Source organism: Crocodylus siamensis, chromosome 4 (assembly GCF_052110815.1).
Source record: "Crocodylus siamensis isolate JL-2025a chromosome 4, ASM5211081v1, whole genome shotgun sequence".
NCBI classification, from domain to species: Eukaryota; Metazoa; Chordata; order Crocodylia; family Crocodylidae; genus Crocodylus; species Crocodylus siamensis.
The window spans coordinates 46,536,216-46,608,304 of record NC_143398.1 but is presented as its reverse complement, the minus strand read 5'-3'; the positions used below and the strand labels follow the sequence as shown (position 1 = coordinate 46,608,304).

Genomic DNA, 72,089 nt, shown 5'->3' with positions numbered 1-72,089 from the left:
CTATTGAATCATTTGGTGAGCATCTATACTGGGTCCTGAGGCAGATATATATTTCAGATCAGAATAAACGAAACATTATTTAAAAAGTGACATAAGCAGGGCATTCACAAAGGACAAATACCCGATGCTTTAAAATTATACAAGTTAGTTTATTTGCTGATTAGCAAGCAGATTAATAGTTAGTATTTCTAAGGTTGTTGAAATATTGCCAAATACAGATGCCCTAAGTACATACAACTCTAATCAACTTAAAAGAATGCCAGCTGCTTACTCCAGTGATGCATTTGGCCCAGTGCCTGCCTTTGTCTTGATACTTCCCATCCTCATTACAAAATGAGGCATGTGGTCTTAAGGCAGGGGTGGGCAATTATTTTGGCTGGAGGGCCACTTAACGAGTTTTAGTGAGCTGTCAAAGACTGCGCACACAACATCTTTCAGAAGATACCATTTTAACAAATGATAGATATGAAAAATTATATATTAAAAAACAAACATCTACTATAACATATTTTAATTCTATTTAAAAAATATTCTTGTCTTGTTTCGTGTGTGTGGGACGGTAGGGTCTCTATATGGTGGCGTGGGTGTGTGGATGGGTGTAGGGGATAGGGATGGGTGTGTGTATGTGTGAGGAGCTACCCACAACTAGGTCTTGGGAGCTAGCTGGGGGTGGGGGGAGGGCAAGAGGCACATGCAGCAGAGCTCATCTGGGTGGTGTAGGTGCAGATGCAGTCTGCACTCCCTTCCATCTCGCCTGTGGCTATCCCAGTGGTGCTCTGCATGGGGCTGGGCTGGGGTTGGGGCCAGGCTCAGCAATTGGCTGGCATGGGCCAACCAGCACTGGCTCTGGACACCGAGGGCAGCCTGTGCTGTTCTCCCACTAGCACCCACCCCAGGCCCAGCCCAAACCGGCGCACACAGCTTCCTGATGGGGATGCCTTTCATTCACTTAGCTGCCCACAACTGGCTGCTCATTGTGCCAGGTGGGCGGAGTGGGTAGAAGGTGGCCAGAAGCTGAAGCCCTGTGCACTGAGGCAGGACTTGCTCAGCTGCAGCTTCCCACTCCTCCCACTGCCACTTCCCTGCCCTACTTGCTGCTCAGAACAGTGCAGCTGGCGAAGGAGGAGGAGGGCAACCACTGGTGGTAGAGGGAGCAGAACAGTATGGTGGCTGCAGCAGGAACAGCCAGGTCTGCGACTGTCCAGTGGGAGTGTGGCATGGGCTGCTCCAGGCAGAGCACTGTGGGGGCAGCTGTGGGCCAGATGCAATCAGTTGGTGGGCACCTGTTTATGGGCCGGATCCAATCAGGTGGTGGGCTGGAACTGGCTTGTGGGCTGTATTTTACCTGCCTGTGTCTTAAGGAGTACCTTCAACTTTTAAAACCTATTAGGCAGATAAATGAACTTCTTCCAGTGTCAAAGTTGGGGTGACTTAGGCCACTTGTAATCAGTGCTAGGTCATTCTCATGTACCAAAGTAGCAGCAGATCCTAAACAGCAGTTCCCCTCCCCTTTTGAAGCTGCTTCAAATGTATGTCCCTGTCGCAGAGCTCTCAGGTGCCCTGTGACTGAGAGCAGAAATGGCTCAGGAGAGACCCCTAGTGGTGGGAAGGGGGAAACTCAGCTGCCAGTCACCAGGACTGCGCAGGTGCCAGTTGCTAGGACAACCAGGGAAACCTAGAGACAGGAAGGGGCGGAGCTTAGCCCTTCTTAAGCCCAGGCAAGAGGCCAGGAGGGCAGTTCCCCTCTGGCGGCTGAGGGAGGAGGAACTCGGCCAAGACCGAGAGCATCTGCGCCGCACAGAGAGTAGGACGGACCTGAACAATACCAGACACATCTGCGAGGCTTGGGCTGCGGTGTAAGGGGAGGACAGGAGCTGTTCATAGTGCCTCAGGCACCGAGACAGAGAATAGGCAACCTCCCGCTGGATTAAGATCTTTCAATCAAGCAAATAACAACAAGGCGTGGCAGGAGAGAAGGCAGGCAGTTGGCTCTTCATCGGTGTTGCGGGACCACTAATAGACAGCCCCGAAGAGGCACAACTGTCACAGTCCCCCCTCCCACTTAGGCACCTAGTGTGATCATATTCCACCCTACTCAAGCCCTTGGAAAGACATGAATGCATCCGCTTTTTGTAACAACTACCATCACGCTCTTAAGATGAAGTCACAGAAGAGTAGCAAGGAGGAGAAGGACTCACCAGGGACTCCAGCCAGGTGAAATAGAATTGCAATGATTTGCCAAAGTGCACTAACACCCCTAATGGAGGTAATAATTTGGCTGTTGCTGTGAATGTGGGTGCATGTGCAAGACCTCCTGCAACTACAGTGGCCTTTCCTTCATGAAGATAACTCTGAAGCCATGTGAAGACATTCTGTTTTCTCCTGGAAGAATCGCTGCTCTAGCAGGAGAAACCATAAGTGTGCAGATGTTCTGGATTTTTCTGGCCACTCCAGAAGAAATATAACCTGGGAACAACCAGGTTAAAACATTCCAAGAATAACTTCTCCTGAGAGAGCAACTGTCTGTACATGTTTTCTCAGAGAAGTCTCGGCACAGTCCTCCAACATCTCAGGGTGCTTTGATATCGCTCCTCTCCCCCTGGGAGACTGTCACTGTCTAGACTTAACTGCTCCAGCCAAGCAGGGAGTAGAACATGCCCCCTTCTCAATCCCACACTGTGCTGCTAGAAGACACAGGTTGACTCTGAGCAGTCTGTGTCAGCCAATCAGGGCTGCCCTATGCACTGCTGCTATCTGTTGCTAGGAAGACTGAGGGAACCTGCAGAGCAGGACCTGAGATGTGTGCATAGGGCCTCTTTGAGTGTGCAGCATCAGCACTGCAAGCTCTTTGCTCTTCAAGGGCTCAGCATTCAAATACCTGTTCAAGCTTCTCTGAGTTAGTTTTTCTACCAGGAGAACAAACCTGGAAGAATCCTCCCAGATCATTTGAACATGTATATGCAGCCTGTGTTAGAAACTCCATATCCTTGACCTCTCTTCACTTACCAGGCAAAGTCCGACCAACACAGAAAATGAAATGATTAGTACTAGACAAATTCTTATTTAAAAAAGACAGAAACAAATCCTGAGGCATGGAAACAAACGGGTTCATGTCCATTCAGGAAAGTGGGGAAAACCCCTCTAAAACAGGTAAATGGGGATTTCCATTTTTGGTTATAGAATGCTGGTACACCCTTAAGTGATTACATTGCTTTGAAATAGACTCTGTCACTCTGAGGTAGTGGATTGGTGAGGATGGTTGCCACTCAGGAGAATAAATTATTAATTGGAGAACATGGCCACAGATTAAATTACAGTTTTCCAGCTAAGTACCATATTTCACAGTGTACAAGTTGACCTGGTATATAAGCTGACCCCATTTTCCTGATTTTAAAAAGTTAGGATTTTCGTAGACCTGGTGTATAAGTTGACCTAACTTTTTGGATCAGAAATATGGGATTGACTTATAACAGCCCCTGTATGCCCACACTACAGGCAGGACACTTGGGGGGTGGACATGTCTGAGACCAGTGCCGTTGGAGGGGCTGGGGCCAGGACTAGGGCTGTGGCCAGGGCCAGGGCCAGGCTTAGTGCTAGCAGGGGCTGGGTTCAATGCTTAGCTGGTGTGGCCCAGGCAGCACCACTCACAGGGACCAGGGCTGGGCTTGGCACTCAACTGGTGCAGCCCAGGCAGCGCCACTCGCAGGGGCTGAGACTGGGCTCAGTGCTAAGGTGGCATAGCCCAGGCAGTGCTGGTCACAGGGGTCAGGGATGGTGCTGGTTGGGCCATGCCAGCTGAGTGCTAAGTCCGGCCCCAGCCCTGGCCCCTGTGAGTGACGCGATAGAGGTGGGCTGAGCAGGTTGCGCTCCTCATCACCATACACAGGCAGCGGGAGGTGAAGGCAGCTGGCTCCAGCATGCATGGCTTCCCCCGGTGATGTGCAAGTGCCTACATGGGCCAAAAGTGCCCACCGCCTGCTTGCCAGTGCACCATGGAGGGGGAGTGTGTGGGGGTCCCCACATGCCTTCATCTTCCCGCACACCAACACCCTGCCCACCTGAGCACATTGCTTTACACTCCTGCCAGCCTCAGCCCCACACTCTGTGCTGCAGCTCCCCTTCCCCCGCCACTTCCCTACTTGACCCCAGGGCACTGCAGCAGGGAGACAAGGAGCCACTGGATGCCAGGGAAGCCAAGCAGCCCAGTGGCTGCAGCAGTAGCAGCAGCAGCCCTGCCCAGATCTTGTGTGCTGGCCGGGCTGGGCCCTGGATTTGGTGTATAAATGGAGGTGGAAATTTAAGGCTCAATATTTGGGTTTTAAACCTCAACTTGTACACTGTGAAATATTGTGATTGTTCTATGCTATATATTACAAGCACTCAAACAATGTTTTGTTCAGTTAAATAGGCATAGAAGAAGTGATTATCAAGATTTCTCAAGCTAGGGACAAACATTACACATAAACTGGTTTAAATTTGTAACAGAACAGACACTCAGAGCAAATAAACCAGTTTCAAAATGGCCAAAACTGGTCCAGACCACAGGGGCAGGGCTACCCCTGGCAGCTGTGGCTCTATCACAGCTGCTCCTTGGCTGAGCCAGGCTTGGCTGGGGAGCACCACACAGAGTCCCCTGCCCTGTGGGAAGAGAGGGAGGAGGGGGGAAGAGTACCCCCAGCACTGAACAGAGAGCTCTGTGGTGGCAGGGGGCTCTTTATGGTACTCTCTGGGCTGGTCAGAGCATGGGAAGCAGCTGTAATGGAGCTGCAGCTGCTGGGGTGGCCCCACCCCCTCAGCCTGGACTGACCTTACTCAGCCCCGACTGAGGCAACTGCTTGGTTTGGCTGGGTCAGTCCCAGCAGCTGCAAGTTCATCACAGCTGCTTTCTTACAGCTGCTCGGCCTGGCTGGGCTGGGCCGGGCCACTGGGGTGGGGTCACCCCAGCAGCTGCGGTTCCATAACAGGGACATTGATCCCTTTCAGCGAATGCAGCCTGGCCAGGCCTGGTACCTGGCCGGTGGTTGCTATCTGGTTTGGCTTGGAGGTGCTGTGTGGGCTCATAGGGCTACAACCAGCCCCTGCAGTGGGTGGCTGCTAGACTCCAGGCTGTCAGCTCCTTCACCAGGTTGATGGGTTCAGGGCCTGATGCCACTTCCAACCTGGTCTGGGAAGCCTGGTCCCCATCTATCCCCAACTTAGGGACCATATGCTGGCCAGCAGGGCCCCCTTTGGGGTCAGGGGTTATTCACCCTCCCTCTGGTGTCCAGCAAAGGGGACAGGATGGGGCTTATTCTGCGGCTTGGCAGCAGTTGGGGTGGGCCTACCCAGCTGCAGTCCTTCGGAGGCAGCGAGGGTAGAGGGGAGAATAACCCCTCTCTCTGCCTCTTCTGTGTCAGGGGCCACGCTGGCCCAAAGCTGCAGCAGTGAGAGGGGTGCACCTGGAGACATGGCTCAGGTCCCTGCTGGTGGGACAAGGAAGGAGGAATGAAACCCCTCTCTGGCCAGTTCAGCCTGGAATGGCCACGCCCCCCAGCACAGCTTCCCTGCAGCTGAGGGCGGCTCCTGGCGGTGCTTGCATGTCTTTGCATTTGCAAACTGGTTCAGCCTAGCCAGGTTAGACTAACCTGCAAAGGTTGAACCAATTTAGGCTCTGGCTTTGTCTGTCCCTAGCCTCAATGACCAATATTATTTATGCCTAACAAATAAATGACTTTATATTTACAAAACAAAGAAAGTAGACCACTAGGGGGTATTATATCAGACATGCAGTGTTATATTAGCAGAAAATACCAAATCACATGCAATAATATTGAATGAAACATATGGGAGGGGAGGGGATTTTTAAAACTCATTTATATCTTAAATAATAATTTCTTTTATTTTGATTGTTTATATTTTTTATTTAGCAAATCTGACTTGGGTTAAGCTAGCTTTCAAGGCAGTTTATTTGTACAGCATTTTGGAAAGCAGGCAGTTCTTGCCAAAAAGCACCACTAAATTTGAAAGTCAGTAAAAGCAACAACTGTTTTTGGCACAACAGTTTATGATTTATGCTTTAGGATATCATGCAATGTTAGTTAACAATCAGTTTTAGCCTTATTGAGGAGGGTGGGGAAACCCTGCCACATGTTCTGATAAATTACCTTGGTCAAGTTCTTTCCTGATACTTTTTTCCAGTTCCTTCCGCATCTGAAAGTACATTTTTAACATTTTAAAAATAGTTTAGAAATGAATTCATAATAATCTAGGTGTTTTTAAAAACCAACCCCCATTAAATTAAACTGAAAGCAAAACCTCAAACAGAGATTTCATTTTATTTTGAGGAAATTCTTGATGGAGTCTTAGGATACTGGTTATTGAACAATATCAAATGCATATCAATATCAACTTCATCATAAAACAATCAGAACCTATGTGATTCATCATTTTGTAGTTAAGCACAATCAAATACACACAAGTCAATGAATAATGCACAACTTTTTTCAGATACGTGAGCAATATCCTTATTAAATTATCATTAAAATCAAAAGCTCAGGTATATAGACTGTAAATTTGGCTTGCTGAGAAGACAGAGCATAAACTGCAACTCAGTAAGGCTATCATTGTAAAAGTGGTTCTTGCAAGACTCAGACAAACTCTATAAAGCATTAGTATTTCATTTAGCCCCCAGATTATGCTGAGCACTTTCTCACTATCTTTATGGAAGGCTGCAACATTCATTTCATTCTGTCAGCTTTCTACTGAGATGATTCTGCTTGTTTTTATGGAGCTTACATTGGCTATAGACACTAGAAAAACTACATTCCTCTCTCTCAAAAGGTGTTAGTTACCACCATTATTAATATTGATTGCAAGCTGTTCCTTAATAGGAATCAGTCATTTTGTTGATTCATGCCGATAGTACAGTACAAGTTATTATTTATAGGTGTATTTTTGTAATGCCAAAAATATGTTTTCCATTAAAACAGCCTATGACCTGAAGAATTTACAAATCTCAAAAGTCAACAGCCAGCATACAAGTAAGCACATAACTTCTAAATGTATGTAAGCAGTCAAAAGACTTTACTATTACAACTATCTCTTGTAAATAACTAATAACTTTATAAATGATAAAGGTTATTTATTTAATATAACAACAAATAATGGAATAATTTAAATATTGTTTAATACAGTTTCTTCTTCAAGTTTTAATAGTTAACTTACCAGTAAAGGTGTTTAGGGAGTAGGAACAACTCTCTTGGGAAAGGAGACATTTTAAACACAGTTGGGGAAAAAAGTGGAAACAAAACGATTCCCTCCAGATAAAAGAGAATCTTGTTGGCACTCAGTGGCTATATTACAACAGTTGGAAATAATGTTGTAGCAAAGTAAACTGATTAGAATATATTTAAGTGCCCTTTGCTAGACTGCAGGGGCAACTTAAACTAAGTTAAGTTCCCTACCACTGGAAACAACCATCAGGACTGAGGGGAGGACAGCTTTGCTTAAAAATTCTATGCCTTTAAGGTAGGGGTGGGCAATTATTTTGGGCGGAGGGCTGCTTAATAAGTTTTGATGAGGTAGCCATGCCCCTTGATGGTTGCTAAGCCCCCCTACTCGCCATATGAGGATTGGAACTCCCACCCCTTAACCCCATATCTTTGCTACCAGAAATCCCACCCCCCGCCCTTGAATCCCCCAGAAATATTCTTTTTGGGAGGGGAATTGTCATCTTAGAACCAGAAAAAAACAAGTCATACACTAGAAGTCAAACACCTACTATAATATATTTTAATTTGATTACAAAAAATATTTGTCATGATTTGTGTTTGTGTACTGTATATAGAAGGGATTGCATAATAATTCAAAAATGAAGTCTCACTCTTATTCTGTATGTGTATGGTGGGGGTGTGTGGGGGGTACAGGGTATGTTGGGTGTGTGTATATATTGGTGGGGGCTGTGGAGGCAGGGTGTGGGTCTGTGAGATTTGTGGGGTGGAGGGTCCCCCCCACATGGCACACAGCCCCTGCTAATGGTAGCAGCAGCCAGTGGAGGGGGAGAGGGCTCAGGGGAGCTTGTGCTTGATGTAGGCACTTGTGCCTGGTTACAGGTACTGGTGCCCAGTGGGGCATGGCTTTGGGTAGCGCTGCACGTGGGGATGAAGAACACAGCCTGCCTGTCCACCTCTATCATGGGGGCTCCTTGCTGCCTGCCTGCAGCTTCTGCCCTCGCATGTGGAAACCCCACACTGGACAGGGGAGTCCAGTCGAGTCGAGTCGAGTTGAGTCCAGTCCAGCCCCACACTGGACTGCCTCAGGGAAGCAGGGGACAGGGCTCCCTCCACTCTGGGTGGAGTCTGAGGTCCTTCACAGCAAGGGGCAGGCAGTAGCACTGGAGGAGCTGCAGGCATGCCATGAGAGAGGCAAGCTGGGAACCATGGGGACTAGGCTGGCTTCTGCTGTCTTCTGTGATCCTGGCGTGGTGCAGCAGGGCCAGGCACCTCCCGGATGTGTGCTATTCCTGGCTGCAATGTTGAAACCTCAGAACACAGCAGGAGCCAGGCTAGCCCCAACTGGCTCCTGCTGCTTCTGGCTTGACCCCCAGGGCCCTGCACTGCTGCCTGCTGCCACTTCCTCCCCACACCTTCCCCCACTGCCTTTGCCCCACTGCTTTCCTTCCCTCCCTGCCTGTCCCCACCACTCTGCACCCGCAACTCTGGCATCATGTGCTTCTGACTACAAAGCTGAGACTGCACAATGCAGCAGGACTATCACGTGGTTGTCAACTGCGCTGGCAATCCTCCCTACCTCCACCCGTTCTTACTGGAATTTTCCTCTCTGGTGGAGGGAACAGCCCCAGGCTCCCAGTCCAGAAGCTTCTGCTAAGGCAGAACCATCTGGTGGGCTGGGGGTGGAAGGCAGGGGCCTGGGGGCTGGGGGTGGGGCAGAGCCAATGGGCCTTGCTACTGCCGCCAGCTTCCCCTGGGTCCTGCTGCCACTGGCTCCTGTAATCTTTGACAGGCAGCCAGGCAGATAAATATTAATTAAAAACATTTTTTATGAGCCCTGCAAGCTGGATAGAATAGAATGGCTTGGTGGGCCAGATCCAGCCTGTGGATCATATTTTACCCATCCCTGCTTTAAGGGCTGTGAAGGGAGGGAGGGAGTTGGTCAAAAGGTTCTCAAGCCCCACTTTGGCCAGGTACAGACATTACACTTTTACCAGTATAAGGTCTATACCTGTAACAGAACAAAAGTTTCACACATAAAACTGGTCTATACTCATAACAGAACAGAATTTTGGCACACATAGACTGGTCTAAAAATGATCAGAACCTTGTCTAAGATTTGCATACCCTACCAAAGGGCAAATGTGTGTTGTGTTCACTATTGATCTCAACTATGCCACTTACAGAAAACCGCATAACTTAGATTGATTTTGCCTTCGGCTTTTTGAATGTCTGTACCTAGCTTTTATTTACAGATGGAAGGAAGCAATGGCAAAAAACCTGGGAAGAAGATGGCTATTAAGAGGAAAAGGGAATCAGGAGCAAGAGCAGTGGACCATGAAACAGGACTCAAACCGCCAACCATAGAAAATAACTAGTCAAGAGGGTCAAATCCCTGGAAAGATATGGTAAGGCACCAGGAAAGCCCAGCCATTATGCTGCTGGAGCCTGAGAAACAGCTACATGGTCCACACAGTTTGCCCTGAGCCTGCACAGGTATTACAGGATCTGCCTTGATTTTTCTTCTATATTTTGGAGTCACTGCTGGATTTCTCACCCAGATTTGTGAAAGAAAGAGAAAATTGGAAGCAAGTTGGGGCAGATGACGGGAAAACATATAACTTACTTCCAGGAAATGAAGCAAAGACTAAAACAGTATTATTTTAAGAAATAGTTGAAGCTATATTCCAATTTTCAATTTTATTCTTCATGCATCTGTTCAGCCTTTTGACGTTCAAGACAGCTAGAATTTTACCCTTCCTATGAAAATATATACATAGCCCTAGAAACTTTTGGTTCTGAAGGTTAGACTCTATGACTTTCACTCTAGAAGAGGCAAGGATATATTTAAGGACATATTGCAGGGCAGATTATTGTGTATCAAAGTTGGAGGGTGGATGAAGAAGGGATGTAGAGTAGTCTGGAATGCCAAAGCTTATCAGCATTTTATTATATTCCAATCCTGGGCTGCATACAGATGTTCATTTCTTCTGATAGAAAAATAGCCTGGGGGGTGGATTGTACAGACGTGCTTCTAGCTTAAAGGCTGGAGAGCTTCACATGTGAGGTCTCCAGCTATATTAGAGGGGTGCTCCCTGGGTCATCCCTGCCCTTAAGGGAAGACATTGCTTGACAGCCTGCTCTCTCCCCTGCCTGCGGAGGGGACAGGCTGCTAAGTGGCAGGTGGCAGCTGCCACAGATAGTCCTGGGAAGCTTCCAGCCCTTGGATAATACTCCCCATCCCACCAAGCAGCTGACTGGTAGGAGGGGGACATTCTCTCATGGTGGAAACTCTCCCAGTTCACCCCTCTGGAGAACAGACCCACTTGTTATACTCTTCTGGGCTGACCTAGACAAGCACTCAGCTGAATAAGGGGGAGCTGGGGCAGTGGAAGTCCAGCATACAGAGACTTTCCTTAAGCCAGGCTCCTGGCCCCTCCAGCTCTTAAAATTGCCACACCTGCTGCTCACCTGAGTGGCAGGGGGAGCAAGGGGAAGCCAGTGGGGCTGAAAGCCAGGCTTGTGAAGAGCCTTGGCATACCCAGCTCCTAGTTCCTCCATTTTAAATTGCCACAAGGAGAGGCCAGAGGGGCTGGGAGTTGGGCTTCAGAAGTTTTCCCCAAGCCTGGCTCCCAACCCTGACAGCTTTTAAATTGCTACAGCTGCAGCTCAGCTGAGTGGTGGGAAGAGGCAAGGGGAAATGGGTGCAGCTGAAGGTCAGGCTTACAAGCCTGGGTCCTGGTTGTGCCTGGGAGCCAAGCAGAGGGACTGGTATGGCAAAGCCCTGGCCGGCTTCCAGCCCTGGGAACTTGACTGAGAAGCAGCTGGCAGCTGCTCCTCCCCTCCCCTCCTGGTCTACAGGAATGGGAGAAGTGACTGTCTTTTATACTTTCTCTAGCCCTCTGACCTGACCTGAGGCAAGCCTTTCCCTGAGCTTCATTTCCCCTCGTATCCGGGAGGAGTTAAGCCAGGAGAAAGTGTCTTCCTGGGAGCGATTTAACCCCGGGTGTTTCCAGGTTATTTTTAACCTGGAGCAGCCATTTTTGCCCTGGCAGAAAAAGCTTGAATGTCGGCATACCCAAAGTGTGGCAGAACAGAGCATAGGAGCTGATGATCTGTTGTGCCTAAGCTTCAAAATCTGTCCTGATAAAAGCCTATGCAATCTTTTTTGTTGTTCTTCCCTGATTTGAATCCTTAACTTAGACATCTTAACCCAAAGCTTTGTTTTGTACAGAATAAATATTTTGTTCTATTACTTCTTCAGATGAGACAGTGAAGAATATGATGGTGAAATACTATGTGGGAAAAGAAAGTTTTGGTCTTCATTGCTTAGGTGAAATGCATTTTTTTACTGAACTGTTCTTCAGCAATGACTGAACTTCTCTCCATGAGACTTTGGTTTCTTTCCTGAAAGATTTTTTAAAGAAGGAAAACTTGAGAAATAATTCTATTGAATAAATCAATTGTTCAGTGATCTGAGAAAATTAATAGTGACATTAGAAAGTGGTTAAAGACCCATAACTGCATGAAAAGGAAGGCACAAAAGTAATGCTCTGTGGCTTTACCTGATGAAGAGAAAGTTAGACTAATATAGATGGTTAAAGTCTGGAGACCAGCTTCTGTATTCTGTTAGAAGATATGGCAGCTGATGTAAAATAACAAAGAGGATATTGCAGGATCTATCTTAAGAATATTCTAAGAGGCATAGGAAGAGAACAGAATGGTGAATTAATCTTGGATTTACCAGATAACACAGGGGAGCTGATTTAACAGATTTCATAGCTATTAGGGCTGGAAGTGACTTTGTGAGATCACTGGGTCCAGCCCCCTACCCAAGGTGCAGGAAGTCAGCTGGAGTCAGATTACCCCCGCAAGATAAGCATCCAAGTGTTTCTTAAAGGTATCTAGAGTAGGTGCTTGCACCACTTCTGGGGGGAGTCTATTCCAGACTCTGGAGACTTGGACTCTAAAGAAGTTTTTCCTTATGTAACCCGGGTATACCCAAGGCTGTGCCCTATTCTCAACTGAATGGGATGGAGAGGCAGGAGGGGCTGCTGTGAGAGGTATGCCAGAATTTTAAGTAGATCCCTCTTCCCTCTATAGAGTTAGCCCAAGCCCAAAGTTCTTAACTATATACAATTTATTAAGTTATATTATACATAAACATAAAACTAAATATCATATATATATATATCATGATATATATATGATATTTAGTTTTATGTTTATGTATAATATAACTTAAATTATATATTTATTATATATAACTTAATAAATGTATACACACACACACACACACACAGAACACTAATCAATAACAAAGGTCATACCCTAAATAACACTATTTACAACATCACAATACATTTCAATTACAAAATATAAGGTGCAAACATGAATAATCTTAATATCATCTATTCCTTAATATCATCTGTTCCTTGCCTGACCCATGGCAAAAGATAGTTCTCCTTCTAATGGGGTTCCTTGGAGGGTGTGCAGGACCAGGGGTCCCTCCCTTTAGGGCCTTGACTAGGCAGGGGGCTGCTCACTCAGCCCCTTCTCTGGGTTTGCCCACCCCAAATGTCTTTCCCCTGTGAGATCTAAGGGCCCAATGACTCACACTCCCTTAGGTGGCGGTGGTCAGGGCGCAGCTTGATGGCATCTCCTTTGCTGGAACACCTCTCCAGGTCTCGCCTGCGCTGCTGGGTTCCTCCCCACCCTGTGCTCTGTTCTGGGCACCGAGGGCTCAGCTCCTCTCAGTTGCTGCACCACTGCTGCTGGCTCCTGGGTGCTGGGCCTCACACTGCAGCACTACCATTTCCCCGTGCCCTGGCTAAGTAATGAGGGCTCTCTAAGCACAGACTTAGCTCCAGCCAGCCGTCGTCATGCCGGGTGGTTAACCCAAGCAGCCTCTGCTACTCCCTGCCTCCCAAGGCTCAGGCCCATGTGCTGCCCTGAGCACTGTGGGACCTGGCCACTTGCTGGGAAATGGGGCCTGAGCCGCCTCACTGCAGCCCCAAGGCCTTTGCCCTGTGTGCTGCCCCACGCACAGTGCGGTCCTCTGGCCCTGCCGGGGTTGCAGGCTCAAGTCACTGCTTGCAGCTCCCAAAGCCTGGGCTCCGTGCACTGAACCATGCACCATGATGGGCCCAAGTGGTCTCACACTGCTCCCAGGGCCAGATCTCCCCACACCATCCCTGTGCACCGTCAACAGACCGAGTGGTCTCTCACCGCTCCCAAGGCCGCTCCTTCAGTGGCAGCTTCAGAGCCTTGAGCCAATTGACTATGGGGGGAGAGCTCCCCAGTTTTTCTTGGCTCTGCTTTTCTTGAGTCCCTTGCTATAGCTCCCCTCGTGCTGGGCACGCAGCTCCTTTTATATGCTCCAGAGCTCTGCCCCTGAAGTCTTCTGGACCTGACAGTTTACAGTCTTCAATCAGGTCCGAAGGAGCTCTTCTCCCCACCCCCAGGAAAGGGGCATGACTTTTTCTCCTGTTGCCTCCTGATTGATGGATGGGCTCCACCAATCAAAACAGCTGGATCTCAAGCCTGGGACTCAGCCCAAGCTCTGAAAGGTAAGCCTGCTACACTTATTTCCAGTCTAAAACAGTTTTCCAGCTGTTTGTGCCCATTAGACCTTGTCTTCCCTTGGGGTGCCCTATTGAACAGATGTTCTCCCAGTTTCTGATGCACACCCCTTATATACTTATAGGCCTCCAACACGTCACCCACAACCCTTTGCTTCTCTAGGCTGAAGAGTCCCATGTTTCTCAGCCTCTTCTCGTAAGGCCTGTTCTCTTGACCTCTGATCATGCGTGTGGCTCTCCATTGGACTCTCTCAAGCTTCTCCACATTCTTTCCAAAGTGCAGAGTCCAGAATTGGATGCAGTACTCCAGCTGCAGCCTTACCAAGGCTGAGTAAAGTGGGAGGATTACTTCTTGGGTCTTGCTTGAGATGCATTGGTAGATGCAAGCCACAGTTTTATTTGCATTTCTGGCTGTGGCATCGCATTAGTGGCTCATGTTCATCTTGTGGTCAATCATGATGCCCAAGTCTCTTTTGGTTGTGGTGCTAGTGATTGTAGCACTGCTGAACCTATGAGTATGATGTGATTTTTTTCTCCTGAGGTGGACCACCTTGCATTTCTCAGTGTTGAATGTCATCAGGTTTTGATCCACCCACCTTGTGAGCCTGTCCGGTCGGCCTGAATTGCCAGCCTATCCTCTAGAGCGACCGCACTTCCCCATAATTTGGTGTCATCTGCGAACTTAGCCAGTTCACTTCTGACACCTGAATCCAGATCATTTATGAATATATTAAAGAGTACTGGTCTGAGTACTGAGCCCTGGGAGACATCACAGGTCACCATGTGCCATGTTGACTCAGTTCCATTGACCATCATTCTCTTGGTTTGACCACGGAGTCAGTTCCCCAGCCATTGGACTGTAAGGTTGTCATGGCAGACCAAGTCAAAGGCTTTTTTGAAATCTAAATATATGACATCAACCTCTTCTCCTTTGTCCAGGTGATGTGTCACCTGGTCATAGAAGGAAATGAGGTTGGTCAGGCAAGACCTACCCACAGAAAACCCACATTGGCTATCTCTCAGGATGCTGCATTTTGTTAACCTGTTGTTGATGGTTTCTTTGATGATTTTTTCCAGGGTCCTTCCAGGGATTGAGGTCTAACTAATTGGACTGTAGTTCCCTAGATTTTTCTTCCTTCCTTTCTTGAAGATAAGCACCACATTGGCCTTCTTCCAATTTTCAGGAACCTCTCCTGAGAACCACCAGTTCTCATATATCCTTGCCATTGGTCATGCTATGATGTTGGCCAACTCTTTTAGCACTCTTGGGTGCCTTCTGTCTGGGTCAGCTGACTTGTGTATGTCCAGTCTCTCAAGCTGTTCCCTCACAAGATCTTCACCAATTATAGGTGTATGGTTGCCCTTACCCTGGTAGTCCTGCATCCTGTCAGGCAGGGTGATCCCCTTGGGTTGGTGGAAAACCGATGCAAAGTTATCATTGAGATTAGCTTTTTCCTGGGTGTCAGTTGTCAGCTGCCCCATTTGGTTCACCAACTGTCTGATGTTGCCCTTGTGTTTTTTTCTGACTGCCCATTTATTTGAAAAAGGACTTTTTATTGTTCTTGATTCCCATATCCAGTTTGAGTTTGGTTTCATCTTTGGCTTTTCTGGTGTACTCCCTACAGGTGCGAGCCAGTGCTGCATAAGTCTCCTTAGTGGTAGTTCCCAACTTCCATCCCTTATAAGCTTGTCTTTCCAGATTCAGGATGTCCATAAATTCCCTATTGAACCAAGAGGGTCTCCCAGCCCTTTTGTTACCTTCCTATAGGTCAAAATGGACTTCCCTTAGTTTCATAGTTGGTAGGGTCGGAAGGGACCTGAGCAGATCATCAAGTCCAACCCCCTGCCATGGCAGGAAAGAGTACTGGGGTCAAATGACCTCTGGACCCAGCTGTGGCCTCACCAAGGACATATACAATGGGAGAATGACGTCCTGGGATTTGCTTGAGAAGCATCTATGGATGCAAGCCAGGGTTTTGCTCACTTTACTAGCCGCAGCATCACATTGAAGGCTCAGGTGTTCATCCAGCCTCCTTTTAAAGACCCCCAGGGTAGGAGCCAGCACCACTTCTCTTGGAAGTTGGTTCCAGATCCTAGCCGCCCTGACCTAGTGAAGTAGCGCCTCCTGATATCTAGCCTGAATCTACCCTCTGCCAGCTTGTGACCATTATTTCTTGTCACTCCTGGTAGTGCTCGGGGGAACAGGGACTCTCCCAATGCCTGCTGGTCCCCCCTGACTAGTTTGTAAACGGCCACTAGATCCCCCCTCAGCCTTCTCTTGTGGAGGCTGAACAGGTTCAGGTCCCGTAGCCTCTCCTCATAGGGCCTGCCCTGCTGCCCCCTGATCATGCGAGTGGCCCTCCTCTGGACCCTCTCCATGTTGTCCACATCCCTCCTGAAGTGCGGCGCCCAGAACTGGACGCAGTACTCTAACTGAGGCCTGAACCAGTGCCGCATAGAGGGGGAGGATCACCTCCTTGGACCTGCTTGAGATGCATCTGTGGATGCATGACAAGGTACAGTTGGCCTTCCTGACCGCATCCCCACACTGTCGGCCCATGTTCATATTGGCCTCAATAATGACTCCAAGATCCTTCTCTGCCTCTGCACTGACAAGAAGGGAGTTCCCCAGCCTGTAGGTATGCTGCTGGTTCTTCCTCCCCAGGTGCAGTACCTTGCACTTGTCAGTGTTGAAACCCATCCTGTTCTCTTCCGCCCACCCCTGTAGCCTGTCCAGATCTGATTGCAGCCTATTCCTTCCTTCTAGCATGCCCACTTCTCCCCACATCTTAGTGTCATCTGCAAATTTGAACAGGGTGCATTTTACCCCTTTGTCCAAGTCACTGATGAAGATGTTGAACAGTGCGGGCCCGAGGACTGAGCCCTGCGGAACCCCACTGCCCACATCCCTCCAGGTCGAATAAGACCCGTCCACCACCACTCTCTGGGTGCGGCCCTCCAGCCAGTTAGTGACCCATCTGACTGTGTAGGCATCAACACCACAGTCTCCTAGTTTTTTAATGAGAATGGGGTGAGAGACTGTGTCAAGGCCTTCCTAAAGTCCAGAAAGACTATATCCACCACGACACCTGCATCCAGGGATTTGGTGACCTGGTCATAGAAGGCCACCAGGTTGGTCTGACAGGACCTGCCTCTAATGAACCCATGTTGGTTGCCCCTAAGCATAGTCTCCCCTGCTGGCCCCTCGTGGACATGTGTCCAGGATAATTTTCTCAAAAAGCTTCCCCAGGACTGAGGTAAGACTAACAGGCCTATAGTTTCCTGGGTCCTCCTTCCTCCCTTTTTTGAAAATGGGAACCACATTGGCCCTTTTCCAGTCCTCTGGCACATCTCCAGAACACCATGAGTGCTCATAAAGCCATGCCAGAGGTCCCACAATAACCTCTGCTAGTTCCCTCAGCACTCTGGGGTGGAGATCATCAGGACCTGCTGATTTAAATATGTCCAGTCCCTCCAGAAGTTCCCTGACTAGGTCCTCGCTGACCCTAGGCCTGGGTGTGCCTCCCACAGGGCCTACAGGGGTCCCAGTGGGGGGGATGACCAGGTCCCTACTCAGAAAAATGGAGGCAAAGAAATTGTTAAATAGGTTAGCTTTGCTGTCTGGTGTGATGACCAGATTTCCTAGTGTGTCCTGCAGAGGCCCCACATTACCCGGTACCTTCTTTTTACCCCCTATGTATTTAAAAAAGGACTTCTTGTTGTCCTTGATCCGGGTAGCTAGTCCCAGTTCCATCTCTGCCTTGGCCTTCCTGACTGCCCCCCTACAGTCCCGAGCAACAGAGGTATAGTCTCTCTGGTGATGGCCCCTCCCTTCCAATGGGTGTACGCCTCCTTTTTAGCTTGGAGACATTTCTGGATGCTTTTGGTGAGCCATGGGGCCTTTGCGCCCTCTTGCCCCCTTTGATCCGTGTAGGGATTACCTCCCTTTGGGCTTGGAGGATTGTCTCCTTAAGGAACGACCACTCTTCTTGGACACCCAACTCCCCCCTCTCCTGGACCTCAGTGTCTCCCCCACTAATCTCCTTACCTCATTGAAATCCACCCTCCTGAAGTCCAGGGCTGCTGCCTTGCTGCAGGCCTTCATCACCTTGCGCTGGATGGTGAATTCCAGCAGGCGATGATCACTGTCACCCAGGTGGTCAAGCACCTGCAGTCCCCCCACCAGGTTGTCACCCATGGCCAAGACCAGATCCAACAAGGCATCTCCCCTGGTGGGGCTGTGCACCTCCTGGGTTAGATGGAGGTCCTGTATCTCAGCTAGGAACCTACATGAGCGGTCAGACCTGGCTGACTGCTCCTCCCAGCAGATGTCTGGAACAGTTTAGGTCACCCATGATGACCACATCCTTTGACCTAACTGCCTATGTGAGCTGACTTAAGAATTCCTGGTCTAGCTCTTCTCCTTGGTTGGGTGGTCTGTAGTAGACCCCCACCATTAAGTCCCTTTCTCCCTGACCTCCTTGTATTCTAACCCAGAGCACTTCCGTCTGCCCTCCTCTGACCCAGTGCTACTCATTGAGGATATGTATTGCTCTTGACATAGAGCGCCACACCCCCACCTTTCTTCCCTGTCCTATCTCTCCTGTACAGCCTGTAGCCCTTGATGTTCACCGCCCAGTCATGCATTGGGTCCCACCACTTTTTGGTGAGCCCCACTATGTCTGATTTGGTGTTAGCTATCAGGAGGGCAAATTTCCTCTTGCTAGTTCCCCATACTGCGAGCATTAGTATAGAGGCATTTGAGGCCTCCTGAAGATCCATGCACTGCCCCCCTAATCCCAGTACTACACAGGCCCCTGTTACTTACCTGGGTATTTGTTCTGCTCATCATCGGTCTAGGCTGGGCTGCTTTTGTGAGTGATGCTTGGTTTGGTGGTCCAAGGCTTCCTCCACTCTTGTCATCCCCTTCCCCCAATGAGCCTAGTTTAAAGCCCGCTGGAGGAGATCAGCCAACCTAGAAGTAAGCTAGCTTTTTTCTGGGCATCAGTCGTCAGTTGTCCCTTCTGGTTTAGAAGGGGTTCAATGTCGCCCTTGCTTTTCCCCCAGTTCCCCACATATCTAAAAAAGGACTTTTTATTGTTGTTTATGCTTGTAGCCAGTTGGAGTTCCATTGCAGACTTGGCTTTCCTGATTTGCTCCCTGCAGTTTCGAGCCAGTGCAGAATATTCTTCCTTGGAGGTGGAACCCATCCTCTATCCTTTTTAGGTCTTTCTTTTTGATGCAGGACATCCGCTAGTTCCTTGCTGAGCCAAGGGGGCTGCTGTGCCCTTTTTCTGCCTTTCCTCTGAGACAGAATAGTCTTAGCCTGTGCATCTAGGATCTCTCCCTTGAGGAGCAACCACTCTTCCTGCACTCCCCTCCCCTTGGGGTCATGGTCCTTTATGACATCACCAACAAGTCTCCTGAGTTTGTCAAAGTCAGCCCTCCTGAAGTCAAGGACCTCTGTACTGCCTACTGATTTGCCATCTTTTTGGGGGATGGTGAAGGTGATCAGCTCATGGTCGCTATCACCCAGCTTCTCTTCGATCATTAAGTCACTGATTAGGTCATCCCCAGTTGCCAGTACCAGGTCAAGCAGCACTTTATTTCTTGTTGGCCCACAGACTTCTTGAGTTAGATACAGCTCATACACGCATGTGAGGAAGCTTTGCGACCATTCAGATTTGGCCAAATGCTCTTCCCACGAGATGTCTGGGTAGTTGAAGTCTCCCATGACAACCATGGACTGGGAGCATGCAGCTTCAGCCAATTCCCTGGTGAACTCCTGGTCAATCTCTTGATTCTGGGAGGGAGGTCTGTAGTAGACTCCCACAATTGCATCCCCTGTGCCGTGTTCCCCACGGATTTTAACCCAGAGGGTTTCCAGTCATCTACCCTGGGTGCCAGTGTCGGCTTGTAGGGACGTGTAGCATTTCTTGACATAGAGTGTTACATCCCCGCCCCTTTTGTCCACTCGATCCCTCCTGTATAGGGTATAGCCAGTCGTGGGTGGAGTCCCACCAGGTCTCCATTATCCCTTCAACTTCATAATTGTTTGTGTTGAGAAGGAGGACAATTTCCTTTTGTTTATTTCCCAAGCTTCTGGCATTCATGTACAGGCATGCAAGTGTCCCCTTGGGGGCTCTTGCCTTGCCTACCGGTTGTTCCAGGGATGGGGCAGGGGTGGGCTCCTTTAAGTGCCTTGGCCTGCTGGCTTTGCAAGGGTTGCTCAGTGGGCCAGCAGTGGTGGTAACCCCCCCATCCTCCAGCAGGCTTAGTTTAAAGCCCAGTGGAGCAGGTCAGCCAGTCTGGCTGAGAAGAGCCACCTCCCCAGTGGAGAGAAGTGGAGGCTGTCCCTTCCCAGCAGCTTGCTGCCTCTCTCACCAAAGAAAGAGCTGTGGTCATGAAAGCTGAAGCCTTCCCAATGACACCAGCACCATAGTCTTTGGTTCAGTACCTCGATCCTCCTCTCCCTCCTCAGCCTGTAGCCTGAAACTGGAAGAATCAAGGAAAACACCACCTGCACCTCAAACCCTGCTCCCAAATCCCTGTAGCACTCAATGACCCAGCTGGGAGGGTTCCAAGCCATGTCATTGGTGCCCACATGGATAAGGAGCATAGGGTAGTGGTCAGTGGGCTGGAGGAGTTTAGGGATCTTCTCTGCAATGTCTCGGATACAGGCTCCCAGGAAGAAGCAGACTTCCCAGGCCAAGGGGTCGGGGTGGCAGATTGCCCCCTCAGTCCCCCTCAGGATGGAGTCTCCCACAACAAACACTTTGCGTTTTGTCTTAGGGAGAGCATGGTAGCTGCAGTTGAGCCTGTGATGCCTGCAGGAGCTGGCAACTTATCAGGCTCTGCTGGGGCTGCAAGAGGTTCATACTTGTTGCAAAGCTCCAGCGGGGGGTGGGAGGGGACCTTGGTATGGTGGGCCTTGTGGCCCTTGACCACCTTGATCCATCCCCTTGGCTGAACAGGATGGGAGGTCCTGGTGTCCTCCCTTGTCCTGGAAGGCGACCGTGGTCGACCCTCTGGCTCCCGGGGGAGAAGGCCTGGCAGTAGGAGTTGATCTCCTGCTCACAGTCCCTGATGGCACACAGTGTCTGGACTGCAGCCTGGAGCTCCTCCAGATGGCATGCCAGAGACCCCAAAAGGGAGCAGCCCTCACAAGGAGAGGTGGCCATGCTCTCAGATTCCAGAGCCTGAAAAAGTGACAGCGAACCCCTGCAGCCAAGAACCAGGGGCTCTGTCTGTGTGGAGGCCTCGGAGGCACCAGAGGGGGCGGTCACAGACCCCGAGGGGATCCTCAGGTTGCAGCACATGCCCATCCGTGGCATGCTGCTGGGAGGTCGGCCACGGCTGGGACTGCCTACCCTAGGGCGAGGGCGCACAGGCAGGTCCTTGGGCCCTCCCGCTCACCCTCATGTGCAAACTCCATGCTAGCTCATGCGCCGGGCAGACAAGCATGCCTGTTTGCTTTGGCTGGGCCCAGGGACATTGGTAAATGTGGACATGGGTACGGCACAGGCTGCTCCAGAAGGGAGCGGGCAGGACTTGGCCTTATGCAGAGCCCTGTGAAGATAGCTATGGGCCAGGTCAAATCAACTGGTGGGCAACTGCCCATGGGCTGGATCCAATCAGTTGGTGGGCTGGATCTGGCCCATGCCATATTTTACCCAGCCGGGGTTAAGTCAAGGTCCCTAGTCTCTTATCTGGCTGCTGCTCTCTGTATCAGTCTGACTATAACAGCAGCTGGAGCCTCTGGGCTCTCCCTCTCTCCTCCAGGTGCTGCTTTGTGCCTCTGCCTCAAGGGGTGGAGCAGTCTGGTATGTGGCACAGGAAGCTGAAGGTTAGTCCAGGGCTGTGTGGGGGTGGGGAAATCACACTCAGGTGGTCCAGTGGGGTAGGGGAGGTCACTTGGTGCAGCAGTGGGGGTGAAGGTAGGGTGGCCATATGTCCTGGTTTGGCTGAAACACTCCAGGATTCCACTGCAGGATTCCAGGACTCCAGGAGCAGTGGTGCCCCTGCCCAGCTGCCTGCATAACGCACCATGCCACTCTGCCTCCCTGGTGGACTCCAGCCCAGAACTTATGACCAATTGGCCAGGACCAGGCTACAGTATCTTGGAGTGTCCCAGCCAAGCCAGGATGCATGGACACCCTAGGTGGAAGGAGGAGTTGCATTTGTGGTATAAGGCTTGTGGCTAACCCAGTGTGGCCTGAGCAGCATGTGGCTCCCACTGGTACAGCCCCTGGGGGTTTAGAAATTAGACAGCCCTGGCCTAGGAGAATCTGACCAATTCAAGAAGAACCCTTCCCTAGGAAATGCATAATTGTGCTAGTTCATTACAGAAAACTTATTACCACACGGCACGTACTGTTTAACGGTAGATATTTTATCTGAGGCTGACATATAGTTAATCAACATTAAGCCATAAATTCAGTTAAACTAAATAACCTGAAATAATATTAAATCTACTTTACAAGTTTAAAAAAAATATTTCATGAAATATACAGCTGATCTGCACACTAAATTGATTTAATATAACTGACCATATTGAAGTTAAAGATCATTTTTAAACCTACTGCCTATGATCCCTGATAGTACTGTGAACATTCACACAGCTGCAGAAGGCACTTGCTTTCTTAATGCTTTAAGGGCTGGCAGCTGAAAAGTGGGGGAAGTGGGAAAATATACCTTCTGAGATCATTGTTACTATTTTCAGATCTTAACGGTGACAGCTGTTAAAAGGTAAATATGGACACTTACGAGTCTCTTATATGGCTGCATTTAAGCCAGTCAGGATTTTTTCTTTTGTATGGCAAATAATTGGTTTTAATTACCATAATTCTTTTATGAAGAAAACGTTAAAATATTAGAAAAGGTAAGCATTTCTTTTTAGGTAAAAAGTGATTAAAGTCAAGTCTGATAGCTGTTTTTGAATATTTCAATCTCATGTGCTGCTTTGATACCACATCATCTTGTGATGATACACAATGGAGAAATAGGGAAGGAAAAGGAAGTCATGTCCCAAAGCAGATTTCTGGTGGAGCAGCAAGAAAGAACATGTATATAGCACAAGCACAAAGATGTGCGCTGTTTGGAACTGTGAAGAGACTTATCATTGGTGTTTCCTGTATCCTTTCCTGTATCTTATATACATACATAAACTACAACATTTAGTAAGTTATAAAATATCACTAACCTAAGTCTTCTATGTCTTTCCTTTCCCTGCTTACATCACTTTCTCTATTTCCATTTCCACTTTCTTTCCCTTCTGTGTCTCTTGTTTTCTGTTTCTTAAAAAAAGACACATAACCTTTACCCATTTTCCTTTAAACTGTAACAGTTTTTCTCTAAATAGAACATTGTCCCCTCTTCCCCTCTTCCTCTTGTTCTTCCTATAATTTTCTGTTCTTCATTTCCTCCTTCCTGCTTTACATATTCTTCCTTTTCTCCCCATATGAATTCTATTTCCACCTTCCTTTTTCTGCTGCATTTCTCCCTTTTTGTAGTCTTGGCCTCTCTTAATGTTATGCCTGCCTTTTTCCAGCTAGCAGGGTGGCGATGCTGCATACTACTTGCAGTTCTTCAGTTACAATCAGTATGTATCCCCTATTTTGTCTGAAATGCATACTTATAATTACGTAAAGAATGTCGTCTCTCAACCTGCCACTGCTACTCATTAGTATCTGAAAAAGTAGGCTGTTGCCTACAAACTTGCATGGCTCTCTGAACCAGTTAGCCAATATGGTGCCACCCTCCCGTCACTTCAGACTAACATGCCGAACGTCCTTTGCACTATTCATTAACTCACATCAATGAATTAATTCATATGTCCTGTTGTCATTTTTTTAGGTAAACACATGTATTTAAAATAGTACTGATTTAAATGGAGTCTAAAGTACCACTAGAGTAAAAATTTGTCATTGTACCAATAAAATATTTCTCATTTCCAACCACTGGTGTAGGGCTGTGTGAAGCTTCGGTCCCTGATTCCATTCAGCGGAGATTCGGCCTGTTTTGCTGGCCGAATCTCCAAATCCAAATCAAATCAGGATACCCTTTAATCTCTCCAAATCAAATCAGAACCCTCCAAAGCGATTCAGAGAGATTCAGAAAGATCTGGCAATTTGGACACAGACAGAGCTTTAACTGTTTTTTCTACATACCTCAAGGTACCAGGTGGCTCGTGAATGCTGTGATGCTGCGGTGCATGGAGTGTCCCACTGGAGCTTAGAGGGCTCCCCAGTGTGCTCAGCAGCAGACCCAGAAGTGGACCAGAAGCACTTCTGGGTCTGCTGGGGAGTGCGGGGGGGGGGCCTCCCATAGCCCCTGGCTTGGCAACTGGTGCCTCCTGGGTCTAGGGGGGGCACCTAGGGTTCCCCCATGGCTGATTGCTGAGCTGGGGGGGCATGTGAGTGGCCCCCCCCGCATGCTCCCCAGTGAACTTGGAAGTGGAGCAGAAGTACTTCCGGTCAACTTCTGGGTTTGCTGCCAAGCATGTGGGGGGCCCCCCCGTGCTCCTCTGGGACACTCCATCCACCCCAGCATTGCAGCATTCACGAGCCACACCTGGTACCTTGAGTATATAGAAAAAACATTTAAAGCTGTGTCTATGACCGAATTCTCTGAATCAGCACTGAATCTTCAGATTCGAATCTACCAGTATCGAATTGGGGGCAGTGATCCAAATCAATGTATCGAATCACTGTCCCTGATTTGGGCTGAATCTGAATTGAATAGGGCCTGTTTTGCACACCCGTACAATGGTGCAGTAGATGGGGGTGGGGGGGGGGAAAGAAAAGGCAGACAGAAGGCAAGACTGAAGTGAGGACAAAGCCTAACTGAAAGAAGGAAACACAGAGGTATTTTACGAAGAATAATAGACTCAAATTATCTAAACATTATCATTTCAATGTTCCTGAGGTTGATAATACTAAACTAACGCATTCTTCACATAGTGATGAACAGTTAGTTTTACCTTTAATTCTGCACTATACATATTTTAAAGGACGAGGAAACCAGGCAATAATACATCTGATATGCATAAGATGCTACACTAAGTGAGCCCAAAGAGACAACTTAGAGGGGTTATTAAACCAAATATTTACTATGCATACTGTAAATCTCTTTTTAGTGGTACACCCCCTACCAGTCTCCTATGTTCTTCAGACTCTTTTTTCCTTCTTTTTACATGTTAATTGCCAGATACTCTGTGGTATGATATTAAAACCCACAGTAAGAAGAAGTATGAATTTATTTTTTCCTCCCAAACAAATAATACATTTGTGTATTTTTTTTTAATCATCTTAGCATTTACAGAATTAGATTAAAAGTACCGGGAACTTTTCACATTTGAAATTAATGTCCATTAATAATACTAAGACAGCCATATTACAAAGTACTCTAAATAGAGTTAAGAATGACATTTGGAATTGCTCACCTTAGCCAAAGAAGCTTCCATTCTGTTTTTTGAAGATAATGAATTTTCAGTTGAATTTATGAAACTACTTCCAACACCAAGACTTCTATTTAGCATTAAATTATTTCCAAGATTTCCAAGCTGAGCTATATCTAGAACTGGACTTGCAGTAGGACTTTCATTTACCATGTTGCTGGCAATTAAAGACTTGCTCCTGTGATGCTCATGGAGGAGTTTTGCATTGGCTTCTGCTAGCCTCTCATTAGCTCTGTGAAAAATTAAGACACATAAAAGCATTTTTTTGTTAATTCTTGCACCACCACAACTGAATTTTATTATCTGACCAGTGTGCAATCTATTTTATAGATGCATATATGATTTCTATTACAATATTATCTGAAGACTTTTGAAGCATTTTTTCTCATAGAACTCTGGTGAGTTGGAATTACTATTATTCTTGTTTTACACACAGACAAGGTGTGTAATATAAAGACAATGTCTATGCCACAAACTTGCCATATCCTGCAGGGGGCCCCCACACATCACAGTTTGCTTGTACCAGATCCCAAAATAAAAACAGTGGCATGTTTAAGGGTTGTGTTGCCAGGCATGGTAAGTTTGTAGTCCAGACTAAGTCACTTACCCAAGGTCCAACAAGAAGTGTCTCAGGAACAGGTTGGGAATTCATAGACAAAGCTTGAAGGCACTTTTTGTGATTGTAAAATGCAGGCCACAGGACATTTCCAAAATAATTATTTTTCAACTAGAACCTGGCTGTTAGAAAAAACACAGATCCTGCATGTTCCCAAGACACAGGCTAGTACTTTAACTGTTGGACAATACATCCTTTCTTCATCAGTGACTTGGATGAGGGGGTAAATAGCACCCTGTTCAAATTTGCTGATGACACTAAGATGTGGGGGGATGTGGGCATGCTAGAAGGAAGGAATAGGCTGCAATCAGACCTAGACAGGTTACAGGGGTGGGTGGATGAGAATAGGATGGGATTCAACACTGACAAGTGCAAGGTGATGCACCTGGGGAGGAGGAACCAGCACCATACCTACAAGCTGGGGAACTCCCTTCTTGTCAGTGCAGAGGCAGAAAAGGATCTTGGAGTCATCACTGACTGCAAGAGAATGCGGGCCGGCAGTGTGGGGATGCAGTCAGGAAAGCCAACCGTACCTTGTCATGCATCCACAGATGCATCTCGAGCAGGTCCAAGGAGGTGATCCTCCCCTTTATGTGGCACTGGTCAGGCTGTGGCTGGAGTACTGCGTCCAGTTCTGGGTGCCGCACTTCAAGAGGGATGTGGACAACATGGAGAGGGTCCAGAGCAGGGCCACTCGCATGATCAGGGGTCAGCAGGCAGGCCCTACGACAAGAAGCTATGGGACCTGAACCTGTTCAGCCTCTAAAAGAGAAGACTGTGGGGGGATCTAGTGGCCTGTTACAAACTAGTCAGAGGGGACCAGCGGGCACTGGGGAAGTCCCTGTTCCCCTGTGCACTACCAGGAGTGACCAGGAATAACAGTCACAAGGTGGCAGAGGGTTGATTTAGGCTAGATATCAGGAGGCACTACTTCACAGTCAGGGCAGCTAGGGTCTGGAACCAACTTCCAAGCGAAGTGGTGCTGGCTCCTATCCTGGGGGTCTTTAGGACAAGGTTTGACAGTCAACTTGCTGGCGTCATTTGACCCCAGTACTCTTTCCTGCCATGGCAGAGGGTCGGACTCAATGATCTGCTCAGGTCCCTTCCAACCCTAGAAACTATGAAACTTTCAATGAAGGCTGCTCCTGGGAAGTGCTGGGAGATAAACTGCCTCTCATTACCTCACAGGGTAAGCCTATTTATTAAAAACTCAACTTATATATTGAAATATGGATTTGGGCTTGTAATACAAGAAACACAATTTCTTTCTTACCATGAACAAAGAAGAAATTACTACAGCCAGAAGACATACCCAATGAAATTGAAAAAAAAAATTACACTCTATAAAAATAAATGATATTTCTATTACATATAAACTATTAAATGAAGTTACCCATTACTAACTGGAAAATGTATTGCTTCTACAAATGGCCAGTCTTTATGCAGATCTTATTGAGTAGGTCCAGCTGTGAGGGGTTTTAGGAGATAAATATAATAAAAGGGGAAAAAAGGAACAGTTTATCATTTGTTTTAAAATAAAGGTTTTGATTTACCTTTCCAATTTACTTGCTAAGGATTTTCTTATTTTTAATTCCTCTGCATACAGGTCTTTGTACCTTTCCAGTTCTGTCTGGGTGGACTCCTTTTGAAAAATGCTGTCTTGCTGGGTGTTTCTTATTCTAGCAAGCTCAGATTCCAGATCTCTAATTCTGTGCTCCAGTTGGTTTCTCAGGGAAGCATTATTAGCTGCTCTTATTTGTTCTAACTTCTCTTGGGAAGCTGCCTGTGTCTAAAGCAAATAATATTATCCTAATAAATTGAAAGGCAAAGGGAAATTTTCCTCTTGGTCAGATTCTCATCCCCAATTTAAATACATCAATTTACTCAGGTAGGTAACTACTATCCCTTAGTGCCAACAATAATGCAGGGAAGAACCTGAAATCACTACACAAAAGAGTGACTTCAGCTTAGAAAGAAAATCCCTTATCAAGGCCTCTGTTATATCAAATCTGGTATGCAGATGGCAGTGTAATTGCAGCTCCAACCCCAGTGCTAGTGCCAGAATTCCAATTAACTTATGATCTCATGCATATAACTATCCAATTGCCCATCAAGAATGACTGGGGGGGGGTAGGGAGCAGGTGAGGACGGAGCCTCGGCCCACCCTGGCCAGGCCAGCTCCTCCCCCCGCTGCAGCAGCAGGGGGAAGGGAGGAGTGGGCCCAGACCTGATGCGGGGGAGGAGTGGGCCTGAAGGTGGGGAAAAGCCAGGCTGCCATGACAGGGTGGGGAGCAGTGGGCCTGGGCTGACCCGGTGGTGATGGGGGGAGGGGAGGAGTGGGCTTGAGACCAACACAGAGGAGCAGGGGTGGGGAGGAGGAAGCTTGCTTCTTCCCATCCCCTGCAGCTGCTGTGTTGGGCTGGGTTGGGCTGGGCTAGGCCCACTCCACCGTCCCCATCACTGCTGCAATGGGCCAGCTTTTCCCCCTGCTCAGGCTCACTCCCCCACAGTGTCAGGTCTGGGCCCAGTCCTCCCCTGGCCCCACTGTCAATGCCATGTCACATCCGCTCCTCCCCCCCACAATTGGGTCCACTCAGGGACAGGAGGAGTGGGCTCAGGGCTGATGCGGGGGAGGGGGTGTGGGAGGAGTGGGCCCAGGCCCAAGGTGGGGAGGAGGCCCGCTTCTTCCCTCCCCCAGCTGCTGCCATGACTGTGTCGGGCCAGGCCCGCTGTTCTGCCCCCCTGCCGCAGCAGGCTGGCTTTTCCCCCACTCAGGTCGCATTTGGCTGGGGCCGACTCCCCCCCACCACATTACCTGCAGGGAGCAGGGTGGGGGGTTGGTCTCATCCCCCACTTCCATCCGCTTTGTTGCCACCACCAGGAAGCAGGGCGGGGGTGGGAGGGGTCGAGGCCAGTTGTGTCCCCTGTGTCCCCACCATCAAGGTGGCAGGCTGCCTTCTATCAGAATTCTTCTTCTCACTCTGACTGGCTGTTTGTCAGCCAATAAGAGTGCGAGTAAAGCATTACAGGCAGACAGACAGTAGGGAGCAGGTGAGGATGGAGCCTTGGCCTACCCCTGGCCAGGCCAGCTCCTCCCCCCACCACAGCAGCAGGGGGAAGGGAGGAGTGGGCCCAGACCTGATGCGGGGGAGGAGTAGGCTATAGTAGTCTATAATATTAGACTACTTTCAGAAAATGAATAATTATTAGGAACTGAAAATGTTAGGGCTAAGTACAGACATTGAAGAAACCCAAGATGGAAATGCTTTAAGTGGAGCACTTTATTCAAAGCACTCTGGAATGCATCAGGACAGAACTGAACACACAAGTGTTATTTGGTGGAGGAAGCTTGGACCCTGATCGCACAGGCTGTGGCCAGCAGCCTTCGGGTGTTTCCATGAAGCTGTGGGAGCAGCTGAGCACCTGGCCATCCCTGAGCAGCTGTGGGGGCCCTCTTCCCAGTCCCAACCCCCTGCCAACTGGCTGCTGTCATTGCTGTGGGGAAAGGGGGGCGGGGTGCAGAAAATGGAGCCTCTCTGCCCTGTGGAACCAAGCAAGCTCCCAACCAAAATCTGTGCCCACAAGCTTTGCGGGGGTGGAGAGGAGGTAGAGAGGCTCCAGTTCCCTAGGCTTCTGGCTGCAGCTGGGGAAACAGAGCCTCTCTGCCATGTGGATTGTCTCCTGCAGGCCTGCAGGCATGGGCCAGGTCTGCACAGCACAGAGGCTCCATTTCCCCAGCTGCAGCCAGGAGCCTGGCGAAATGGAGCCTCTCTCTTGCACAGACCTGGGCCATGTGGATGCTGGGAGAGAGTTCCTGGATTCCTTCCCCTGCATCCCCACCCGGCTGGGTTGCAGTGCACAGTGGGGCTGGGACATTTGCGAGTACAGAAACCCCCCTTCCACTCCCCTCCCCAGGCCAGGCTGTGTATGGGGCTGGGATCAGAGGCTGTCACTGACTCAGATTAGTGACAGCTGGGGGGCCAGAGCCAACCTGGCACTCAGGCAGGGCACAGGACCTAGAGTGCAGCCCTGCACAATGCCACCTGGGATGGTGATCGCTAGGGATCTGGGTTTTCTGTTTGCTTTGGAAAAACATGGATTTTCCCCTTTAAAGGAGAAATGCATGTGAAACACGGGTTTTCCATTGCAGACTGGCAGAGTTCCAGGGAGGGCTGCAGGGAACTGGAAGATGATGATCAGGGAGGGGGCACATGCATGTGGTAGCTAGGCAGTGGTGGAGAACCACTCCTGTAGCTACCTGCAGGTAAGTTTAGCGGGGTGGGAAGGAATGGGCTGTGGATTAGGAGTGAGGATCACTGGTAGGGCCAGGGGGCTGTGGTTTGGGAGTGAGGAGCACCAGCATGGGCATGAACCAGCAGCAGGGCACTTGCATATCAGGACTGCTCAGTGCCTCAAAGCAGAGGAGGTGGGGGCAGCTGCAGCTGGGCCTACATCCTGGTGAGCAAAGGGAGCAGGGGGAGCTCTGATTTTCCATGATAAAAAACCCAAAGTAAAACACCAAAATTTACAGGTATTTAGAGTTTATTTTACTATAATGATGGAGGCACTGGTAGGCTTCCAAACTGCTTTAAAATTGTAAATATATCAATAAAGCATTGTGTTCAACTGATACCTGTATATATAGTGATATTACATTTTAATCATGGAAAAACACAGATTTGTGAAGGTTTAATCAGAGAATTTTCAATTTTTAAATGGAGAAAACCAGGATCCCGGTCGCATTCTAAGTTAATTCTTGATGGAATCTGGCACAGATGTTTGATAAAACGCTTTAACAGAAAACACTTTAATGGTATCATTGAGAGTTAACTGAGAGTGCAATCCATTATTTTTGAAGCACTCTAAAAGCCATGAATATTTGTTCAGTTATAGATTTAGCGCACTTTCTGCCTGTTTAAAGTGAGATAGGTCTAACATCTGTACCTAGCCTAGAAGAACAAATTTAGGTATATAATCATCTGCCATGTAAAGTTTGAGTAGCAATGACACTTAAAGCATGTATGCATCCCGTTGCATATACTCAGAAAGAATGTAAGAAACTTTAGCCTCTTAAATATCCCCCGATTTCTCTCTCCTTCTAGGAGCTGATGAATAATACCCTAAGGAATAGGGGAGGAGGGAAGCTTATTCTGGTCTATAAAATAAATATAGGGCATGTCAACATGTCACCCTATGGCAACATAGCAACGTGCTATGTTGCTGTACAGCACACTATGGTGACATAGCAATCACATGGGTCTACACATGATCGGCAGCTATGTCGCTGTTGTGGCTCTAACCATGCGCTGTGCATATGGCACATTATGGGCAGTTACTGCCCAAAAGGAAGCACTAAAGCATGGTGCTGTAGCAATGTTGCTATACAGCGATGTGTAGATGCACCCACAGAGAACAAAAACGTTATTTGGTAAGGCTTTAAAATACTATTCTTCTACATGGTAGACAGGCTGGGACTCATTTCCATGGTCAAAAAAAAGTGGGGTGGCACTATAGGAAAGGAATAAAAAATTGTGTCCAAATTTTCTTTTCTTTGTATTTTTTCTTTTTCATGTGTCTCCAGTACCCCAATTACTATACTAGAAACATCTGAAAATAATGTTTTCAGCTATAAAATGAATGTAAAATGAACACAAATCTTATATGAAATAACAAGTAGTAACTATATTAACCTGCAAAAATAAATTGACTTCTCCTAGTTTTTGTCTCATTTCTTGTCTGGCTCTCTCTTCAATTTCTCTTTTATATTGTTCTATTTGATTGCGTTTCATCGTATTCATTTCTACTTGGCATTTGAGGTTTGCAACTTCTTCCTCCAGCTGCCATTTATTCTTCTGCAGCTTTTCATGATTCTTACTTAGTATGTTCATAGAAGACAACTGATCTTGCAGATCATGATTTGCGCGTTCTAACTGCATAGATTTTTTTGATTCTATCTCCAGCTGTTGGGATAGTTTCTCTATCTGCACACATTGAAAAAAACCCAAAACTATCAAATTATCAAATGGAATTCAACATCTTCTAAATTCTGTGAACGTCTGTGAAAAATATCAATAATATTTTTTTTTACAATTCAGAAGTGTTATATGGGAAATGAACAAAAACTAGTTTAAATGTTCTTTAAAGATAGAACTTTTAGAAAATTTCTCATATGGTTACTTAAGACTCTAGAGGTGCGGCTGCCTAGGACTGGGTACTCAGCTGACCTGACAGGTGCTCAGTTTGAGAAGAGAAGAGGGGCTGGTCAATCTGACTGAGCCAGAAGCGCCTGCCTCATCCTGCAGATATGGTAGAGTACAGCAGCAGAGCAACCACAATATTTTGCTCCTATCCTACTGCAGCTGCCTCTGTTCCCTGGGAAAATACTATATTTACCATTATTCTCAGGGAAAGACTTTTTTTTTGGTTCATTCTGCCTTTTAAAAATAAATAACGTATTTGGGGTGTGTTGTATATGAGAAAATACAGCAAATTCCATAGCCTATGGACCACTTTTTCTGCTGACTCAAGGATTGATTGTGGATTCCCTAACAGACAGATTGTATTGGGACACTAATGTGAAAAGGCAAGGCTATAAAATGTAGTCTTGAAGACAGCCACATTTATACAGCAAATAATTTACCACTGTCTTAATGTTATATTATTAATTCTGTTGTAAACGAATTAGCCATTTAGTATTCAGTACAGATAAAGCTGTCCATGTGAAAAAATATTTACCCATAATTCTTTTTTGAAAGCTGTACTTACAGTAAGTCTACATTTATTATTGATCTTCTACTAGAATTACAGAGGCAATATATGGGGAGATTGTAATATGATGTGCCTTTCAGTCATAGCTGTTCCGTAAAAGAAACTTCTGTTCACAGTATATTAGTGGCTGAACAGAAGGACATATCAACTACTTGAAAGTTTTCTTAAAAGTCAATAGTTATATGAACCAAGAGAGGTAGTTAACTGTGTTACTCTGAAGTCAGGGAGGAGGCAGGAAAAAGGCAGGTTGGGGGTGTGAATCTACCCTGCCTCCTATAAGAACAAAAACACAATTATAATATAGTCCCAGTTCTAAAAGGGACACAGAATGTCAAATTTCAAGCAACAGAACTTACCTTTGTTCTTAATCTACTAACTTCACTATCCATTTCAGAATATTTGTTCTTCAATTCTCCTTGGAAACTAAATTGCGACTCACTTTCTGTAGTTTCATATTCTTTTAAATTCTTCTTATCTGTTTTTAGAAGTTTCTTGATTCTGCATAGCAAATACAATGGAAAGACAAATAAACTCATCCTCTTTATAATTGCTCTTTAGGTATTTAAATACTGTTATCAGATCCTCCCTCAATCTTCTCTTCTCCAAACAAGACAACCCTAGTTCTTTCAGCCATTCCTTAAAAGTTGTGCTTCCCAGGTCCCTAGTAATTTTTGTTGCTTTCTGATGGACTTTCCAATCTGGTCATATTCTTCTTGAAATGTGGGGCCCAAAACTACACACAATGCTTCAGGTAAGGCCTCACTAGGACGGAACAGAGAGGAAGAGCTACTTTTTTTCATTTGCAATAGACACTGTTGTTGGTACAACCCACTATGGTGTTGGCCTTTTTGCAGGTAGAGCACACTGTTGGCTTACTTATGGTCTGCTGTAATTTGCAGGTCCTTCTCTGCAGTACTGCAGCCTAGTTAATCATTTCCCAGTCTGCATTTGTGCATCCAATTATTCAGTCCCAAATGGAGGAGTTTGTACTTGTCCCTAGTGAATTTCGTTTGATTGAGCGCAGGCTATTTCTCCAGTTTATCCAGGTAATTCTGGATCACAGCCCTAGCCTCCAGACTGTCTGCAACTCCATCCAACTTGGTTTCATGCATAATTTTGCTAAGAACGCACTCATTCCCATAGTCCAGATCATTAATGAGGATATTAAACAATACTGGATGTCTGTATGCAGGTATAGGGAGTCAGGTGCTCTGTGCTTTCCTATCAGAGAGAGAACTGCATGGCACAATAGATCAGCCCAATGCATTTTACACTATTCTGTAATTGGGCACTTGGCTGTATAAGTGGACATTTACTCTCATACTATACACCCCAGATAAGTCACACACATTATTTTGGGAAGGCAGAATGAAGAAAAAAAGATTTTTCCACAATCTTACTTCCCACAGACTGGGCTTTCCACCCTGGGCAGAATGCTGTCCACATGGAGGAGGGGCAGAGTCCACTCAGAGTCACTCACCTTCTTGCTACTGCTCTACAGCTAAACCTTTTCCTAGCCACTGCCAAATGGCCAGCAGATTTTGGCTGCTTAGAGGCTGAGAGGGTTAAAACTCTAATTCTGGACCTTCTGTGAGAGGGTGAGTGACACTGAAAAGTGGATTCGATCAGTATTCTATATGGCAAAGAGCCCAGTAGAGCCATCTCCCGGCAGCCCTTCCAGCATCCCCACACTTCCATTCCAGTACAGAAATCAGTTTCCTCACTTAAGACATGTACCTGATTTTGGAGGGCTAATTGTCAGGCATGCTGTGCATGTGGTATATGAATAAATACAGTATAAAGATGTGTCATTAAATAAACAATTTTTAAGATTTAATAGTTGAGCATTAACAGTATGTACATGGTAATGTACAAGATTTTTTCAGTTAAAATGAAGCAAACTGGACCAAGTCAAATTTTAGCTCACTCTTAATACTTTTAAAAGTGATCAAGGACCCCTACTCATTATACTTTTTTTGCAGTTCACTGTTTCTTTTCATTTCTTGATCCAGCTGGGCTTCCACCGATTGTTTTATCTCTAATAGCTTCTTCACCTTTTTCCTTTCACTTTCAAACTTTCAAAAAGAAAAATACATACATATTACTAGATATAATTTAATGACAGTTTACATGTACCATTTGTGGATAGAAGGGTCTCTCTACACATTGCCATATGGTAACACTGCTATGGCTCTGTGTTTTACTACTTCCTATTGAAGTAGTAAGCCACGGTGCAGTATGGGTGGTAACCGTGCATGGTGCACAGTTAGATTTCACCACTACAGCGATGTAGCTGCCAATAACATGTAGACCCACGTGATTGCTACTTCACTGTACCACGCCATACGGCACCATGGCGTATCGCTGTGTCGTTGTAGGGTGACATGTAGTCACGTCCTAAAGGAAGCAGAATCTTACATTCCTGACAAAGGTATTGGAACATAATTTAAAATTGTGATGTTTTGTTTTAAGCTATGTTAAATATACATTCACGGGTAGGAGGCAGACACAGGTGACATTCAATGTTGTTAAAGTTATTAATTTACTGTTTGTTTACTAATAACTGTTCTATTTTTTTTCTGTATTTTCTTGGCTCCCACACTGTGATTGGGGCTGTCTGCATGTGTACGAAGACAGACTGTGCATATCCAGGATGGTCTTCATTACTTCTAAAGGCAGAAAACAAACTGGTGTGTTCATACCTAAAAATTGATTTTGGATTGTACTTCTGTTTGGATTGAAACAAGTATGCATTCTTCTTTTCTCTCTTTGAGGTAGTAGGACCAGTTAGCATATCAGGATTTTGGCACTCCCAGTACCCTCATCATGGACACTAATCAAAATGCTAAATGTTCTAAAAGTAATATTAATTAACTAGCTTAAAAAAATCAGAATCATCAGTCCCAAATCCCAGTGGGAAGTGGGGCTTCCGGAAGAGGAAGTATCTTCATAGTTTCCTATTTTAGGAAATGTAAACAAAAACATTGCCATTTTATGCTTAAATCCAGATCATCATGGAATTCAGTTAATTAATGACCTCAGCAGAATCAGAGAATGAATAATCATGTGACAGGAAATACAGTAAACTCTCTTATTTCAAACATATCATCTAACACAGGGATGTCCAAATTCTGAGTATTCGGGGGCCCTATGCCCTCTGGCCCACACCATATAGGCTGCATGTCCCCTAGCCAAACACCCTGCGGGCCGCATGGCACATAGGCTGCACACCATGACACACTGTGTGGAACCCCATGCTGCAAGACACTCTCCCACTGCATTGTGGCAGCACCAGTGCCCCAGGTGGCCTCCCCATTGTGCAGTCTCCCTCCCTTATGCTTTGGAGAGAGGGAAGGAGGAAGAAGAGAGTAATTTGGGAAATAGGGGGTCTGAGATTCGTTTCAAGCAGGAATACTTCTATAAACCTTCTACCATTTTTGCAGTGCTTTAGGAGGCATGCATGTCTATCCCCTTGACATCTGTAGAGCTACAAGTGTTTGTAGTGATACTAATGTAATGTCTGTCTATGGCTTTAAGCACTTAAAGTGAAATATGATTTGGATCTATGACTCCTACAGTCTACTATATCATGTATACAGCTTCCCAAGAGAAGCACATCACCTTTCACATTTGGAGAGGTTCTCAGCTTGTGGGTGGTTTTCCAAATCACAAGTTATCCTGAACATGAATTTCAAATGATATTTAGAAGGTTGACAACAACATACTAATAACGATTGGCTTGGACCTCCTGGCTAGATCAACAAGCTTGCCTTGACCACGAACAGATCTGATGACCCAGCTTGATGCCTCAGACTGTGACTGATACTGAGCATGACCTCAACTCTCACCATGGTAACCCCTGTCCTACCATGCCCCTTGGACTGACTGCCCATGCTCTAGTCCACCCTAACAAGCCTTTCCTCTTCAAATTGAAAACCAGAATGATTTTCAGGTAACTATCTGCGACAATAACCCCCCCTCCCCCCAAACAACAACAACAAACTATCGACACATTGGTGGAGATGTTTAATATGCAAAAAGCTACTGGTGAGATCTAACGTGAAACCCTCTCAGCAGTTTTGCTACCCTTGTTTTTCTACAGAATCCTGCAGACACAACAAGTGCGTCAGAAAAGCTTCTACCATAATCCTTGATAGTAATAAAATTCTTACACCTTCCTGTCCACTAGTCCCATGCTGAAGCACCCTTGTGCCTCAGCCATCCACTTTGCAGCACATGGAGCCCCATCAGAACAGCCCTGGGGCTCCATGTGCCATGGAGCAGCTGGCTGGGGCACAAGGTTGCTTCTGCACAAGGGCTGCCTGCCAGCTAGGCACATGCTGAAGCACCCATGTGCTCTAGCCAGCTCTGTCAATGTCTACAGGTGCGCTGCAGAGCATGAAATACCACTACTGCAGGATAGTACTATTAGCTGGACTACTCTGCAGTGGTGTTTATTAGTCTACTGCAACCTAATAGACATGTGTAGACAGTGACATTTTTGCTGTGGAGCTAATAGTCAGCTAATATCTCATGTAGGTGTGCTCGAAGAGAATGATAGTATGGTCTTCAACGACTGAGAAAGGAGAATAATGAAATACTCTCACTACATGAGTTCACATGTACAGCAGTATTTGCAGCTTGTAAGATTCAAATAATAAGCTCTTTAATATATCTGCTGTTACAAGTAAAATATATTACTCCAATTCTGCTCAAAGTAGAAGAACAGATCTTCTTTAACGTTTAAAAGAAGAAAAATACATTTCTGAGACCATTATGTTTTAGCCATAGCTAATGCTGGCTTACAACAGGCAGAAGTCCCACTTATTTTAAAAGCTGGAACCCAATTAAACTATTCAATTATTTTAATTTTACAAATTTTGGAAGACGACATAGGACTCTGCATTTTGCTTCCTTCAAGGCTTCAAGTGTTGTGGGATCTTTTATAGCCAAACATCTTTAGACAAGTTTTAGTGTCCCTTCAAAGCTTATAAATGCTGTTTCTAGCATGAGCATAACTTCTTTCACTACAAAGTAGCAACTGGAGGAAAAGTGATTTGCACCCCTTATGCCATCAACATCAAATTGGCATGGTTACCAAATTGGCATGGGATTGTTAAGAAAATTTGTAGTACTCTAGTTGCAATAGAAATGAGCTTTCTTATTGTGATTTTGATCTTGATGTTTTGAGTACAAGAATATTGTGCATTCTGTGAAGTGAAACTTTACGCAGAGAAACTTCATTAGTTTTATGGATTGAGATATAATACAGTCCTTTCTGTTTATGACAAAGTAATATAACCTAATACAGGAAGCCAATTCTATTAAATAATATTCTTAAAACAATCAGAATATTCTGTGGCTTTCGTTATTTGCAAAAACAAACCAACTGCAGATCTATTAGTTTGTCTAGCATTGGCGTACCTTGGATTTAATCCCATTTATTTCTTTTTGGAAGTGTACTTTGTCCTCTTTTACGTTGTTTTGATAACGTGTTTCAGCCTCCAGTGAAGCTTCTGGTATTGATTGCTTTTTAAGAGCATCAGCAAGTTCTTGCTGCAGTTGTCTTACCATCCCCTAATGAAATATCTTCAGGTTAGTATTGAGAAAGGATACATAAATTAGTATGAAGAGGCTAGATCAGGATATAAAACCTGTGAACTGAAATAAAACCCACAACTGACTTGTTTAGGAGTGTATTGAATGCTAAATGATTGTAACTGCTAGAGAGGCCCTGTAATAGCAGCACACTACTTCACCCACTTTAGTCAGTAAGAAGCAGCTGGACAATTGGTGCCAGTTTATGAAGACTGTAATTTCTTGAGAGGTTAAAATGAGCTAAACATTTTAGTTTTCCTAGGAAATTTACTGAATGCATCTTTGGGGTTTTTGGTATAAAGTTTAAAAAATAAGACTTGAGAATCACATTTTCTAAATCAAACACCATATCATTAGTATATTCCCTGCCAAGACACATTGCAGGACTATTAAGTGTTCAGAAAAATGAGTGCCCTTTTTGGTTTATTGCTGCTTCATATTTGCATTCTCTCAACAGTTCCTTTCTTTAGGTTTTCTCCCACATAATGGGTCACAGAAGAGGCAGTAATGTTTAAGCCCCTCTGAGATACCTTTCGAAAAGTACATGCCACATAAAAATACCATACTCAGGCTTTCCAAGAAACTTATTTTGGAATAACATAGAACTTTCTGTACTGACAATCAGACTGGACAAAAAAACAGTCACTGGGATTATTTTTAAAAACTTTTGAAGGAACTGATTGTTGTGACACGTTAACATGAAGTAACAACAACCACCACCACCACAACAACCAGAGAGACTCCAAGATAAAGTATTGAAAACCCAGCTAGGGGTTAATTATTTTGGGTTTTTTTAATTAGCCCTGACAAATGGCTCATTAGGCAGCACTTTCACATATTTGACATGCTCAAAATCTGGAATCATGATGTAAGTAACAGAATGCAACTTCACAGTGTCATTGCAGATTCCAAGTGGCCCTACAACCTATGAAGTAAGCCCTCTGCCTATGTAAGCTTATGCTATACATCTCTGTAAAGCACCTTTGTCTATGAAGGTGGAAATCTACCCCAACTACCACAACCTATGGCAGTAAGCTACTTAAGAATGGATGATTTTTTGAGCCCCTCCGCACATATATGGCAGGAGGTGCAATTGTGTGGATTGTACATTAGATCCTATCACACCTTATTGCCATGAGCTTCTGCATGTGGGAACCCTATCAGCTGACCCAGGCTCCCAGCTGCAGGTGGGCTTCACATATCCCTGCAGCTGGAAGACTGTAGTTGCTGCAATTGCCCAGCCACAAGGAGGGCTCCTAGCACTCTGCAGCTGGGAGACCACAGCAGCTGCGATCTCCTAGCCATGGGACGCCCTATACACACTGCAGCTGGAAGCCCTGTCAGCTGGGACCTCCCAGGCTCAGGAGTGCACGTGGCCCCCTCAGCTGGGAGCTCTGAACAGCTGGCGGAGCTCCCGGACATGGCCACATGTTCAATTAATAGCATGCATGCAGGGCGATCACCTCAGGCCCCATTCTTTGGGGGGCCCCGTGGAGCTCGGCAGAGTGGCTATGGCCCCTTGTGCAGGGCCTGCCTAGTGCTAGTGACTCTATGCTGCTGCCACTGCTGCCAGCTTTGCATCTGGCTGCTCGCCACCCCTCCCACCCCTGCTGACAGCTTCTTCACATCTGGGCCCTGCACAGGCTGTTTTGCCCTGTGCCCCGCACCCTGCTATGGTCGTCTCTGCATGCATGCTACGAAGCAGTTACAAAGTTATCACACATATTTTCATGGGTGACTGGTGCTTCCTGAGTTGGGGGGGCACTAGATAGCCAATGCGGGGAGGACCTCCATGGCCGATCACTGATGGGGGGAACCCTGCAGCCAGTTGCAGATGTGGAGAGGGTAGGAGGGGGAGCGGCTGAGCATGGAACCACCAGCGGCTAAACTGGCAAAACTGGAGGTGAACATCCACTAGCACTTCCAGTTTTGCAGCTGGTGCTTCCAGGGGTACATGGCCAATCTCAGGAGGTACACATGCACTGGCATGCATCCCCTACATATTGCCAATGCATATTTTTGTTATAAGTTTGTAGCTTATTCCTTTTTTTATTATGTCATTAATTGACTGAATGTGGGGCTGGGTGACTATTTAAAGTGTGATTAAGTGGTTGTTAATCATGCCTTAAGTGTAATATGTAGATGGGGCTTTAGATTTTATATTAAAAAAGCATGAGAAAAATGAGAAAATAGTCCAAAGGGATATTGTCAATATCAAAATCACTGTTCTGCCAGATAATTACAAACTATACCTAAAACTACTCTTGGTTGTATTCACTCAGCTCAATCCCTTATGTACTGTGCCTTGTGTTAAACCACTTTTTTCCTTGCTCTGTTACTTACATATATTCTTTAATACTCCTCTTTCTCACTTGTTTCCCCTGGATATCCAGGGGTCAAAGAATATCCACAGAAAAAATCCTGGAGCAATGCACACTCGGCCAACGCATGGTACTGAAAAGTGAAGCCAGCCTGGTCCAGCCTGGCCCACTGCCAGTCAGGCTCTGCACAGAGGAACTGCTGTGGCTGCAGCCTCAGGAGTCCCCCAGGACAGAAAAATAGACAGTATATTTCTGTGTAAATAAGTTAGCATCATTACCTTCCCCAACGATTATGGTTCAAAACAAAGGAACTTGGTGAATAAAGTTCAAATTTTTTTGAAATTTTTATACTTACCTCTCTTTCAACTTTCTCAGTTTCATATTTAAAGACTTGCTCTTTTAAATTATTGCATTTGGTGATTAATTTCTGATTTCTTTCCTCTATCATATGCACTTGTTTTTCTGTATCAGCTCTAAGCTTATTGGAAATATCATTAAATCTGTCTTGGATATCACTCACTACTTTCTCTTTGATGATCCCTTTACTTCGCATATCTTCCAGTTGCTGCTGGAATAAAAGGTTTTCACTTTGGAGCTGAGCCAATCGTTCTTGCATTGCTTCCTGTTTTACAATATATTTGTTTATCTGGTCCTTTTCCATTTGTTGAGCATGATTATGTTCCTTTTCCTGACACTGTGCCTGGTTTAGTCCCCTTTGAGCACTCTCTAAAAGGAAGGTTTTTTCTTTAAGAGTTTGCATTACTTGATGAAGTTCATTTTCTAAACGAGTAATTTTGTTTTCAGCCTTATTAAGCTGTTGAGACAAGTTACTGTTGGTCTCTTGCAGATTTGAGAGGTCATGACTGAACTTGTCTTGCAAATGAAGCCACTCATCATGCTCTCTTTGCAACATCTGCTCAACATCGCTTTTTGATGCTTGACAACGTTCAAGCTCTTGAACAGCCGAGTTCAAACGAGAACGAAATGATTCAAGCTCTGTTTCTAGCCTATCTTTGTTTTCTTTTGTCTCCTCTATTTTGGAGGTCAGCATTGTAGATTCTGTCTTTAATACATTCAGCTGTCCGTTGTACTGAAAAACTGTTTGTGTTAGAGCTTTCTCATTTAGTTCTAGTTCATTTTTAAGACCTTCATTTTTTTCTTTCAAGGCCACATTTTCTTTCAAATATTTAGTTTCTTCCTCTTGGTGCCGAATTCTTATCTGATCAAGTTCCAGTCTTAGAATAGCAATTTCATTTTGCAGCATCTGATTTTTGTGTAACAAATCCTTTTCTCTGTCATGGTTGTCAGGTACCTAAGTAATTGAGAACACAAAACAAGGATGTACAGGATAAATAATGAATATATATTTAAAGCGTAAAACATGAAAATATATTTTGATATTTTAATAACAAAGAATGACTTATGAAACAGCTTAGCCATAAACTACAATCTAATTTACTGAAAAGATTTTGAACTCATGCTATCTTCCAATAAATACATATTTCAGAACTATAAAACGTCACCCCAACCAAAGCAGTAAATCTCATCCATGGCTTTTTTTTAAAACCAACAATTGAAGGATTAAAAATTTCCTTAAAAATATGCTTTATGGTTGCTGTCCCCCTGGCAGAATCAGGAACAATCTTGTATCTCCCATTTCTTTAGTTCTGTATTTCAATTGATCGCTATTTACTGTTTTTATTTTCTTTAATTATTTCTATATGAATATACTTTCCTTTAATTTTGAATATTAAAAGTCTGAAAAGTGTTACATTTTTCTGCTGTTTCTCACCCCATATTTGGAAGTTTTAGTATGTAACCACTAGTCCTTCAGTCAGCATAACACTCGTACACAATTTCCACCTGAATATTTACTTAGCGCAAAATGCTCCCTACACAAAACCTGGCAAAGAATTCCTCAATTACCAGACTTTCACATGGTGCAGTAATAGACCAGAACCTGTTTTTTCAGGATGAGTGTACATGTTATGTATTGTTAATAAGATTTGTCACCTCTTGCATCAAAGGTAGTAGATTAGTTTTGTTAATGAAACTGATTCTCATTTCCTTCATTTCCTTTTAGCTGTGGAGGTTAACAAAGTCATCACTACCAGTTGGTCTTCCTTCACTAAATAGTCTAATTCAAAACAAGCATCATGAGCAGAAACCATGCCATCACTCAAAAATTATAATGTGTGCCAAACAGTTTTTTTCCTGCGAGTCTGAAGGATACTTTGTATAATCTCATTAATAAATAATCAAAAGTTACTTTAAAAAAGGGAATTTTAGAAAACTGCTTTATTTTTCAGTTTATTTTCTCTGTGTCTTCCATAACAAATTTGTTAAATTTAAAACCTGCAAAAGGTGTGGACTTTCTGCTTTACACAGTGCTATCAATAAACCAGGAATCATAAAATCATAGAAAATTAGCATTGGAAGGGACCTCTGGAGGTCATCTAGTTCAACCCTCTGCTCCAAGCAGGACCATCCCCAACTAGATCATCTCATTGATGGCTTTGTCTAGCCAGGTCTTGAAAACCTCCAAGGATGAAGATTCTACAACCTCTCTGGGTAACCTGTTCCAGTGTTTTGCCACCCTCCTAGTGAGAAAATTCTTCCCAATATCTAACCTAAACTCCCCTTGTTGGAACTTTAGGCCTTGTTCTCTCATCTGTCACCACTAAGAACAGTCTAGCTCCATACTGTTTTGAACCTCCCTTCAGGTAGTTGAAGGCTGATATTAAATCCCCTCTCAGTCTCCTCTTCTCCAGTTTAAATAAGCCCAGTTCCTTCAGCCTCTCCTCTTAAGTCATGTGCCCCAGACCCCAAACCATTTTTGTTGCTCTCTACTGGACTCTCTCCAATTTGTCCACATCCTTTTTGTAGAAGGTGGCTCAAACTGAACTCAGTACTCCAGATGTGGCCTGACCAGCACTGAATAGAATAGAATAATTACTTCCCTTGACCTGATGGCAACTTACCTACTAGTGCAGCCCAATATATCATTAGTCTTCTTGGCAGCAAAAGCACAATGTTGGCTCATATTCAGCTTATTTTCCATTGTAACTCTCAGGTCTTTTTCTGCAGAGCTGCTGCCCAGGCAGTCAGCCCCCAGCCTGTACTGGTGAATGGGATGTTCCATCCTAAGTGCAGGACTTCGCATTTGTCCTTATTGATCCTCATGTGATTTTTGGCCCAATCTTCTAATTTGTCTAGGTCACTCTGAATCCTAGCCCTTCTCTCCAGCATATCTACTACTCCCCCTAGCTGGTGTCATCTGCAAGCTTGCTGAGGGTGCACTCTATGCCATCTTCCAGGTCACTGATGAAGATATTGAACAAAACTGGCCTGAGCCTGCATTGATTCAACCTTTGTAGGTTAGTCTAACCTGACTAGGCTAAATCACTTTGTAACTGTACAGACATTCCCTCTGGACTGAAAAAATGCTGACACATGCCTGCAGTGGCTCAGGCTAGAAGGCAGAGGGTCCTAGAGCAGCCCTTCCTTCCCTTCCACAGGGCTGAGCTGAGGGGGCCATGGCCAGGCCCTGACAAGACACTCTGATTGCTGGAGGGGTTCCCCCCTTGATCACAGAGCATTTATCAGCTCTGTTATCAGCATGTAGCATCCCATCACAAAACAAAGCCTTGCTCATTAGTTCAAGCTCTTCTTAAACAGCTTTTTCCAAAGGAAGGAATTCAGGGACATTACCAGATGAGCTCCAGAAAGCCCTAAATGGACACTGTCCTGTCTTCCTTACACAGCATTAGCTAGCATATCACATGCTGGCTACGGTCCATGTTGTGGGAGAGAGGAGGAAGGGATCTCTGCTTAAGCAGTGAGTGGGTTGGGAAGGGGAGAGGGGGTCATGGGGAAGCCAGCAGATCTTGCTGTGCCTGAAAATCTCTGCTGGAGCTGCAGCCAAGGAGCAGAGAGGAGGTGCCAGCTCTGCTGTGGAGCAGACAGCTCTGCCCAGCCCAGAGAGCATGTCGCTGCTGGGTCAGACATTGCATAAACTGCTTTAACCCAAATCAATTAAGTCTGATACAACATTCAACCAGGTTTATCTCAAACTGCTTTCAGCCATTTTCAAACTGTTTTATGTGCACTGAATGTCTGCTCTGTTACAGGAATAAACCAGTTTCTGATCACTTAAGCCAGTTTATTCATAATGTCTGTCTTTAGCTCTATTGGTTTCCCTGCATCCACAGAGCCAGTTACCTCATCATAGAAGGCAATCAGGTTGGTCAGGCATGAATTGCCATTGTTGAATCCATGCTGATTGTTCCTAATCACTCAGTGTGTATGAAATGGGCCATATTCAATTTGAATTTGGATTCAGCTTGAATTGGGGTCAGTGATTTGTTTCATTGGTTTCAAATGTTTTTTCTACATACCTTGAGATACCATGCCTGGCTCATGAATGCTGTGATGCTGGGGTGGATAGAGTGTCCCACAGGAGTGTTGAGGGGAGGCGGGGGGGCATGTGCTTGTCAGCAAACCTGGAAGTGGTCTGGAAGTACTTCTGGTCCACTTCCGGGTCTGCCACCAAGCATGTGGGGGGCCCCCCTGCAGCCTCCCAGTTCAGCAGTTGGCCACGGGGGGACCCCAGGTGCCCCCCCAGACCTAGGAGGCACCAGTTCCCGAGCCGCAGGTGCCCCCCCTTTGCGTTCCCCAGCGGGCCCAGAAGTGGACCAGAAGTGCTTCTGGTCCACTTCTGGGTCTGCTGCCAAATGCACTGGAGAGCTCCCCGTGCTCTTGTGGGACGCTTCATCTGCCCCATTATTGCAGCATTCATGAGCCACCTGGTACCTTGAGGTTTGTAGAAAAAACATATAAAGCTGTGTCTATATCCGAATTACTGAATCTCTCTGAATCAATTTGGAGGGTTCTGATTCAATTTAGAGGGATTAAAGGGTTCAATTTGGATTCAGAATCAGAGATTTGGCCACCAAATCAGGCCGAATCTCTGCCAAAGTGAATCAGGGACTGAAGCTTCGCACAGCCCTACTTATCACCTTCTTCTCCTCCAAGAGCTTAAAAATGGATTCCTTGAGGACCTGCTCCATGATTTTTCTAGGAAATAGCGGCAGAAATTTCAAATAATATGTCCATAATACTTGTCAGAAAAGAAGCCAGATCAATACTGCAGCTTAATTTTCTCTTCACTCTCAACAAATTAAAAGCAATTAGAACAACAGAAAATATTTTGTTTTTAAAATAATTTTCAAGTAGAAAACTGAACAATTTGATGTGAAAGTGTTACCTACGTTACAAAATAAGTACACTTTATTAAGTTCTAGAGAGAAGTATCTATCAAATCCTTGATTGTAAAGTTGGAAGTGAAAAGAAAAAAAAAGGGATTGCAAACCTATTTCATATTCATAAACAAAATACTCTGGAAAATATTTTGTCATTTAAAGTTAATGCCATGAGGAAAAACCTCCAAACAAACCAAGCCAAAAAGCAAACAAACCCTAAACCCAAACCAAACCAAATGACTCCCTTCCCCCCTGCCCCAAACCCTCCTGTTTACTTTCATTATATAGACCTGAGGAAGGAATTCAAAAATCTGTCTAACTTTATCTCAACTACATAACTGGTCCAATAAAAGATATCACCTTAAGAAACCTTGCCTCTCACATAATTTCTGGATCATCACGGCTACAATATCACTCTTACCTACTATAAATATAGTGTAATTTTACTTGAAGTGAACAGAAAACCACTTACTTCTGAACTCTTAGCTATCATTATTTTTGTTCCTTTTTCCATTTCCTTCTGCCTCTGAAGGTGGTTATTTAAAATACCTTCTTGAAGAGCTCTGGCACTCTTTTCTTGAGAGAGCTGTTTTTGTTTTTCACTGTGCTCTTCTTTGATCTAAATCAAAAACATCTTATATACTTCAGTACTGGAAAAATGAATCAGATAATTTCCCTGAGCATCACTTCTCACTAACATAAAACAGGTTCTGCATATTTGCCTAAGCAAAAGTTTTTTTTGGTATTTTTCTTCTATATATATGTTCCATAAAAAAATATACCTTGCAAAGATAGGATTAAATAATCTTTTGTATGGTCTATTTTAATGGCAAAGTTACAATACAAACACATCTGTGTTTCTAATGCATCTTCAAAGAAATTACATTTTAACTAAATATAGATTGAAACTTAAAAAACATTTTCCAAAACTGTGAGCACAAACTCTTGAATACAACTGAGAATGCACAAATAATTAAAATTTCATAGTCCTGATTCAGGCATAGCTGAAATACATCACTATAGTATTTTGTATACGTGAATTTAATTAAGGTATTAACCTTGGCAATGTGGAACACCTTGACTTCAATGGAATGTAAAGTTTAGCACATTAGTTAAGCTGTGATTAACAGGAATTGAGTTCAAGAACATGCTTAAGGTAAATCCATGAGCTTTGCTGAATCAGGGCTTATATACTTGTATTAATTAAATCCAAGACTTGGTTAATTTTTTTCCCCTGTAATTTCTAAGAAAGGGTCAGATTTGATTCACCAACCTTACCAGTAATTTATAATAACAACAAGACCACACAAGTAAATTTTTCAAAAATATTTACGTTCCACTGACTTTGCTATATCAAGCACGACATATTAGCCATGCTAATCTGTTCTGAAGAGATGCAATTTTAAGACTGCTTAAAAAGCATTTCAGATGCAATGGCCTTCAGAAGTTTATCATACAAATCCTGAAGCAATAGGTTCAAGTTCAAAAGACTAATGTATTTAGTATGGGGCAGTAGTGGAAGGATAACCAAACTCTTTTATTTTGAACCATTTTCTTGGGTATGCCAATGCTTCTGTTGGGACCAAAGCCAAAGGCTCCTGGCTAGAGAGTCTTGCCCTCCAATCAGGGTCAGACTAATTGCCATATTTGGGGTCAGAAAGGAATTTTACTCCATGGTCAGATTAGTACAGATTGTGAGGGTTTTTCTCTTCCTCTGTAGCAGGGAGGTATGGCCCTCTACCTGGTATCTCTTGAGCATATATTGAGAAAGTTTCATAGAAGCAGGACATTGGCTGCTGTGATTCTCCTGCTTTACCTGTGGCAGGCTAGGGTATTGTTGTTATGTCACGGTTGACTGTAGTCTTATGTAGACTTCAGAATATGGATTGTGTAGGATGGTTTGGATAGTGATGATCCTACCTCAGGCAGGGGGATGGATAAGGTGACCTCTGGAGGTCACTTCCAGCCCTACTTCTCTATGACTTTATGACGTATTAGTGCCATTCACCTTTGAATCAAATAGGCTAAAGCAGTTTGGACTAACTCAGTATTGGTTCCTACTTTAAACAAAAATTGACAGCTATTTGAGCACTTAATGTGTAAGAATGAATGCATATCCAGATGACCACACAGCAAATGCTTTGTGTGGATCAGGTCTAACATCACAATAGGGACTTGCAATTGTGTTCTGAGGATAAAGATGATGTGAAGGCTGAATTTAAGAATGTACAATGTTAAATAGGACTTAATGTTAAATATCTTTCAACACTAAAGGTCCTAGATAGGTGAAGTCAAGTGAAAAGATCCACAAAATCACATGAAGACAGCTGGAAAATACATCATTCTTATAAGTGATTATTTTTTAAATAGCCTAATAAAAGATGCACTGATTTGCAAATTAAAAAGTATGACTTCCATAGGAAGAAGCTGGTTATTAAGTAGCATTTGAACTCACAAAGACTATTCATTTGTCTGAAACAGAGAACAGGAATCGAAAGGTTAGCAATTCTTTGCTGTCACTTTTTCAAATCAGCTGCACTTAGATTTTAAATCTAGTCTTCACTTATAAGTCTGAAACTTGCAAAATTTCTTGGAAAAAGGGAAGGAACCATGCTGCTACAAATGAGAGAAAAAGATAATAGATTAACTCATCTTTCCACCTTAATGCAATGTTGTCACAGATTTTCTATTAGATAGACTTATTTCATGGTATATAAAGGACTAAATGGTCCTTTCTGATGGACTGGTTGCTTTATATGGAAAACTATTTTGGCACCAAAAATGTAAGAAATTTTAAACAGGGAATGTTTCATAGGCAATATAATTACCTGGTACCAAAGCAGACAAAAACATGTCCCAATTTCTCGTATTTTGCAGAAATGGGATACTTTCTTTCCATTTAACAAGTTCAGTACAACACAAAAGTTTCCATAAAGAGGTTGTTAAATTTATACATGTTAAAGGAGACAATACTTACCATTCGCTGAACTGTATTCACAAGACCTTTTATTTCTTGAGGCGTTTTCTTTTTTAATCCCAGGTCTAAACCATTTGAGGGTAAATTAATCCTTTTATGAGAGCTGTTCCTCACAGGAGGAACAGAAAATGATATAGGTGAAAGAAAATTGCTTTCAGTGTTGCCAGGTGCATGCTCTCTGCACGAAGCATTAGACACAACACAGCCACTAAGTGGAGGACTACAAAAAGAAGAGAATGGCTCCTCACAAGGCTTCTTTACTTTCTTCATTCTGTTATTTCTTTCCTGGCTATGGTCCACATAGAAATTGAAAGAAAATCCTTAACACCGAACACTAAGGATATCTATTTTTCAGCAATGTAACAGCTGGGCTGATCAAATATTTCTAAAATCAGTGTGTGGCTTTTTCAGACTGTTAAATGTTTCTATTCTGGACTCCAAAACAAAATATTAAAGATAAAAGGTAAGGGTCATATGAGGATAAGAGTTAGTCAAAAAACTTAATGTCTTGATGTTCTTAGAGAAATTTTACCTCTCATACTAAGAAGGGATGAGAGGAAAGAAAAATAGGCCAGCAACTAACAATTCTTAGATTTGAAGTCAAATAGGCATATATGGAAAAATGAAAGTAAAACTAATGTACTAACAGTATTGTTCGACTTAATATTATCATAATCTGAATATATGTAATCAATTTAATATGGGAAAATAAAAGTGAGGGAAAGCTAGGAATAAAGCTTCATTTCCCTTGCACTGGCACCTTCTGCATCTCCCACGCGCTGGCAGTTGACATCACTAGCCACTAGAAGTTTGCTTGTGCAGTGAATTATGATGTCACTAACATAGTGCATACCTGCCCAGCCTTGGACTTTTGTTTTTTACTTCTTTTCATAAGGTTAAAAAAAAAACAAACCAAAACAAGACACAGCTTTGTTCCTCATCAGTAAGTGAGACTTGTTTAAAAACCAAGTATTTCTGTCAAGAACTGACACAGAACAGTGATTAGAATTTTTTCTTTTTAATTTAACTCAGAAAATTGCATTCTCAGAGCATGAAGCCCCTACAGATTGACAACCTTGAACATGCCTCTGGAAAGCAGTGATGGTCTGAACAAGCCTTCCTATAGAACTGAATGGCAGTGCTAGTGATCAGAAAAAAGAAACTAATGGGCACTGGGACTACAGACCCTTTTATGACTTTTCAGCAAGCAATGTAAGTACAATGAAAAGGATAGAAACAGATAGAAAAATGAGATGGGTGGGCCTTTGTAAAAGCAACACATATGGCAGGTGCAAGCACTCCTAACAGAAGAACTCTGAGGGGCCAGATCTTGAAAAAGAAAGAGAATTTTGCCCGCAAACGTTTAGAGGACAATTTTCAGCCAGCAGAAACATTTAGCTACAATTCCTTAAAATGTATGTAGTTAAGCAGCATTGGAATGCCACATCTGAATTAAAGAAGATGTCCTGGATTTGGGATTCTAGATTTTGTAGAATTTGGTATTTGGTATACTTAACCTCTTTCAGGTAATTTCCCAATGTTCACAACTCCATTTCTAGACCCTCAGGGTTAGTTCAAGTTGTTGCATCTCCTCCAACTATTTACAGTGTTGACCCTCTTTCTTTCTTAGCTGTTCTCTGTTTTTTTCATATAGAATTGCTGTACTCATTCACTTCTTTCCTTGTTTCAGAGTAAACCTGGAATTTAACATTACTTTAAAAGCAAAATTCATACATGTAATTCAACCAGGAATTTTACCTACTGATATATTTCAGCCTGTTAAAAAGTTGGCAGTTGGCAGCTTTTCAGAATTAACAGAAAATCAAAATGTTAAAATCCAGCCACCTTATACTGTGACCCTAAACCAGATATTTGAAAATTAATTCTAAGATTCTAAGTTCATTTTATTACAGATGTGCAAGTATTTTAAACTTTATACAACAAAAATAATTTTTATCCCAGAAATATAAAAATATATATTCCAATTATTAATGTAAGCCATCACTCAAATAGAAGGAGTTGTGCTTTGAATACCTTTAGGGCATCAGGTATTGTATCTTATACTTTGGGCCAAACCCATGGATATAGATTTGACACAATCTTCTCTATGGTGATTCCAGAATAGAGGGATAGGAACTCCCTTCTTCTCAGTGCTAAAAAACTAAATTATCTGGAATGCCAACTTATTCAATTAACAATATAGAACAAAACATTTTCAAACAGAGTAATTTATCTGGGCAAAAAATGTAAGTCCAGATACTCACTGGGTGCATCCAGATGTGCCATTAAGGCTCTGTGATAAACTCTGATAGATTTTGTGTCAGAGTTTATCCTGGCACCTTAATGGCATGTGTAGATGTGCAAATTACTGTGGTCCAGGGCTCATGTGCAGATGCTGTGCCTGGGACCACAGCAGTTTCAGTGGTGGAGCAGCCCCAGGCTGGCAGGAGGTTCAGGGGATCAGCCACGAGCTCTGGGAGGTGGCATTGGATGGCAGAGGGGCTAGCTGGGTCATGAGAGTGCCCAACCACACAGAGCCCTGTGGCTAGGTGGCAGGCAGGGGTCTGGCCTACTGCTGCCTGTGCTGAGTGGGCACAATGTACGGCCTGGGTTAATGTTTACATGTGTATTTAAGAGCAATTATTTTCACTGCAGTAAGATGGTACCATACCCAACAGTACTACCTTATGGCAGTGAAAATTCGTTGCAGTCTAATAGTTTTTCAAGTGTAGACTGGGGTGCTTTACGACTGCAGGAAATTAGTCTATGGCACAATAAAGTGGATGTGTAGATATACCCAGAAGCATAAATCCATACAGATAGGCCAATTCAGCAGAAGGTACGCTTCCTAAAATCAAATTACATGAAAATACAACCCCAGATATCCCTATGTGGAATACATACTGACTTACATATTCTTAGTAATTATCAGTTAATATTACTAAGAAAGTAATGCTGTTATTTAAGACAAAACTAACCAGTTTTAAATATAGTCTCTGTAGAAGTAGGCTGGTATTACATCTTGTAAACAGTAAGCAGAACATATTTTTCCATGCAGTTATTTTGGTACATGTAGAATCGTAGGGCATTTATAGACATGCTCCAGGAGTTGGGGGTGGGGGAGTGGACACTTTAATTAGAGTAGCTCTGAGACCCGCTCTAATTAAAGCACCTGGATTGTCACATGTATTAATGTCCCTGTGTTGAAAAATGGCTGTGGGGGCGCTTTAACTAAAGCTCATCAAACGAGCTTTAGTTAAAATGCCCCTGCCATTTTTCAGCGTGGGGATATTGATACATGTGATTCTGAAGTCTGCTGGAGTGCAGGATTACCATGCTTCAGGAGACTCCATTAACTGAGTCTGCTCCAAAGTGCTGTTATTACAGCATGTTGGAGTAGTCTCGCCGCACGTCTATAGGCACCCATTGAGAAGTAGGGCTGGAAGGCCTCCATAGGTCATCTAGTCTAACATCCTCCCTGAGGCAGGAATAGCCCGATCCAAACCATCTTAGACAAATCTATTGTCTGTCCTCACAGCAAAATTATACAGTCAATTCTGACACAACACAGAACATGACAACACAACACCTTAACCTGCCACAGGTAAAACCAATGCCCTGCTTCTGTAAAGGCTGCTAATATATGCTCAAGAGATCCCAGGAAGAGGGCTATACCCCCATTAAAGACAAAGGCAAACCCCGCCATAGTCTATGCCAATCAGACCATGGGATAAAATTCCTTCGTGACCCCAGATGTAGTGATTGGTCTCACTCTGAGTGGAGAGATAAGGCCCTTTAGCCAGGAACCTCCAGGTGTAAGTCTCAGCAGGAGCATTGGCACACCCCAGTCAGAGTCTTCAGCCTTCGCTGCAGCCAACACCTTATGCCCAATAAAGAATGAAGACATCTCAAATAAGCTCTAGAAAAGTCTTGCTAAGTCATCGCATAACTTTAATATGATAAAAATGTGACAGCCTAAGAATACAAGATATATCTAATTTTAAGTTAATAGTAGTGGAGGCTTCAGGGAGAGTTTAGAATTTGCTCCCTAATACCTTAAATTAATCAGGAACAAACAGAAGCATAATGAAAAAAAGGTCAGTTCTGAGTCCATGTCCATATTTTCATGATTGGGGAAATAAAGCATTCCTGTGTTTGATAATTATTTTAGTTTTTAAAAATGATATACAACTGGAAAAATATCAGATTATGTATAGTTGAAGCTGTTGCTTTAACAGCCTGCTAAACTTTTCTCCTAGTATCTGCAATTTCTAACATATAAACAAATAATATTTCACTGTTTCAACTCTTAGCTTTATAGAAGAATAAAATATTTTATGCCAAAAACACTAATATGCAAAACAAATCTGGATTACAATGATAAAATTTTCCATTAAATTCATACTTTAGCTCTGCTAAAGGGCAGATTCTCATGAATGCAATATTGATATTCATGTAGTTATTATTATTTTATGTAAAATAGATATTTACACAGTTGTTATTGAAATAATATTAAAGGATTTTGTAAATGGAAAACAAAACCAAAATTACACTGAAGTTTGGTTTCAAATCAAAGCAACTGGAATTCATATATAGCACATCGATTTTAAAAGCACAGGCTATTCATTATAAGCAACAACTAAAAACTCCATTCAGATCTACTCCAGGGATACTGATAGGTGGAAACCTAAAATTTGACTTTCCTTATTTAATTTCTCTCCCTCATCTCAAAACATTTGATTCTTGATTAGGACTTCATTCTGGATACCAAACACAATTCCTAGTAACTTACATTCAAACAGGGGAAATAAAATTGCAAAGATCAGAACTAATTTTCCTGTCAGATCCCTCATTTTCCTATACTCTCCTCATGTTCCTTTGCTGCCATCTCTTGTTAAAACTACATTAAATAATAATTTATTTGGGGTAGGGAATGTGTTATTTTATGTTGTCTGTAAGACAACATGCACACACACCCATATATAATGTTCATATGGCCTATTTTTTGTAAATAAGAATTTTTTTGAGACTCTTGTTTTTCAGTCTTAAACAGCTGTTTTGTGAAACTCAACAAAAGCATATCACCACACATGCCTTTCAAGTAAAGGTGGGCAGTGGATTGTTTATGGTTAGTTAAGGTAGGCAGAAAGGAGGAGGGCAAATTCCCAGTATGCTGACCAAGAAGGAAATGGTCATGTGAGGTGTGAAATTTAAATTGAGCAAGGTGATCAAAGCAAGAGAGAGAACAGATGCTATAGTTTACTCCACTCTTCCTTACTTTTTCTCACAAGCCAGTCCCTCATGTCCTGGTTGACCACAATATATTGTAGCACTACAAATGTTTTTATAACCCTACAAAAAATCAGACAGACGCGTGTCCCCTATAGCACTACAAAAATGTTGGAATAAACAGCAACTTACCTCTAGTAGTGCTACACATTAGAAGTGGATGGTGCTATACACTGGATGTGGACAAAGGATCTCTTGGTCCCCTGGCACCCCAGAGCTCTCTGCTTGCCTCCACGCCCTGCTCCTACAGTGGTGGAAGAGAGAGTAGGGCGGACAGTTAATGAGTGTCACCTGGATGCTCAGCTGGCACTGGGGATGGAGAACAGTAATCCCTGTAAGGCTCTTCACCTTTGGTCTCCTGGTTCCATTGGGGTCTGGGGGAACACAGGTGCATCCCCTCTGATTCCCAGAGGCAGAAGAGTTACAAGGCTGAGCAACCCCTTATTATGCCCCTAATTGGACAGCATGCTGCTGCATGGTTTCACAGAGATTTTGTAGCACTCTAGTTGACGGGCTCAGCAGGGGAGGTGGGAGAATGTTGTGACAGGTTCAGGTCCCAGAGGTGGCCATGACACCCCTTGGTGGCCATGCAGTTCCTCTCCCTGGATTGCCCTCTAGGGGACCTCACCTCCTTTACTTACCTGCCATGCCTTTGATGTCATCATTTGGAAAAGAGCGAGGCTGCCTGAGCATGCCATTGTTCCCATGTCAGGTTTTGGCCTTTTCATCCTCCTCCCTTTTTGCTTTTGCTGAGCCCTCTAGCTATAGTTCACTGACTGAACAAAGCTTCAGGGTTCCCAGGTTTTTGTCTGGCCTTCCAAAACCTTTGTCTATGCCCTCTCTTAAGCTGCTAAGCCTCCCTGTGTATCTCTCTTTATCTACGCCCCCATTGTGCTGAGCTCTAGATAAGGTCTAGAGCAGAGTTGGGCCACTATTTCAGTTGGAGGGCCACTTACGAGTTTTGGTGAGCTGTTGAGGGCCAAAAGGTTATTCCTGCCCATTGGCAGGTGTCTTGCTCCCTAATCACTATCTTGGGACCAGAAGTCCTCCGCCTTCCTCCCATCACCTTATCTTTGTCATTGGAAGTCCCTCCCTTTGCCCCTGGAAGTACTCCTTTAGGGAGGGGGGGTTGTCATCTTGGAACTGCAAAAAAACCAAACAAATTATATACTAAAAATCAAACATCTATTATAACATATTGTAATTTTATTTCAAAAAATATTTTTTCCTGATTTGTGTGTGTTTGCATAGTATATATAGAGGTAATTGAATAATAGCTCAAAATAAAGTCTTACTCTTGTATATTTTTTGGGGGATAGGGGTATGCATGGGTGGGTATGGTGTTTGTGGGGGTTCTGTGTGTGTATGTATTTGTATTTATGCATGTGAGGTGTCGGGGAGGGTGTGGCTGTGTGTGTGGGGTTTGTTGGGGAAGTGTGGGTGGGTTTGTGGGGTTTAGGGTTTGTGGGGGTGTGGTTATGGGGATGTGTGGGGATGTGTGGATGGGTATGGGGCTTGTGGGGGACCTGTGGGTGTGTGGGGGGTTGTGGGATGTGTTGGGGGTGTGGCTACGGGTGGTTGTGGAGTATGCATGGGAGTGTGGCAGTGTGTGTGACTGGTTATGGGACTTGTGGGAAGCTGTGGATTTATGGGGGGTTGTGAGATGTGTTGGGGATGTGGGTAGGGGTGGGAATGGGAAGTGCATGGGGTTATGTGGGTGCATGTGTATGGTGGGGTGTGTATATGGGGCTCCCCCTACAAACACCCCCCCTCCATTGTGCACAGCCCCTACTGCCAGTGGCAGCAGCAATCAGCAGGCCCTTGGGGTACTCAAGGTGAAGTCCCCTGGTGGTGCATGGTCCTGGTGAGCCCAAGGACTGCACATGACCAGGCTGCCGGTTCTATTGCATTGGACTCGCATGCAGTTCCTGGGTTCTATGCCCAAGCCCTGCCCCACCAGGAGGAGTTTCATGCATTGAAGCCAGAAACGCAGGTCCTGGGACTCGGCCAGAGTCGCAGGTCCAGGGGCGGAGCCAGCTTGGCTCCATACCATGGAGCTCTCTACCATTCTCCATGAACTGCATGAGGCAGTGAGGAGGGCCAGGTGACCGGCTCCATCACACAGGGCTCCCCCTGCAGGTGTGTGGCTTGGGCAGAGAATCCAGGAACTGCATGTGAGACCTAGGAAGCCACACATGATGGAGCCAGCTAGACCCTACATCCTTGCCAGCTCAGGCTCTGTGTTCTTGCTGGCCTCCCCTGTTCCTCTGCTGGCCCCAGGACATTGGTGTGGGCCCCATGCTCCTGCTTGCCACCACTTTGCTCTTGCCTGCTCACCACTGCTTCCTCCACCAGCCCGCTGCCATCATTGCCATTTCTGTCCCCCCCTCCTACCACCACGACTTCCCCCCCCACCTGCCACCACCACTTTCCCCACTGCTAATCGCTGCTGCTTCCCTGCCCACCACTGCTGCTTCTATACCTGTGGGGACAGGGTCAGGGCTATTCCATAGGTGAGGGTAGAAGTGTAGTATGCATTGCCCCCATGGGAATAAGTGGGGCTCAGCCCTATGTGAGCACAGCAGGGGCAGCCCAGGGCCAGGATGGATACCACAAATTGGTAGGCACCTGCCGATGGGCCAGATGAACTTGCCTGGTGGGCTGGATCTAGCTCACAGGCCATATTTTGCCTGCCTCTGGTCTAGAGAATACAGATCAACTTTTGTGATATGTCTCTAAAGCCATGTTTATACAGTCTCCCTGATCACTGCCAATGCAACAAGCCCAGCTCTCTCACTCCTACATACTATGCAACTAAGCCTGACAACTTGGATATATGGCTAAGAAGTAACATTTCTTTGGCAATATCTTTTATTAGGCTAATTGTATAGTTCAGAGACATGTTGGTTCAATATACAGCAAAGAGGTCTTGAGTTCTCAGATAATCTAACAACATATACTGTGAAACTGCAAGTAGTCAGGGCCTTTTTTCTTTGGTTGTAAGTCCAGGTTAAGCAGTACAGACATGGCTTTGAGGCAATCTTTCTCAGATCCTGAATAGAAGAAGTTCCTTTCCAGTTAACTGAATTTACAGCTTTTGCAGCACCTTTTTCCATTACACAGAAGCCAGAACACAGGTGGGAATCTCATCCTGGTTTACAATTTGAATTAGTGTTTCAGCCAGCAATAACTTTCCTCATGGTTAAGGAGATGATGACTCTGAGGTTAAATTAAAATTTTAGAATACCTAAGATTTACAAATATAGTTTTGTTGGCTACAGAGGACCAACTCATGAAATCATCGTGAATTCTAATTTATTGTACAGGATGTGAAGTTACCAATAAAACCATAAATGCAAACTTTGAGTTATGAGGGGTACTGGCCACTTTAACACATACACACACATATACTCACTCATTCAAACCCATGTCACTCGTAGTAAAGTGTATAGTAGCTGCTGTAGTGATTGTGAGAACACTGGTGTCAGTATATCTACCTATCTGAGATCCTAGAGTCTGCTGTTGACGGTCAGCTTCCTTCAAGATGATGTCTTTTCCAGAAAGGGGTTGCCTGCTTGTCCTTCTGTCTCAGTCAGTTAGGTGTTGGATGAAAGAGTGCCACTGAGGGTCACACTTCACTGCCTTTTATCCCTTTCTGAAAGACTTGTGTGATCCCCCAGTATCATCTTGGCTGCTCAATCCACAGGTAGCTGTCCCACATAGGTCTTGAGTAGTGCCTGACAATGGTCAGTCACTCTCACTGGGGGTTCAGCCCAATGGTGTAGTTTTGGGAGTCCACCCTTGACTTATTTACTTAATGGCTGTATTGTCATGTTACAGGAATAGTCAACAGGGTGGGTGAATCAGTTACTTGGCTTGATTAGCCTAAAATGGCTTATAGAGTTTTGTAATGGTGAGTTCCTTTGGCTAGGCTATTGTCATTTAATTACCAACTGATCACCAGGCATACTCCCATTCACTGAAGGGAACCAGCCCAATATAGCAAATTTTATCACTTTACAATCACAAATTCAATGCAGTTTTTAACAATGGTCCAGACTATAACTTCGTTCTACAGGGAGTATTCCTTAAGGGTTTAAAAGTATAAAATATAAAATATAAAATGCCATGGTAAAGATGAGAGAGATGAAATATAAAAATGCCCTGTGAGAAATATATAAAAATGCAATGTGAGGTAGTGAAGATCAAAGGCTTCTGAGGACAGTAAGTGAGTTAGGTTAGCACCAGGATATAGTTACACTGTGAAATGGATATTTTAGTTCTTTTGTTTTCTTTTGTGACACTGAGATTAATTGATATGTAGATATAGTTTGTAGGTTTCTTCTACAGAAAGCCACTTCAGCTTTTTGGCTTGCTCTGAGCCTTGTAACACCCATGCAATGAGCGTGCTAGGTCTCTGCCAATACTCATAAGGAAAAAGAAATGCATAAAATGGGGTGTGGTGGGGGGTGTAGGCAAGAAAGGGCTTCTGTTATATCAATGTCCAGAAGGGAAATGTATGAAAGGTGCTTTCTGCTACAGTTTGGTTGAATTAACTGTGATATTTCCAAGATGAACTAATAAAAAAATGTTTGAGTGGTCTGGAAAATTCAAATGACTGTTGTGTTTGATTGATATAAAATCAGATTTTTCTGCACCTTTACTGTCCACAGTAAGTTGTTCTATCAGTACAATTGCCTCTTTCTAGGTTGTAGAAGGCAACTCTAGGTCCTCAATAGTCATGTCAGAAGACTAAGTTAAATTATCTAAATCATCTGCAATATCCCTGCATGTGATCTACAAACATTCTATATTTTCATGAAGTAAAAAAAAAAATATTTCTGACCCTTATCACAAAGACAAGTATTGTTGTCCATTGTCTTAACTATTTTCCATATATTTAGTTTAAAAAATGAGAGACTATTCACATTTGAAAAACCAATTAGCACCTCTGGTGAAATCTCATGATTATTTATGGTAGTATTTAAGCACTTAATTTAATGTGATTTTATTAGTAGTAGTATTTAGAAAGCTATTTTACCATACCTTATTCTTCTCATTCACCTATTTGGATCCAAATCTGGAAAATAAATATATTTTTGATGTTGTAAGCTGATGTGAAAAGTTCAAGTTCTCCAAACTTTAATTTATATAAAATAATATATAATAAATATTAAATCTTTTATGGTTCAGTTCTGCATAAAGTGTAAATGAAAGTTGGAGGAACAGTAATGAGATACTACCAGGGCTACTGGACATGTTGCTTTATTGTCATATTTATTCAAATATAGGACAAAGTTCCCCCCACTCCATCAGCATAGTGGAAAAAGCCCTTTGTCTTAAATTTGCATGCAAGGAAACCTCACAAAATACACTGTATATCATTAAATTGCTACCAAAAGCAACATGCAGTCACTAATGGAAACTATGACGATGATTAAAAGCACCCAACACTGAGCACAGTGCTGGACGAGTGTGGAAACAACCCTGAGTGCTGAAGCAAAGGGGCACCAACAGGTGCTGCCTAGTCAGGGTGGGTTGCAGGACAGAGCCATGAGTGGATCATTTAGGTGGTGGGGGGTGTGCACGGATTGGAGAAGGGTGGGCGGTGAAAGGCCAGGGCTAACAAGGCTCAGCCCCACATGTGGGGCAGCAGGTAGGGCTGCAAGGCAGCGTGGCCACAGGCTCCAGGTGGCTGCAGCAGGGGTGGGGAGGGGTGCACAGACAACCAGGATTAAAGCCTGGCATTTGGATCACTGGCTGTCCAGTACGGCAGGCAATTTTTACCTGTTGATTCTGTGAAGGGGAAGGGGCTGGGGTGGGGGGAGGAGGCATAGATTGAGGTCTAAGTGATGAGGGAGGGAGTGGGCCAGAGGCAGAGGCAGGGCTGAATGGGGCCCTGGCCAAACTGGGCGGTGGGACAATTGGAGCCTGGGCAGCTCATCCAGAGGTGCAAGGGGGGCTCCTGTCACTGTGTGCACCCCAGGAGAGGCCCAGAGGATCCGTGCATGGGGAAAAGTGGCTGCTGCTGTGCACTGGGGTCTGTGCCTAGCTCCTGCTGTCCTGAAGCAGTGCAATGCCATGTGTGTCCCATTGCCAGGGGCCAGGCATATGGCCCCACAGCCCAGTGGTGGCAGGCATATGGCATCATGCTGCTCCTGAGGCAATGGCAGCAGGGCACAGAGCCCAGCATGCAGTGGAAGTCACCTCTGCCCTGCAGACAGATTTGGGGAGCATGTACCCCCTGAGCCCGTCCCGGGGTATGCACAGTGGCAGGAGTCCCCCTGTACCTCTGGATGAGCACCTAGGCTCCAACTGTACCACTACCCAGCCTGGCTGGGGTCCCATTCACCCCAGCCCCTGCCTCTGCCCCTGCGCCTGCCCCACTCTCTCCCTCACTGCTCGGGCCTCAATCTGACCCCCACCAGCCATTTCCCCTCCCCCTGCCCCTTCCTCCTCAGAATTACCAAAATAATTTTTTCTTCCTCCACCTATGGGCAACTCCCACTGCTGTGTGCACTCCTGGGCAAGCATGAGGGGGGAGTGTGCCTCCCCAGATCTGTGTGTAGGGCAAGGGCAGGCTTCTGTTGTGGGCTTTGCCAAAAGCACCAAATTTCATTGCTATGGCACTGACTGAGCATGAATATAAAAAACACGTGGCCCATATTGGGCAAACATACTGATGGGAACCTACCACAAGCCCTGAACTGCCTCTTACCTCCCTGCATGCTAGTGTGCTCAGGAGTCCGCTACTGAGGATTTATAAAAATTCTCAGTCCCCTTATAACCTCAAAAGTTATTCCAGCCAATGTTAGTTATTTCCTATAGACACATACTGGGCACCTCTACACGTGCTCTGTAGAGTAGTAAAGCATCGTTGTCTGCACACGCACCGCAATTATGGTACAGTGGACTAATTTACACCAATGTAGGACAGTCCCGTCAGACACAAATACTATCCTACGCTGGATTAAATAACTGTGATTAAATGCATGTATAGATGGTGATGCGGGCACAAATTGTGCCTGGTCAGCCAAGCCAGCAGGGAGCTAGACTCCTGCCTGCATGCAAAACCAGCTCCTCTGCCACTAGACGGAGGCACCCAGAGGCTAGGCCTGACCTCCCATGTTCCCTACCAGCCCAGAGCTGCCCCTTAAGTGCCAGCCATGTTTCCCCACACACCATGAAGCCCAAGGCTAAGCCCCATGCTTTCTGCAAGCTGAAAGCTGTCCCTGCACCCTGGGGCTATACCACTGAGGAATCTGCCAGCCTGGAACTGTCCCCCTTGGGCATTGTACCCCACCACTGCAGGCATCTGCCCCCTGATACCACAGCCCAGACCCTGGGGCTGCCCTGTCAAGGCCCCTGCCAGCTGCTGCCATATCAGGGCCCCATACCCACTGACACCCAGAGACAGAAGTCCAGCTGGACTCATGAGGAGACGGTGGACCTCATAGCCATCTGAGGGAATATCAAGGTCCAGCAGCAGTTTGGTCAAGTGACAAGGGCCAACACCCATGTTTACGAGGACATGGCCCAGCAGACAATGTTCCCTCTAAGGAGTAGTGGTCTGTGAGCGCACCACCTCAGTCCATGAGCACACTGCCTCAGTCCGTGAGCGCGCTGCCTCAGTCCGGTGTGGGACACTTAACGAAGGGGCTGGGGGCTGGGACCTGGAGGCCAGGGACTGGAGGCTGGAGCTGAAAGGCTGGGGGCCGGAGGCTGGGGCTCACTCAGGGCAGGCAGCAGCTCCTCCCCGAGGTGAGGCAAGGCAGAGATGGAGGCTGGGGTGGGGGGCTGGCATGGGCTCTGCCGGCTCCAGGGAAGCGCTCCACTCTCCAGCCCTGATGCAGGGGAGTGGAGCACTTCCCCAGAGCTGGTGGAGCCCATGCCAGGCTCTCGCCCCAGCCTCTCCTGGTGCGCGGCCTTGAAAAGGCTGTCCACAGCCACACTTTTAGTTGTGTGCGGCAGTGCATGCGTGCACCTTAGAGGGAACCTTGCCAGCGGATATAGGCGTATGGACACCAGTGGTCCAAGCAGCAGTGCCAGTTTAAGGCCAAGATCCTGAGGATGCAATGGGTCCATGTTTGGGCCCACAACAGATGGTCCAGGGCTGCCCGCACCTCCATGCCCTTTCTGTGAAAGTTGGACAGCATCCTGGCCTCCATAGACCCTGGTGAGGCCCAGCATGTGTTTTGAAGCCTGTGTGGGCTTCCAGAGCCTAAGCCAGGGGCTGTGGAGGGCACTTTGGGACTCCAGTGCCAGGTCCTAGTGTGCTCAGGATCACCCTTAATTACTAAGGTGTAGCTAATTCAAAAGCCAAAACAGAATGGTTTATTGATTCTATGGTCTAATGGACACAGTTATAAGTCCTCATGTAATGCATCCTGATCACAGACACCTGAGAGGATGAGGTCTTTTAGGAAATGCAATAAATGTATAACAAGAAAAAGGCTAGATTTAAGGCTTTTGGTAGTGGAACATTATCTAGAATTTGGTTTAATAGCCAGTCTGATAATGAAATTATAGCAGGTTGTTTAGGCAGACAGCAAGGATTTAAATCAGAAATTTAGCTACAGTCACAACTAAAGGAAAGCAAGGAAAACTTTCTAAGAAAATCATGTTGGAATCATGTAATTATTAATTTTTATAACTATTATTAAAGATATTTCTATTAATACTAATCCTGTCTCTTCATTTGGGATCTTTCAGTGAAGTTAGAGCACTGAAGTTTTGGAGTTATAAACATTTCATTAACCAGGATGCACTAATGTACAGAGATTGGATGAAACAGACTATTATTTGAAAATATTTTAAAAATAAAAGCGGAAGGTACAGGAAAATGAATAAGTTTAATTCCTTGAGGTTTAATGTTCCACTCTTTAATGTTCACTATTGCACTTAAATCCTTTTTTTGGGGAAATAAAAGCATATATGTTTGCAGCAAATTTCTACTATCATTCCTCTGATTTGAAGTAATTGCAGCAGTTACTTTTTGGTAGCTTGTTTACCAACAAATCTGAGGACACTCATAAACCTCCTCATACCTGTGAAATAAACAGGCTACTTATGAAGAAATTCCCATCATATGCCAACTCCTCCAATCAAAACCATTAGCAGTTTTCTGAAATAAGAAAAATCTCATAGTATGTATCCAAATTAACTGCACTGAAATTAAGATAAAATAATTTTGTTTTGACCAGAGCTGTCCATTGGGACTGCACCCAGACTGCATATATCTACATGCACCTGCCATCCTGGGCAGAAATAACCAAATGGGCCCACTTGCCACTCAGTTCTTGCTTGCCACTATTGTAACAGGAATGAGCAGTTCAGCTTGTGACCTTAGAACTATTATCTTTTAATGTTAAGATCTATTTAATACTTAAAATTATATTTTATTTTTCCAGTTGACAAAGTGTAACATAATAACAAAAAAGCTGAGGATCTTCAGTTCCAAATCACTGACCTCACTGTTGAGGAAAAGTTGATAACTTAAGTCCTGCTACATCTTTGAGACAGTATTGCCCATCCACATTATATCTCTTAACACCGTTTTGCTTCTGAGGGGGCCACATTCTTGACAACTATTCCATCTGTAAATTTTTCTCCCAACAGATACAAAAAGCCAGAGATGCTTGCCTGAAATAATTTTTGCAGAGGAATCAATGACAGGTGATTCTGACTCATTCAACTACTCTCAAACCAGACTGGACTAATGATCATATTAGAGACAACTCCTCTTGTGCTTCAGTCTTCATAGTTACCAGGAGGCCCCAGAAAGTTCCTCCTCCTGGCTATGGCAGAGAGAACCACAACTTAGAAAGGCCAAACCCAGCAGCATATTATTTCTTTGGCAGAATAGTGTAGGCTGAGTAATACTTCTGACTCAGCCACAGTCCTTCCTTTAAAGCTTGACCTATACTGAAGTTCAGCTCTACTGCCTCATGCATGTCCTTTGGCACCATCAGACACAGTGCATGTCAGGCTTAGTCACTGAACCTTCTGTATTTCAGAAATTGCATTGATGCACTATATGATGACAGAATTAGAGTTAGAGATGAATCTTGCATCAGCAATATTTTCTATGCAATCACCTTAGTATCACCTACAACTACAAATTCTGGAGACTTGGCTATTATGTCCGAGTAAGACACTGAGTTAACATTAATAACAGCTACAATACCAATATCAGTACTGGATCCTCTGATAACAAAAATGAAGATTATGCTGTGTCAACCTTTATTAACCCTATCTCACTGGATTGTTCCAGTCTCCTCAACACTGCTCCTCAGATATGCTTCTCCTCATAAGCAGTTTACCCTTTGCTGATTCCTTATTAGTCCCTAGCAGAATGCCTTCTCCCAGGTTATGACCCATGGCTCAATCCATGAATAGGAGCCAGATTTCAGGACACTCTGCCACCCATCAAGAGACATGAACTGAAGAGGGTCCAAACTGGCTGGATTGTTCCATCCTGAACTCACATACCATACCTCTCATGACAAGGAGGTCTATTCAAGTAGGTCATCATGATATATAGCTGTTTTGGAATCCTGATAATCTAGATTTCTTTCATTCAAAAGTAAATTGCTTCCTTCAGCTAGGCTCCTAGAATGATGCAAACATCTCAGCAAGGTGAATTAGATCTCAACATCTAAGATGGTTATGATCAGAAAAAGAATATATGGATTCTCCTGCTCCTACTGCAAAGACATCATTCTTCATCATACATGCACTATTAATGACTCTTACAGAGTCACAGAAGTTTAGGGTTGGAAGAGACCTCAAGAGACCTCAGTGACTAAGCCTGACATGCACTGTGTCTGATGGTGCCAAAGTTTTTCCTTATTTCTAGTCTAAAACCTTCCTCTGGGAGTTTATGACTTGCTCCTGGTTTTCCTATGAGGTGGTCTGGTGAATAGTTGTTCACTTAGCCCCAATATATTTGTAAGCTGCCACCAAATCCCCGCAAAGTCTTCTCTTTTCTAGGCTGCACAGTCCCATATCTGTCAGCCTATCCTCATGGGGCTTGCTCTTCAGGCCTCTAATCACATGAGTTGTTCTTCTCTGAAATCTCTTAAGCTTCTCCACATCCTTCTTGAAGTGTGGTGCCCAGAACTGGATGAGGTACTCCAGCTGAAGCCTCACCAATGCCGAGCAGAGCAGGAGAATAACTTCCTTAGTTTTGCTTGAGATGCATTGGTTGATGCATGCCAGCGTATTGTTGGTCTGCTAACTGTAGCATCACACTGGTGGCTCACATTCATTTTATGGTCAGTTATGACCCACAAGTCCCTTTCAGACATGGTGGTAGCTAGTGTAACACCACTGAGCCTGTAAGTTTGTTGTGGATTTTTCCTTCCCAGATGGAGCACTTTACACTTCTCAGTGTTGAACAGCATCTGGTTCTTGTCTGCCCATCTAACTAATCTGTCTTGGTCCTCCTGAATCATCAGCCTACCCTGACGCATGGCTGCACTTTCCTACAGCTTAGTGTCATTGGCCAACTTTGCCAGTGTGCTTTACACCCCCACATCTAGATCACTGATGAAGATGTTAAAATCACTGGTCCAAATACTAAACCCTGAACCCCACTGACTACCTTTCACCAGGTCAACGCAGATCTGTCTATTAGTACCGTCTGGGTCTGATCCCACAGCCAGTTTTCCACCCATCTGACCATTGAATTGTTGAGCCCATAGTCCCCTACTTTTACCTCAGAGCCTCATGGGACACCAAGTCAAAGGCCTTCCTAAAGTCCAAGTAAATGACGATAATCTCATTTCCCTTATCCAGGTGGTGAGTAACCTGTTGTAGAAGGAGATGAGGTTAGTCAGATATGACCTACCTGTGACAAAACCATGCTGGTTATCATTCAGAATTTTGCCTTCTACTAACTTATCATGTATGGCCTTGATACATTTTTCAAGGATTTTTCCTGGGTTTGAGGTCTGGCTGATCAGCCTGTAGTTCCCTGGGTCCTCTCTCCTCTCCTTCTTGAAGATGAGCACAACATTGGCCCTCTTCCAGTCTTCTGGGACCTTTACTGATCACCATGAATTTTCAACATTTCAAAATCTTCTAAAGAAAATGGCAGATACCTGAGAAATGTCTGTGGAAGTCATCCAAGAAAGTCATCTGAACTGTTTGACAACTTGTGCCTTTTGACTCTGAATACATTAGCAATATCAATTAATAAGGAAATCCTGCCATTTCTAAAGAGAAGATACCTTTGCCATGTCCCTCCAAACACATCTAAATATATTTACATTCATCCTGTTGTAGAGCTCCAAAATAGTTACAGTACAACTGAAAACAAAACCAGCCTACTCTTCTTCAGTCTATAGATAACTATCTCACAATTTGCCTAAGTACTCCACAATTAAAAAACTTAAAAAACTTTTATAGATGGGCTCATGGTGAGAAAATAAATGGAAAAGATATGGAGAGTTATATTTGTAAAATGTGTTATGCCTTATTAGAAGTACAGTATCTCAACCAAAGGGAAAGAAACTTAGCTTAAGTCTTCCATATTTAAAAAAGTATACAGAAGCCTCATCTTTTATGAAGGAAATATTTTTTTTCCAGGAGAGCACTGTACTTTGGGAGTAAAATCTAATTCTTCTTCCTCTAAAGAAAGCCAGTTGTTATCACCTTTACCTTTTTTCAGACCTTCTTAAATAAGAAATATAAAAGTAAGAATTAGTCTCCTTCTCACTCTGTAAGGTTGGCTAAAACTTTACAGATATTTAAAACAATCTTGTGTTATTGAGTCTCCCTGGGACAAGTCATCCATAACTGTTCAAATATTTATTAAAAATAGAAATTTTAGCATTGAAAGCATAAGACTTGGAAACTGTCAGCAATTTATAAAAATATTTAGCATCAACAAACATTGAAGTAATTCCAAGCTGAATTTTATATAGACATTTTAATCCAGAGTAGCATGAATGAAACATTATCTAAACAACATATTATCTAAATAATATTATCTAAAACCTTATTATCCATTTGTAAAATGGAAATGCTGTATCACAGAAAGCAACAAATGAGGTTTCCTGCTTTGTAGGTTCTTTTGCACTTGAGTAAAAAATAATAGGAAAAACATTTAAATTTGGTTGGATGACTGGGTGGGTGGAAGATAGCTATTAAGATGCTATTAAGATTTTTAAGAACTAATAAGAGAGCTAATTGTTATATAGAAACTTTTAGGGTTTTTAAAATATCAACAGTAGGTGCTGTACACTAATAGTATTAAACTACACCCTGAACCTGATCCCTGTACTCTCAGCATCATTCTGGAAATGTTAGCAGAACATAACACTGGTTTAATCGAACCTAAGGATTACCCTTAAAAGGGAATCTATAGATGGTGCACAAGATTGAATGAGACAGTTTTATTACCCACTTAGTGGATTCAGAATAAATGGGATGAATGGGATGCAAGCGAAACATCTTGCAGTCTGGCAAACCTTAACAAGTGGAAAGAGAATAATCTATACCAGTGTCAGACAGTACCATAGCACCGCCTCTCTTGGAAATGTATTCCATATTTCGGCAATGCTCGCTGTAAAGAATTTTTTCCTGATGTCCAATTTGAATTTGCTCTCTTCCAGTCTGTGCCCATTATTCTAGTTCCCCCAACAGGTGCCCTGGTAAACACTGTATGCCTTATTTCTTGCTGGCCCCTCCACAATGAGCTTGTAGGCGGCCATGAGATCACCTCTCAGCATCCTCTTGAGAAGGCAGAAGAGGTTCAGGTCTCCCAGTCGGTCCACATAGGGTTTTTTCTTTAGGACTTTAACCAGATGAGTGGCCCCCCTCTGAACCTTCTCCAGGCCATCCACATCCCTCCCTAAGTGTGGTGCCCAAAACTAGACGCAGTACTACAGCTGCGGCCTGACCAATGTCACATAGAGGAAAAGTATCACCTCCCTAGACTTGTTTGTGATGCACCTACTTACGCAAGGAAGGATGCGGTTAGCTTTACTTATCACCTCATCACACTGGTGACTCATGTTCATTTTGGAGTCAGCTACAACTCTGAGATCCGTTTCTGCAGTTGTGCTACTTAGAATGGTCCCTCCCAGGCTGTAGGAGTGGTATGATTCTTCATCCCCAGGTGCAACACATGACACTTGTCCTTGTTAAACTGCATCCTATTCTGTTTGGCCCATTTCCCCAGCCTGTCCAAATCAGCCTGCTTTCACTCCCTGCCGTCTAGTTTGTTTACCTCCCCACATACTTTGGGGAGGTAAACAAACTCGGACAGGGTGCTTTCTACTCCCTCGTCCAACACACTAATGAAGATATTGAACAGTCTCAGTCCTAGGACAGAACCTTCAGGGACTCCGCTGCCCACAGTTCTGCAGGTAGAAACTGACCCATACACCACCACTGTTTGGGTGCATCCCATAAGCCAAATTTCTACCCACTGGACTGTGTAAAAATCTACAATGCAACTGTTTAGTTTATTTATAAAAATTGGGTGTGATGCTGTGTCAAAAGCCTTTTGAAAATCTAAGTAAATAACATCTACCTCTATTCCTTCTTCCAAGCATTTTGTGACCCGGTTCTAAAATGAAACCAGGTTAGTTAGGCAGGATCTGCCTGCTGTGAACCCATGCTGATTACCCCTTAGCATCATTTTACCTGCTGGTCCCTCACAAATGTGATCCTTAACAATTTTCTCAAAGGTCTTGCCAAGGATAGAGGTGAGACTAACCAGCCTATAGTTACCCGGTTCCTCCTTCCTCCCCTTCTTGAAAGTAGGGACCACAATGGCCCTTTTCCAATCCCCTGGCACCTGTCCTGAGCACCACAAGTGCTCAAACAGTTGTGCCAGTGGCTCTTGCTATGACTCCAGCTAATTCCCTAAGCACCCTAGGATGAAGATCATCAGGACCTGTTGACTTAAATACATTCAACCCCTTCAGGTTCCCCTTTACTAGGTCAGCTCGAACAGTTGGTGGGTTGGTCTCTATACTGGTTTTACCTAGGGTCCCAATGGGATGCGTATTTGTATTTGTGTCCAGGAACACGGATGCAAAGAAATCATTTAGAAGCTCCGCTTTGGCCATCCTATCTGTCACCAGTTGCCCTAGTTCATCCGGAAGGGCCCTAAGTACCTGCACCTTCTTTTTGCTTCCTATCTACTTAAAGAATGACTTTTTGTTATCCTTAATTTTTGCTGCCAGGCTAAGCTCCATTTCTGCTTTGGCTTTCCTCACTGCTTCTCTGCAAGCTTGAGCCAAGCAGGTATACTCCTCCTTGGTGGCAGCCCCCTGCTTCCATAGCCTGTAGGCCTCTTTTCTTCCCTCCACGTTCTCCTGAATTTCCCTGCTCCACCAAGAAGGTTTCTTTGCTTTTTTACCCCCTTTTATGTGTACTGGGATGGTCCTTTTCCGTGCCTCCTGGATGAGTTCCTTGAGAAATGCCCACCCCTCCTGGACTCCCATCTCTCCAAGGCTTTTATCAATCAGTCCCTCCCTAACTAACTTCCTGAGCTTGTTGAAGTTGGCCTTCCTGAAGTTTAGCACTTTTTCCCCAGTAGTTAGTTATCTTCCCCACCTTTCTCCAGATAGTGAACCCTATCAATATGTAGTCACTATCCCTTAGGTTACCTTGCATGTGCAGATCCCCCACCAAATCATCCCTGTGGCTAGTACTAAGTCTTGTAAGGCATTTCCCCTAGTGGGAATGCGTACCTCCTGCGATAGGTGAAGGTCCTGTAAGGAGGTTAGAAACCTTCATGAATGGGCAGACCTAGCTGCCTGTTTCTCCCAGCAGATATCTTGGAAGTTAAAGTCACCCATGATGACTAGGTCCTTTGATCGCACTGCCTCTGAGAGCTGTCTCAAGAATACTAGACCTAACTTGTCCCCCTGGTGTGGGGGTCTGTAGTAGACCCCCACTAGCAAGTCCCTTTCACCCCAACACCCCTGTAACCTGACCCATAATACCTTAATTTGCCCTTCTTCCTGGCCCAAATTAACTATGGAAGATATGTATTGCTCCTTAACATGGAGAGCAATGCCCCCCCCCCCGCCCCTTTCCCTACTCTGTCCTGTCTGTACAGCCCGTAGCCCTCAGTATCCACTGCCCAGTTGTGGGTAGGATCCCACCAAGTTTCTGTTAGCCCATCCAGGTCGAATTCTTTATTTGTAAGCAGGAGTGCAAGTTCCTCCTGCTTGTTCACCATACTCCTAGCATTAGTATAGAGGCATCCAAGGCTCCCAATAGGTGCCCTTGCTACTTTCCAATTCTGATGCTTAGTGGGGCCCTTGGTACTTACCTGGACTGTTCCAGCACCTGACTTGAGGCTCATCTTTCCTGGCCTCTCCAGGCGCATCCACACATGCAAGCACGTGCACTTGCAGCGGCTCAAATAAAAGCGGTGCAAATTTGAGCCGGGGCTTTTTGCTTCAGCGCACATGCTCAGACATGCACTTTGGTGTGGAGCAAATTGTGCCACTTAGGGCAAAATAACCCTGCCTGGCTCCTCCCGGATCTTCAGCCAGGGGGAGCTAGAGCCTGGGGTACAGTCAGGCTGTACACCTGTGCTGTTCCCAGCAGTATAGAAAGCTTCCCTTGTCCTGGCCCCAGCAGTATAAAAAGCTGCCTTGGCAAGTAGCTCAGGGCTACCAGCTCTCAGGAGCTTCTGGGGCCCAGCTGCCTGGTACCTGGGGACATTATTCCTTGTGCCAGCTGGACTGCTGAAGAAGCCCTGAGAGTTCCTTGCACCCTCTACCCACTGCAGCAGTCTGGCAGTGGGGGCTGCTGCCTGGCTGTGATGTGCTCTGCACCTGCCAGACTCAGATGGGGACTGCAGAGCTAGTAGAGGCATCTGCCCCTCTGGGCCAGCTGCCAGTGGACTGCGGTTGCAGGGTTGGCCTTTGTGCAGCACTACTGTCATTTGTGCCCCCTGCCCGGCCATCTGGGCAGCTATCACCCAGAAGATGTTCTGGGTGTGTTGGCCTGCTTTGAACTGTCAAAGCATGTCCTCCTGGTCCCATATGTCCAGGAGGTCAGCCACAGCCAGATGGGTTCAAGGTGCCAGCTCTGAGCAAGCAGGGTCCTGCCACTAGCAGGAATTCTGGTGTTCCCTATTGGAAAACTGGGTGGGGGGCTGGACTTGATGATCTTCCAGGGTCCCTTCCAGCCCTAATGTCTATGAAATCTATGAAAACTGAAATATCCCTGATAAAAATAATCCCAAAGTCACTCTGTAAAATACCCCCAAATCCATGTTCCTCCACAAGTAAAACAAAAGACCACTATAAAGACAGCAAGATGAAGACAGTGATCAGTTGGACAATGTTTTTTGATACATCTTACAGTGTTAAAGTAAGTCTCTTATCATAATAATAAAGTGGACTCTAAATACGTGTTTCATGAATTCATGAATACATGTTTTGCTGCATTCCCACAGGTTGATGGCCACCACACAAAGGGTTTGCCCCCCCCAACAGGGGGTTCCACCCCCACAAAAGGGGAACGGGCCCCCAAATTGGGGTTCAGCCCACCAACAGGGAGTTCAGTCCCCACACAAGGGTATGCCCCCCAACAGGAGATTCAGCCCCCAAACAGGGGGTTCAACCCCAAAACAAGGGGTACGAGCCCCCAACAGGGGGTTCAGACCCCACACAAGGGGTATACCCCACAACAGGGGATTTGGCCTCCCAACAGAGGGTCTAACCTCCAAACAAGGGATACGAATCCCCAACAGGTGATTCAGCCCCACAACAGGGGATTCAGCCCCCACACAAAGGGTACAATCCCCCAACGGGGGCGAAATGGCCCCCATAGGGGCTACCACCCCCCTTGCAAGGCCCACATGCCCCACCACAGCCCCCCAATGGCTTCCCCACATAGGCCCCCCAACTTGCACCCCCAGACCCCCAAAGCTACCCCCACAACCCCAGGCACCATTACTTAAAGAAAAATCCCAGAAAAAAAAACAAGGAAAAAAAAGGGAAAAAAAAGCCTCTTCTTACCTTAGAAGCAGGG

At 44.9% G+C, this 72,089-nt stretch overlaps 1 protein-coding gene across 1 annotated transcript; it reads right to left on the bottom strand.

The window, feature by feature from the left end:
• Positions 1-22,986: 22,986 nt before the first annotated feature.
• LOC149865686 (ankyrin repeat domain-containing protein 26-like) lies at positions 22,987-50,478 on the bottom strand. The gene is made up of 11 exons (XM_090041566.1): positions 50,306-50,478; positions 46,284-46,430; positions 40,906-41,862; positions 38,046-38,208; positions 37,507-37,571; positions 34,603-34,706; positions 32,988-33,129; positions 31,554-31,844; positions 27,417-27,652; positions 25,233-25,479; positions 22,987-23,085 (listed from the first exon to the last, which is right to left on the bottom strand). The coding sequence occupies exons 2-11, from the start codon at positions 46,323-46,325 to the stop codon at positions 22,987-22,989; spliced, it is 2,346 nt and encodes a 781-aa protein (XP_089897692.1). The 5' UTR covers positions 46,326-46,430; positions 50,306-50,478.
• Between the last annotated feature and the right edge of the window lie 21,611 nt (positions 50,479-72,089).

Excerpts from the sequence above, each read along its gene's own strand:
- LOC149865686 (XM_090041566.1), bottom strand. The coding sequence starts at position 46,325 with ATGGAAAAAGGAACAAAAATAATGATAGCTAAGAGTTCAGAA. Across the intron at positions 41,863-46,283 it reads TGATAGCTAAGAGTTCAGAA|GTACCTGACAACCATGACAG; the intron begins GTAAGTGGTTTT and ends TCAATTACTTAG. Across the intron at positions 33,130-34,602 it reads AACAGTGAACTGCAAAAAAA|AATCAAGAAACTTCTAAAAA; the intron begins GTATAATGAGTA and ends TTTGCTATGCAG.